Raw genomic sequence first — 72,089 nt, forward strand, 5'->3', positions numbered from 1 at the left:
ATTATTCCCAACAATTTATTATTTTGAAATCACATAATTATAGCAAAATTGATTTTTTTTTCGCCTTAATCAACTTTGAGAACCTAACTGTAGAGATTTTTAATGCTTCTTTATAAGTCATATTGAGTTATTACTTTTCATATTTTCCTCTACAAATGACCTGTATGGAAGAAGTGATTTGGAGAATTTTAGAAATTAATTCATGAAATTTGGTTGATCAAAGTCTAAATTTGTGATCATTTGAGAGTTTTAAATGTTCTAGTTTCTATTTGATTAAGAGCCAATGTGTCCCGTCAAGAAGAAAAAGAAAAAAGAGAAAAATAGAAACAAAACGGGAAATTATAATAAGTGTAGAATGGTCGAAATGTCCTTGATGTTCCTCTTATGTCACTTCATGTCATGGGTATTTAGAACTACTGGACAAGGTGAAGCTAACTGTGTTTCCAATCTAAAGTCAGGCAGCAAAAATGGCTTTACTTAAGTGAAAGGATAAATACTTCATGTAGCCAAAAATAGGGAACAAAGAATTTGAATTGGCATTGTTTTACATCGGCGCAGTTGTACAATACCAATTTGACATGTTATGTCTACTTGATTGTCGATGTTGTTAGTTGATGCACTCAAAAAAATAACTAGTACGATAGGTGTGACGTATTGGAGGTCTGGTGGTAATTCTTGCCAAATTCAAATGGTTCAAGTAACAACACCAGAACCACCAGGGAATGATGAGAGCAGCATCAATTGTGATTGTCACTTCGAGAATAACAGCACTGTTTGTCATGTTGTAAAGATGTACAGTTCCCTCATCTTACTACTAATTAATTTTACAGCAATTATTCTATTTTATATTATATGCATGATTTTAGGTCTTCATATGGTGGACAAAAATTTAAAAGTTTTTCATCTAAGCCTTAATCTCTACTCATCTGTATATTGTTATTGTTAATATTTTTATCATAAAGAATAAAAAAAGGATTCTAAATCAAAATTTATATTGAAAGTTAATAGCATTAATAGTTTGATCATTTAATGTTGTTGTAATCTTTACTTTTTGCTTGAATAATAGTGGCGATAGATTAAATTTCAAATAGCCCAACAAATATGTATTAATGCTTTGTTTCGAAGTTTTGCTAATGCTATGTTTGCAAGTTTTGAGAGAGAGGGGGAGAATAGAGGGAAGGAAAGTAGAGGAGAAGAGAGTAGAGGAGAATGATTATCCTCCACCTTATTTTGATGTTTTTAAAATTAATGGTCCATTTTGATTGAGGGGGAGGGAGGGGGAATAAAGTAAAGCAGAGTAGATTTAGAAAAAAAATTAGCTTATTTTTAGCCAGCACTACTCTACTCCCCTCCTTCCCCCTCCATCCAAACAGGTCATAAGTAAGGGAGAAAAAAATAATTAATCTTTTCATTTGTAATTTTGCTAATATAGTAAGGGCAAATTTGGTAATTCATTTTATCAAGCATTTTTATGTTTCACTCTCCCTCCAAAACTCTCCAATTTGGGGGAATTAAAAATGTGGGGTTAGAACCACCGCTCCCTCTTGGTGCGGTGGTCACTTTACAAGTATAAATACTTGTGAGGTATGGGGGCAAGGGCTGGAGTTCAAGTTTCCAGGAGGGAGCTTCACACACATATACACTTAGATTAGGCTAGAGTAGAAATTATATCTTGTATAAAAAAAATAAAAAATAAAAAATAAAAATGTGGAGTTAGAAATAGTTCAAACCCCTCCAAAGTCTTCCCCTCCTTCCTTAAAAAAGATCCAAATAAGATAAATTAATTACTCTTCCTCCCTCTACACTATTCTCCCTCCTTCTCCCAACATCCACACATCGCATAATTTTAGGCATGGATTTAAGGTGCTGGATTTTGGACATAGCTGAGTCAATAAGTTGGGCATGGGCCTGAGTTCAGGGTGCTAGGTGGGTCTATGACTTGTTTGGGCTATTTGAGTTGGAGTTTCTTGGGTACCGGGCTGATTGAGTTTGTACTTTGTAGTTGAGTTCGAGCTGTGTAAGTACATTTGGGTTGGCCATGGTTTTGGTGCGAAGGATATGCTAATAGGATCCATTGCTCCCTGTCTTTGCATTGAACTATTGGTTCAGTAAGGAAAAAACAAACTAGGCGCTATGTATTTGGGAATAAAAGCCATAGGAGGAGGCTCTCCAGTTTTTGAAAGGGGACTCTGGAGAGTTGTCTTTCCTCCCTAAACTAATAAAAAAAATTTATTTATGTCATTAAAATTTTTTATAAAAAAAAATTCATCCCTAAATTATTGAAGAAAAAAAATTCCTATTTTAATCTTTAAACTATTGAAAAAACTACAAAATTCAAGAATGAAAAAAAAGAGAATTTTAAAGTTTAGAGATGAAAAATCAAAATTTTGGTAAAGTTTAAAAACCAAAATAGTATTTTACTTTAAAAAAACAAACAAACAAACAAGTAGGTGAACATGGAGAAAATCAAATCTTTTTTTTTAGAAACAAGACAAAACTTCAAGAGAAAAAAGAATAGAGAAAAATTAGTATTCAAGAAACCCAAGAAACAAAACTCACGTATTTGTTTCCCTGTAACCCCAAAACAAAACTCAACAAACCACGAAATAAACCTGTTATTCCAAGGAAGACAACAACACCTTCAACAAGGAAGGGACCCCAATTCTACTGTCTAAGAGAAGTTAGAGCTTTCTTAGCGACAGAGAAACCCTCGTTTTACTGTCAAACCAAGTCATTTGTTGATCTGGAGAAAATCAAACCTTGTAAAAGAAAAGTGACTGCAACAACCAATTATGAGCCTCATTGAATGTTGAGAACAAATTAATGGAACTCTATTGAATGGACAACGTCTATTGTGTTGAGATTTATGAGACTATTCATGTCTTAATTTTAAAAAAGCCACATGACTCATTAAAACATTAGTGTGACTAAACTAAACATAGATGATCTCGTTAGTTACCACATAAAAGATTGGAGCAAAATAATTTAAAACATGTGTGGAGACAAAATTATTCCTTATTGATTAACTAATTGTTGTTGGGAGAAAGCTGGTTGTATATGGTAAGGCTATAAAGAAATCAAAAAAACTAACAAATGATATAAAAATTACTTTGTAGAGAGCTAAAAACTCTTAACCTACAATATGCTACTTCTTTTCAGAAGACCAACTTTTCATTTACTCATACCCAATACAATCAATCAAATCACATTACCATATTATATCACAAATATAGACAAAATCTTTACTATTATTTCTGTTGAGACCACACGAATCATCCTCAAAATAAAACCATAATAGTTAGCGTGTGTGGACACTGCCACATGATGCATTATTTCTATTATTTATCGATTTAGTTTTAGTCCATCATGTCATAAAACTAAATCGAGAAGTAATAGAAATAATGTGATAATGAAAAAACAAAGGCGAGTAGTTAAAAGAAAATAATTTCTTTTTACCTTTTTTAGAAGAAATTTCTTTTTGCTTGTAGTGCTAGTATCTCTAAATATTTATTTGAACTTAGATTTATAAGTTATTTAGAACCAATATTTGGGCTTTAATCATTGTCACAAAATTAGCATGTAATTCAAATTATTTCGTGGGCCTAACAAAGAAGTCATGGAGAAATTATTTCAAACAAAACCTAACCTACATAACTGGCCTAAACAGAACCCAACCCATTAACAAGCCCATGATGTAGAATGGTCTGTAGACTTGTGATACTCTCTCTTCCCCTCGAATTTTCAATTTTTTCACGGTGAAGAGGCGAGTCTTTGGCTAAAAATGGTAAAAAACGGAGTTTATTATTGTTATAGGTACTGTTCAAAGTTATTTAGTAAAATGAGGAGAGAGATTGAATTTCGGCAACGATATTGCCGAAATTGCAAGAAAAAGTAGAATATGTCAGGGGAGAGAGGAAAATTGAATTTCGGTAATGAGATTACCGAAATTCTTGTCCTGCCCATACTTGCGAGCCTGCCCGTGAAGTGCCCAAAATGCTGAAATGAAAAACCAATTGTGGCAATGGCATTGCCGAAAATGGGAGGAAAAAAAAATTTGTGGCAACCAAGTTGCCGAAAATGGAGGGGGGAAAAAAAATTCTACATCCAGAACATTTTTCACAACAAATTACAGGTGGTTAATTGTTATTGGTTCAAATTTGAACCTAACACTAAGATAACTTTTTTGCTCCAATAATAACAATAAGTAACAACTTGTCATTTATGATTTGTTGTAAAAATACTGTGAAAATGTTGTGAACATATCATTTCTAAAAAAATTGTGGTGCCGAAATAGAAGGAAAAGAAAAAAAAAAGTGGCAATGTGGCAATGCCATTGCCGAAATAGAAGGAAATTTTTTTTTCCCTCTATTTCGGCAATGGCATTGCCACATTGCCACTTTTTTTTTTTTTCTTTTCCTTCTATTTCAGCTCCACGATTTTTTTTGAAATGATACATCCACAACATTTTCACAATATTTTTACAACAAATCATAAATAGCAAGTTATTACTTATTGTTATTATTGGGGCAAAAAAATTATCTTAGTGTTAGGTTCAAATTTGAACCAATAACAACTAACCACCTGTAATTTATTGTGAAAAATATTGTGGACGTAGCATCTTTTTTTTTTTTCCCTTCATTTTCGGCAACTTGGTTGCCACAATTCTTTTTTCTTTTTCTTTTTTCCTCCCATTTTCGGCAATGCCATTGCCACAATTGGTTTTCCATTTCAGTATTTTGGGCACTTCACGGGCAGGCAGGGCAGGACAAGAATTTCGGTAATGTCATTACCGAAATTCAATTTTCTCTCTCCCCTGACACATTCTACTTTTTCTTGCAATTTTGGCAATACAATTGCCGAAATTCAGTCTCTCTCCTCATTTTGCCAAATAACTTTGAACAGTACCTATAACAATAATAAACTTCGTTTTTTGCAATTTTTAGCCAAAAGACTCGTGAAGAGGCCCCTATTTTATTTCCATTTTGCTAGCCGTTTGATTTGTATTCTTCCCTCTAAACGGCTAAACCCAAAGGCACCATTGTAAACAGAGGTGGAGTTTGGATAGGCGTTTATGCGTCCGCGTTTTGTGTTTTTTTTTTTTTTTTTTTTTTTTTCCTCCAGCCGCAAGTGTTGACCCAATTTTCTGTGAACAGTGCATTCGTGCACTGTTCACGGACCCACAAATTTTACTTTTCAGCAACTTTTTCATTAAAAATAGGTCCCGCGATACTATTCACACATTTTAAAATTATTTTGCTACAGTGTTTTCAGTTTTCAGTTTTCAGCAATAAGTTCTATCCAAACGGACCCTCAGAGAGCTGTTTTTTATTTTTTTATTTTATTATATATTTTTTTTTTTGGAAGTAGCAAGGCCACAGTACACAGCAAATGTAACAGTAACAGTGCACGCCTCACTGTAATATTTTTTTTCTTTTTCTTTTTTCTTTCCTTTTTTTTTAATCACTTAGTGTATTTGGGAAATTATTATAAGCTAGTTTTTTTATATGTACTGTTTGTGGGATAATAATTTAATGTTTTTCTTCATAAATTTAAAAACATGTATAAAAGTAAAATTAAAAGCAAAGTTAACTCACATAAAAAAAAAAAAAAGTAAAGTTAACACAATAAATGATAAATAGATTCGAGAATATATATGTGCACAGTTCAATAAATTCATTATTGGGATAAAGCACATGTAAAATGGTATGCATCATAATTGAGGAATAAAATAGCTAAATAGGGTGTTTACACCATGATTTTTCTTTATGCCACTACTTGTGATTTCCATTTTTCTATTTGTAGAGTGCAATATTAGTGATTTTATAAAACAAGTTCTCAAATCTGACAAAAAAAAGTTCAATATTCGTTTAAAAGGAAGTAAGGTTTGGGTTGCTTCATTCATTCTCTCAGGGAATTTTTGTTGCTGAAATATCTAAGCTGTTTTTAAATATAAATATTAAATGTTAACATAAATTTAGATTATGAAAATTTAAAATTGTGGATTGAAATTTTATTTCTTAAAGCTTAATTCTAGAGTGTTGGAGTGGAAAGCCGGAAATAACCAACAAATGTGTATTAATTGCACTCGAGAAAATAAGATGTAGATTTGGGTTGATTTTCAACAAAAAAAAAAAAAAGAGTAGATTTGGGTTGGCTATGGATTTCGTATGAAGGATATGCTAATAATAGGATTCTGGGCATGGCGGGTCGAGATTGTAAAATGAATTGTTCAATTCTTGTATTTCTAATTGTTTCTTGTTCAAGAATCATGATGAGTACTTTAAAAGTTCAAAACTTATGCAGCTTGGTCAGGGCAAAAAATAAATTACGTACCTCAAGTCTAATATTCTTTTCCACAAGAATGCTAGGCCACACATTAAATCTGGTTTGGCAGCAATGATGGGGTTGAAAATTGCATATTCCAATATCCAATAGCTTGGTCTACCATTGCAAGTTGGCAGAAAAAAAGAAAAAAACCCTATAATGGAACTATTTAAGAAAGTAACAAATAAATTGTAAGAATAAATTGTCCCATTTAATAATGTATCCATTTGATAACTTTATGTGTATTATGGTTTAATAAGATGTTAAATATCCTTAAGACATTAGTTAGTGGAGAAATAAGTTTCCTAAGTAACTCCAACTCTGATGGGCAAGTGGAAGTTATAAATACAAATAATTTGGTCCTCTCTGTACCTCTAAAAGAGACATTCAGCTACCCTAACAGCCACACTAAATAGTTTAAAGAGTCAAGAGAAAGAAACCAATTCTATAAGAATTAAGAGCCTTTTATACTAAGACTTGGTCTTAAGAAAATTTCAGTAATAGATCAAGATAAGCTTTATAATTAATTTGTATAGTTGTGAAATCATGATAATTCAATATCGTAAAATTTATTTTATGATTGTTTATAATCTAACAACATAAAGAAAACATTTACATGTGGTATCAAAACTTGTGTTTTAGAATTATCATGTTTTCTATCAAAATATTTATAAACAATTATAATTTCTATTATTATGACGTGATTTTGGATTTGTAAAAACAATTACAGTATATTCTATACAATCATGGATCAAGTTTGGATAATATGAATTTTTTTTTTCTATTAGTAAATAAATTTGAGGTATTATGGATTTCTACTATATTTGGTTCTAGTTTATTTAATGGTTTCTTTAAAGATTAACAACTTTAATTTTTAGGTGATGTTTGGATTAGGCGTTTTGCGTCCACGTCTCAGGAGTTTCACGTTTCAGTTTTTTTTTTTTTTTTTTTCTTCCTCCTCTACATGCGTTTCTGGGGAGACAAAAGCACTGCGTGCACTATGCGTGCACTATACACGCACTTTTTTAGCAATTTTTTATTAAAAATAGGTCCCGCATTACTATTTACACATTTAAAAATTATTTTGCTACAGTATTTTCAGTTTTCAGCTGTATACAGACGAACCCTTAATATTAAAAATTCAAATCTTAAAATTGAGAATATAATATCATCTGACACTCATGAATAGTTATGGTATAAATTCTTTTATACTTTGAGATTGTCAGCTATTGTTTATTATTAATTTTTTCGCCTTGTGTTCACTTTTTACTTACAATGAATGTTGAAATGCTGAATTTAGTTTATTTAATGTTATAATAAACTACTAATATTATCAAGCCTATAACTCACTATTCTATCAAGTATTTCAGTTATGCCTTTTATGAAAAAAGGGACTTATTTGTTTCGATGTAAACATGTATAGCACAAACGTTTATATCGATATTGCTATAATGTATCCCATTAATTTAATGTTTATAAAAAGCCATTAATTTTGATTTGAAGTTTGTATTTTAATCCGTATTGGTAGTCACCAAAATGACCCAATTGAAAAGACGCATAAATAACAAGTCATATAATTGAAATTTACAGCATATTCCACATGTAAAAAATAAATGACTTTGCAAATCACAATTTTTTAGTCACAAAAATATTACGTTGGCCCAAAGATGCACCACTTTCAAGTGATTAATAAATTAGAATATAATAGTTGACGAATATTAATGGTTAAGATTGAAACGGATACCCAAATGTAACAAATCAATTTAATTATGAATATTCCATTAATTAGTCTTATTAGGTAAAAGAGAATCACTGTAATTTTATCATTAATTTTATCATAAGAATAGCGCAAAGGTAATCATGGTAATACTATTTATCATTGTTTAAACAATTGTTTCATTTTGGTTTATTGTTCCTCAGTCGATAACTCTTAGCACTAATGTAATGAGCATATATTATTACTTTGTTTGCAGTATCAATCTTTGTTTCACTACATTCCCATGCTTTGTCCATTTCCACACTAAATGAATATTGTCTAAGAATAACAATTTTGTGCCTCTAAGTTATCCATTTCTGTTTGTCTTTTGTGGTATCTTTGTTCTTCCTTTATTACTTTGCGTATTATTCCCAACACATTTGTTTTTTGCAAGACCAAGATTTAATTCACCTGAATTGCACAAAAATTTTCAAAGCTCAGGGATCTTGAGAAGTGCTTGATCTGCTACTATGAAATCTTGCTAAAAAAAATTATTTGAAGCTGGGGTTTAAATAGTACCAACAGAAACTTTTTTTTTTTAGAAACAACAGAAACATATTAACCATGTCATAAAAGGATCCTAAGTAAAAGAACCAATTTAAAAACCACGTCAGAGAGCTTGCTTACAGAATGCTTCTTGCAAAAGTTAGGGGCTTCAAATGATTGCATTTTCCAAGAATGTCGTTTCCAGAAAATGAATATTGGCTTTGAACTAAAGAAATTCTTCTCCTATTAGAAACAGATGGAGACATTGATTATATATATAAACAAGAAGTTAAGCCACACAACAACAATAATTGAATGGGAACTAATAAAGTCCTCCCACGGAATATTTATTTCCCAATTTAACTTTTATTTCCCCCTCAAAAAAAAAATTTAACTATTATAATTAAGTTCATTCCACAGTACTAGAGGACCATTTCACAAACCGAACATTAGGTAAAACAAAATACTTACAAAGATTATCCAAGGATATACTGCTGAGACCTTCTGCAGTCCTTATAAGGCGAATCTTCCTTGTAGGGTGAAACCAAATAATAAGGACTTCCATGTTACTGTCTAAATATCAAAGAGAATATATGAACAAGTACCAGATACAACCAAAGGACACTCTTAAGCTTCAACTTCCTTTTTTTTTCTTTTTTTGTGTGTGCGTGCATGTGTTGGCCTCTTAAATGGAATCTATTATTGAAACATAAGGTTGTTCCCATGATTATGTTGTATTCACCATTTTGGTGTTGCTGCATCAACACTCACACCAGTGTGGGAAACTGAAATTCAATTTAGTGTCCTTCTTATATGTATCTGACATTCCCTTGCAATTCAAACTATAAAAGATTTTCCTATTAAGAAAATTTCTCCTAACATTCCTGCCACGAATGGTACCGGTACCATGCAGCCTACAAATGCATTTTAACATCAAATATTTTATAAGTTGGTTCTAATACATTTAGTCAAACTTGGAAACCACCAAATTCCTTGACAACAAGTCAAGTTTAGAGTGAAATGAAACTTCTACCTTTAAGCAAGAATAAATATATTCAAAGTGATCAAGTGGAGATTATTCTAAAGAAAGAACCAGCAATAACTATTGATAAAGTTATAATTATTGATCTGAATAGGGGTAATAAGGATATTAAAATAGAGTTAAAATCAGCTTATTGGATGGGAACACATGCAAATGCAGTGCGTTTTTTCAGTGCTTGGCATTTGAATTCAGAAGCTATTAATTGGCATTGCATTGCTTTTACAGGTTAAGAATAATAGCATTCACCTACTCTATATTACCTTTGAGTTAATGCGATTGACCAGGTTTTGGTCCTTAGAAGTACCAATACAAACCCATACATTTATGTGAAGACTACATTTAAACTTGTGGCTAAGAAGACTAAGGTATCACTAATAACAATGTGAATCCTAATTGAAATGATAATATTGTGTTTGTTGTGGCCGAGCTTTTTAGGGATCTTTAGTTGAGGTGAACCTAATGAGGAGGGAAGTTTGATTTTGGGAGGACACTTTCCTCTCCATTAGATTGCACCCCATTCTTCAATGGGTGATCCATCAAAAGTCTCTGCCACAACAAATATGATATTCTCATCTCATAGAGGAGTCACATTTTATTGAGCAATATCATAGCCTTAGCTCTAAATGTAGCCTTAGCATAAACTTTTGAGTCATTCGCATTGTTACCTTTAAATACCAAATTCTGAGTTTCAATCACGTTAAGGTACCAAAGAGTACGTGATTGATATTGTTCTAACACTAAAAGTAATTCAAATCCTATCAATAGGTTCTAGATTTGAATGCCCAGAAAATGCCTCTTCTACATGTGGCCCTATCCAAAAACCCAACTTTAAATCCATTTTAATATACTTCTTATTCTTGTCTTTTAAAACTTTACCAATCAAGTTATTAGTTATAACAACCCTATTCTAGAAAAATCTCCAACTTTTTTTTATCTTTTTTTTTGGTGAAAAAGGAAAGATACTTAGATTAGATATTGATTAATCTGTTACAACAAAATCCAGCCGCATCAGAGGCTAGCAAATTGACCACCACAGGCGGCGGTACAACAAAAATAGCAAAAGAAAGGACTACACTTGAACCCAACTTAGCTAAAGCATCAGCACAACTTTTTTTTATCACTTTGGATATGTTGTTGCTTAAAAGAAAAAAAAGTTTGATTCCATTCTAGGCAGCTTAGGACCAACAAACTCCTATAAAACATCTGGAGTTCAAAATCTTAATGAACAAAAACTACACGAAATAAAATGCATGTGTAGAGTACCTAGTACCATTTGTGAGAGTAATGTTAGGAAAAATCTACTTACTATAAAAATCTTTCACTATTTGAACTTTGAACCATAAGACAGTGTTTAAAGTTCTAAACAACAATATAGGTGTACAGCCTATTGAAACTATCAAAATGGATTTAATGGGGAAAAAGACACACTAGCCTTTATTCTAAAGGTGAGTAAATTCTAGATAAATTATGTAACAAACTAGTAGTGTAATAACCAATGGAATTATACAAATACAAACAAAATAGTAGTGTAATTACCAATAGAATTATACAAATACATGTTCTACAGTGTTACATGTATAATCTATCCTAGGATGGCATGTGAATAATGAATAGCATGTATAATCTATTATAGGATGACATGTAAACAATTTATTTTTAAAAGGCAAGACCAAAAGGGCATAGCTAAACATGTGATCACATGACATTTACTACAAAAGTAAATTGCGTAGGGAATTAAAAGTAAAGCTTACTTCACTCCATAGCATAGCATATAGCATACCAAATGCAATTTTGCAATTCTTTTTCCCAGAGTATTTTACTTCATGCAAAAGGACACAAGGAAATAACAAGAACACAAAGGTTAAATTCCTACAAGGTGTGAAAACAAATCCATTTAACAATTTTCTTATTTTTTAAGGAATTATATTTTTGCAAAATAAAGATTGAAAATGCATTTTTGTGACCTCAAGGGCCTTTGTGCATTTTTAGGAAATTTTAGGGCTCAAAAGGTAATTTTGGAAGAGAAAAGGGTCAAAAACATAATTTTATAAAAGTTGGAGGTTAAAAATATAAATTGAAAAGGTTTGGGGTTGAAAACATAATTTTGAAAAATCTGGAGGGTTAAAATGTAATCTTGGAAAGTGTTGAGCTCAAAATATAATTGGTGAAAGCTTAAAGGCCAAAACATGATTTTGTGAAAATTTGGGGTGGAAGTATAATTTCAGATTGCGCTTAGGATTGAGAGTGAGTTTAATTGCAAGTGGGCTAAAGGCTTTTATTTAAATGGGGCTACTAATTTCACTTGGGCTTTGTGTGTAGATTTGGTGGAGTTGCTGTAGCTAAAGGGGATAAGGTTTTGAGTGTGTGTTGGGTTTCAGTTGGGCCTAAGAGACTGAGCCTATTTTGTACACACACAAATTGGGCTTTGATTCACAAATTGATTCAATCCTTACCTTAATTAAAATCCTCCCCACTAACCACAACCTAGATAATCTCCAATGGCCAATGAAATTCAGCCACCTCACCTAGCCATATCTCCCTAATCTCTTTATTTCTATTTCTATTTCTATTTCTATTTCTATTTTAAAACCCCATCAGATTAAAATCCTAATCTCTTTCTCACAATCTCATCAGCCATCTCCAACTCTCTTCCTCTCTTCACGGCAGAGCCTCCATGGCCATGGCCGAAGCCTCTTGGCTGGACCTCCATGCCACCACCTTGAGCCACATGAACTACCAACCGTGGTGGCTCTCTCCCTCTCCATTTCAAAGTGGGTTTCTCTATGAGTGTGAATCTGTGCATGTGCATTGAATTTGGGACCTCGGGGTTTATTTAAAATGGGTATTTTCTGTGTGTGTTTGGTTTAGGGTCTTGGGGTTTCGGGTTTTCTTTGGCCGTGTTTGTATGCTTGTGGGCTCTATGGTGTAGCCGTGTGTGTCTTGTGTTCATGTATGTGAATGACAGTGAGCTTTTGTGTTACAAAAAAAATGCATGCTTGTGCGAATAAACAATAAATATGATACGTATGTGTGCACAAATCTAGGTATTTGAACACGTAGAGGTTAGGAATCATTGCACAGATTGAAAGTAAAATGCTATGGAAAAGGTTGAGTGTTACCTCCCTTGTTTTCTTGTTCATTACCCTTTGTTTCTTTAGCTATCTAAGATGCTATGTTTCTGTGCTCTGTTGATAGCTGAAAAAGGAATAAACTTTTGGTTACACTTTGAACTAAAATTGGAAAAGAAAAGAAAAATGAGGGTGAGAATAGAGTGAGAAAAAATTATTGGTTTTAGTGTTTGTTGTTGTGGTTTTGGGTTCTGTTTCTGGAGTTTTGGAGGGTTGGTCTGGTTGTGGTGGAAGGTTGTTGTTGTTTTGTGTTTGTAGTTGCTGTTGTTGTTGGTTGTTGTTGAGAATGGTTGTTGAAGGTTTCTGGCATATATGAAAAAGAAGGGATTTTTTTTGGTCCTCTGGATTTGTTTTTCTTTGGTTTCTCTGGGTTTACTTTTGGGGTTGTTGGGTTTGTTTCTTTGAGATTTTGAAGGTGTTAATGGGGTTGTTTTGGTGCTTTGAGGAAATAGCTGTGGGTTTGTTTCTTTGAGAGTTTGAAGGTATTGAGTGGTTGTTTTGGTGCTTTGAGGAGACAGCTGATTGATTGGGAAAAGAGACTGTGTTAGTCTAGAGTAGGTGTAGAAAATGAGAGACTGATTTTTGGGGGTTTTGGAAGTAGAAAATGAGGGATGTAGGAAGTTGAAAACCAAAAGGTGAAGGGCTAAGGTCCAGATTTTGGTGTGAGCCGTGTGATATTGGTGGATTTCAGCCGTGTGAGTGGTTTGCTCTGGGTAGGAGAAACTAGGAAGTGAGCCTTTTATACTGGGTCTTTAGGGTTTGAGGGGGTGGTTTTAGCAATAGGACCATTACCTCTACAGTAGATTAAAACTTGATCAGCCCAGTGCGCTTAAGGAACCAGGAAATTTGGACTTAAATAAATCACAATAAAATTTGACATGATCATTAATTAAAAAAATGAACTTGATCTCCAAATAAATCACATGTATAAACTGCTAAAATTAAAGGACCAAATATGACGAAGTAATAAGACCCAAATAAAAACAAGATAAGTAATTTATAAAAATCAATTAAACTCCTTTATCAATTTATATACATGATAGTTAATGGGATGCTCAGTAAAAGAGACATCAAATAGAATTACTTAATACCAATTTTCCATTAGAAATCATACTAAAATTTTAAGTTTTATTGATAAAAAGCATAATGGATAATTTCCTTAATTAAGTAATATCGCAATTAATTCAAACCTAATTTTCACACTATGCGCAATCAAATTACACGGAAGTTCATAGTTTTAAATATAGTACCAAGATTTATCCAATTACATTGTTAGATTTTAATTAATTCAATTAAATTTATTTAGCCTCATAAAAATGGATAAGAATCAACAAAAAAAAAAATACAAGGTTTAACTATTAAAACAATAAAACCTTTAATTTAAAGCCAAAAAAAAAAAATCAAAATTTAGAACTAGACAAAATATGATATCAACCGTGAGAGTCAAAAACAATCAACAACTTTGCATTGAGATTGTAATAAAATCTACACAACTAATTTCTAAAAGGAGAGAAATGATCCACAATGAAAAATCTAAGCAACAAATTATAGATGAAAAGTGACTGAATCAAACATATATATATGCATGGAAATGAAATTCCCTTAATACATGGGGTAGATTCTATAACTAAAAACCCTCAAAACTATCTCTCTCTATTCTTTTTCTCTCTCTTGTTCTTGTATACACTTCTTCTCTCTAATTTTCTCAACCTCCCTCTCTCTTGCCCCCCCCCCCCTCCTTTTATAGTCATTTTCCCCTCTTCTCTCTTTTTCTAGCCCCAATCCGATTTCAAGAATATTTGTCTCATCCATCCTCTACTCTACCATCTTTTGATCATGAAGGAGAACTTTTGGGGATTTTTTTTTTTAATTTTATTATTTAGGCTAGTCATTCACTATTGAATGTAACTAACATTAGATGAGAGGCCTCATTAATGAGGAGGTGATTGATGCATTGGTTCTCATGTCCTCTTTGTCGTGTCTCTTAGGGTAAGTTTGAATAAAGGGAGACACCGAAGAGGGTTCTGCATGTCACCTTAGTAATTGACCTCAGGGAAGGAAGATGTTACGGATTTCCACGGTGGTAGGCCTAGATGGCTTCTTTCTACTTAGTAGGCTATTTTACTTACCACCATACTCTAGGCTAGGCCCATCTCTTAGGTTGGTTTCTTGGGCCTCTGTCCTTGGGCATAGCTTGCAGTCATCCCTCACATCAACAACTATAAAAAACAACTGCTACAAACTTAAAAACCAATAAGAAAAAGAATCTAATAAAGAAGAAAAATGACCAATACTGGCTTGCTTGGTGTATTTGTCACACAAGGCAACACAGTAATACTTTATGTGTTTATGTGGAATGACTGTGTTTATAATGTTTATCATATTGATGAATTTTGACTTTTATAATGATTTTTATAAGCCTATTTAGACTTCATGTATATTTGTCTTTAAATGATGAGTAATGCTAGAAATACAAACTTTTTACAAATTTTTTTATAAACAACTAATGTGGTGAGTGGTTATTATTTAATGATAAAATGATATAAATAGTGGGGTTAGATGAAAACCAATAAGAAGTTGGCCGCACAAATACTTTGTAAAAATATTGTAAAATAATTTGTAGCTGTAACATTACTCTTAAATTATATGAACCAATATCACAGTTCACATTAAATTTTTTGTTTTTTTTAGAAACTTTAAATTTGTTGTTTGATCTCTCATGATCTAGGCATGTTTTTAAGGATTGAAACTTTCATTAATGAGTCATTGAATACAAATTACGAGCCTAATTAGAGGCTGAGAAACAATTAATGGTATTCTATTAAATGTACAAAGTTTACTACGTGGACATATATGAGACTATTCATGTGTTTTATTTTAAATGAGTTACATGAATCATTAAAGTATTTATGTAACTAAAATTACATATGAATGATCTCTTCAGTCATCACATAATTAGTTGGAGCAAGATAATTTGAAACATGTGTGAAGCCAAAATTATTCCTTATTGACTAACTAATTTTTGTTGAGAGAAAATTAAGCTATGTTTGGTAACAGTTTTTGTTTTCTATTTTCAAAAACTTATTTTTAGAAATATAAAGAAAAAACAATTTTCTTGTATTTTTGAAATCAAACACATGTTTGGTTAGTTGAAATTAAAAAAAAAAAAAAATTGAAGAAAAAAATAGAAAATACTAAAATGTGTTGTTATTAGGATTTGTACTCTAATGCTAACTCATTAAATGAAACAGATTTATTAAATTAAATGCGTATTTTCATTAACTTTTGAAAATTATAAACTGAAAACAACATTTTGCATGTTTTCAGTTTTCTTCACAAATTGAGTTTTGAAAACAGCTTTTGTTTTTTGTCCATTTTGAGTTGCCAAACAAGTTTTTTAGTTTAAAAAATATAAAATTGTTTTTTAAAACAAAAAATAAGGTGAAAAAAAAGTTACCAGACATACCCCTAGTTTTTGTTTTAACCTATGGAACCCACTAAAAAGGTTATATAGGAAGAAAAAAAAATGATATAAAAATTACTTTATGGAAACTCTTAGCATACAATATGCTACTTCTTTTCAAAGACCAAATTATCATTTCTTTTTTTGATAAATTGGAATGAAAAAGAACAACTAACAGGAATACAAGATATCAGGACACAGCCTGTTGAAAACCATCCATTGGCAATCAACCTCAACAAGAGGAATTAAGTCCACATATGGCCAATCATGAATAACAAAGTTCATAGTTTGACTAAGTCCTAGACTAGCTAAGCGATCAGCACACCTATTGCCTTCTCGATAGCTATGTTTGATGCATACGTCCGTGTTGAGTTTCACCCAACCCGAGTTAGGTTTTTCCCATCTAACTTGTCTGGTAACCATACGGTTGTTACACCTTGGTTGAGTAACATACAACATATATTCCATAGCTTGAGATGAAATCACCTTGGCAAGGCTTGGATTAACTCCTTTGCTATTGAAGACAGTCTGATTCCTATGTTTCCATAAGGACCAGATGGCAAAAGGAAAGAGGATGTGCCAAGGAATGCCTTTTATCTGACCAAATTATCATTTACTCATACCTAATACCACCAATTAAATCACATTACCATATGCCATTGACACAATACCATATTATATCACAAAACATAGACACGATCTTTAATGTTATTTCTACTGAGACCACACATACATCCTCAAGATGAACCACAATACCCATGAAAAAAAATAAAGATGAACCACAGTTAGTTAACGTGTGTGGACACTGTCACATGATGCTTTTCAAAAGGGTCTTGGAAAAGAAAATTGTTTCAAAAGTTTGTCTTGAAAATCATGAATTTTTTAAAAAAATGTGAGGAGTCATAACTTATTTTTGATTTTTTGAAAGGGAAAAACAAAGTAAGAAATAAAAACCATTTTTATTTAGAAAATAACCCAATGATTTAAATGGTCTAGGACAAATTTGAGGGTTAGATTCCGTTGTGAGAAGGTGTGAGGCACCCACACACGTTAGAATTATTCACCGATCTCTACTAAGTAAGTAAAGGTGTTTTCATTTATCTCATCCCTTCACCTATGTGTGTGTGTGCGTTTCTCAAAAAAAAAAAATTATTTCATCAAATCAAGCTAGTAGTAAATGTTTTAGCATGGTAGCCTAAAACTAAATTGAGAAATAATAGAAATAATGCAATAATGAAATTAACCAGTGCGAGTAGTTAAAAGAAAATAATTTTTTTTACTAGAAGTATCTCTAAATAGTTATTTGGAGTTAGATTTATAAGTTATTGTATCAAAAAAAAAAAAAGATTTATAAGTTATTTAGAACCAATATTTGGGCTTTAATCACTATCACAAAAATAGCGTGTGATTCAAATTTGTTCGCGGGCCTAAAAAGAAGTCCAGGAGCAATTATTTCAAACAAAACCTAACCTACATAACTAGCCTAAACAGAACCCAGCCCATTATCAGGCCTACGGTGTAGAATGGTCTGTAGACTTCTGATACTCTTACTCTCTCCCCACAACGCCAAGGTACCATTTGAAAGGGAGAGATGTTTTTTTGTTTGACGCAACAAGGTAACAGTGAACAAAGTTTCACTTCAAATTATTTTGTTCGGCAACAGTACAGTGCAAATGTAGCAGCAACAGTTCACGCTCCATAGTACAATGCTAATTTATTTCATTATTTTTTTTGTCTTCTGTTTTTATGGGAAATAATTATAAGCTCTTTTTTTTTTTTTGAGAATGAGGAAATAATTATAAGCTGGTTCACTATAATTTTTTTTTTGGAGTCAAGAAGTTAGGTAAAGTAATTTTTTCCCTTACTCTTGTGTTTGTGTTTGTGTTTGTTTCTCAAAAATAAAATAAAATAAAATAAATTCAACTAAAGATCAATCTACTTATTTTATTTATCTTTTAGCTTTTGTACTTTTAAAGAAAAAAAAAACTTTTAGTAAAAAGGTATATAACTTGTTTCCAAAAGAACAAAAGAGTCAAACGTTCTTTTAAGAGGACAAGAAATAAAATGAAGATTTCTGCATATTTTTTGAAATTGAGAGTTTGATAAAAGTAGACGTGAAGAAAGATTGAATGATAAAATAAAAATTATGAATAAAAGTAAAATTAAAAGCAAAGTTAATACAATAAATAATAGATTGATTTGAGAGTTTATGAGCATGGTTCAATAAATTTATTATTGGGATGAGGTAAGTGTAAAATGGTACGCATCATAATTGAGGAATAAAATAGTCAAATAGGGTTTTTACATTATGGTCTTATTTATGTCACTGCTTATGATTTTTATTTTGCTATTTTGGGGTCCGGTTATTGTGTACTCTTAAGGCACACGTTAACCCATCTATTTTTGGAAAAAAAAATTTGAAAATTTTGAAAAATGTCAAAACTTTTTTAATTTCGAGAAAAAATTTTCAAAAATAATAAATTATTGTATGCCCTTAGAGCACACATTAGCATAATCCTTTGTAAAATGCAATGTTAGTTATTTTATAAAACAAGTTCTCAAATTTCAAAAACAAAAAACTCAATAATTATTCGTTTAAAAGGAAGTAAGGTTTGGGTTGCTTCATTCATTCTCTAAGGGATTTTTTGTTGTTGAAATATCTATGCTATTTTTAAATATAAATATTAAATGTTAACATAAATTTAGAAAATGAGATGTTTCGCTAACTTTAGGCATGGGTTTAAGGTGCTGGGTTTTGGACATGGATGGGTCAAGAAGTTGGGCATGGGCTTGAGTCCAGGGTGCTACGTGGGTCTACCACTTGGTTGGGCTATTTGAGTTGGAGTTTCTGGGGTAGCGGGCTTATTGGGTTTGTAGTTTTGTTTGAGCTGTATAAGTAGATTTGGGTTGGGTATGGATTTGGTTTGAAGGATATGGTAATAATAGAATTCTGGGCATGGCGGGTCGAGATTGTAAAATGAATTGTTCAATTCTTGTATTTCTAATTTGTTCTTGTTCAAAGAGTCATGAGTACTTTGAAATTTCAAAACTTAAGCAGCTTGGTCAGGGCAAAAAATAAATTACGTACGTCAAGTCTAATATTCTTTTCCACAAGAATGTTAGGCCACACATTAAATCTGGTTTGGCAGCAATGATGGGGTTGAAAATTGCATATTCCAATATCCAATAGCTTAGTCTACCGTCTACCTTTGCAAGTCGGCAGGCCAAAGAGAAAACAAACAAGAGCCTATAATGGAACTAATTGAGAAAGTAATGAAGAAGTCCTCAAATGAAAGAAAACCCCAATTATTACTCAATAAAATCTTTTTTTTTTAATTCTAAATATTACTCAGTAAAATATTTAAAATAGTAGATGAAAATTTGGGCTATTAATTACCTTGTAGAAGTATTAACTAAGCCCCTTTTCTCACTAAAACCTAACTGTACATATTACAAATTTAAAAAGAGATGTTATACAAAAAAAAAAATTTAATAGTCTTTATGCATCATAAAGAATGAAAAAAAAAATCCTAACTTAAAAATATTATATTGAAAGTTAATAGCATCAATAGTTTAATCATATCAGGATTCAGGTTGTAATCTTCACTTTTTGCCTGAATAATAGCAGCGATAGTTATGTTTCCTTAGTACAGCCATTAGCCCAGTTAACTCGAGATATTAACTCCATCAATTTAGTTGTTATTTGGTACTTAGCTCGGTAATCGACATAGGGTAGTTGACGCAGTAACCATCGATACTAAGGAATCACCTTTCATAAAAGAAAAGGCCTCTTTGTTGACGCAAGATGGAGCCATAAGCTTAAGAAAGTTAAATCATGAAATCAAAGGCTTAACTAACGTAGCCTATGATCAAATCAATGCCCAAAATTAAAATAAGTACAAAGAAGGTCCATTGCTAAACGCAAGAAAAAATTATATTTTGTCGATTAGCCAGAGCTCCTTCCAATTGAAAAAGAAGATATGACTTGCCAGAAAAAATGACAATTCAAAGATTTTTGCAGAGTCTTCTATAAATTCTACCCTTCGGGTAAAGTCTATTCAAGTCTCTAATAATCTTCATTGTCTTGGTGTTTTGCTTCAATACCTTTGTCTCTTAGGTACAAGGATGTCGAAGTCACTAACAGTCCATTCAGCAACTTGATCTGGGTCTTTAAATATTTCAGTTCCCAAATCAACAGACATCCATTGCCTCCTAGCTGGAGGAGTACCAGGATCCTGCAAATGAAGGTTTTATAAATATGGTTAGCATTTAATCCTCAAGAATCATAACCATATGGAGAATGTATGACATTCTAATATTATTCTGTTCTTCACCTCTGTTTCCTCCAAAAGCAAATGGACCAATTAATATTTGATAACAATCTAGCTAGTACCACTCAGAACATTAGGAAAACTTTTGGAGCCAATTCATTAATGTGCATTTCTATCTACCTAAATGAACTTGCATACGAGAAAAAAAGTACAAGTTTTACAAATTTTTATTTTGTAATTGCTCTAAAGTAATTTTCATTCCCTTGGAAAAAAAGGGGTAAAATACTATTTTAGCTTTTAAATTATACTAAAAGTTTGTTTTACATTCCTAAAATTTAAAAAAATTTATTTTGTCATCCCTAAATTATTGAAAAGTTTGGCTTCGTCCTAAACTAATAATATGTTTTATTTATGTCATAAAACTTTTAAAAAACAAATTTTTTTATCCCTAAACTATTGAAAAGGTTCTTTTTTTAATCCCTAATTTTGTCTCTAAACTATTGAAAAAACTACAAAGTTCATGAATGAAAAAAGAAATTTTTTTTTTTAAGTTTAGGGATGAAAATCAAACTTTTGGTAAAGTATAGGAACCAAAATAGTATTTTACCAAAAAAAAAAAAAAAAACAAACAAATGGGTGAACAAGGAGAAAATCGAACCTGGTAAAAGAAAAGTGATTGTGACAACCTCCCAACATCAAGTTCCCATGTCCTTGGATCCCCAATCCAGCCCTCCCCTTGCTTAGTAGGGTACCCATACTCACCCCAAACTGGGTGTGGCAAAATCTGCAATATCTCTTGAGGCTGAGGATTGCTATATGGATCACACAAACTGTAAGGTGCCTCAAGATGCTCTGCATTTCCTGGTGAGCAATGCAAGTGATAAGCTGCATAAGGAAAGTTGGTAGTATCATTTCGATGAATGCGTGTCCCATTGGGGAATGTGTGGTAAGGTGGGCATGCATTGAGGTTGTTTGCTTGGCACCATGCGTTTGCATTTGGATTTATGATCATTTCACTGTATCGGGTGACATCTGAAGTAACATCGCCATCACATGGCTTGCCATTGTTCTTCCAACAACTTCCAATGTCTAGTAGGTAGAATTGGCTACTAGGACCACCACCTTTAATCACATTCAAGGTGAACCTCACCTTAAAATTAGGTGATTCCGGGATCTGCATAGTTAATATATTAAGTATAGTATTAAGATGTTATCCATTATAAATAAATATATTTTATGAACTTACATTAAACGTTATATATTTAAAAGTAAATCCAATTTCATGTTATTTAAATAATGTGACATTTTCTATATTATCAAATTCAAGAAATAAAATCTTAACCATGTAATGTACTATCTCTATTTCAAATGAAATAGAAAGGGTTAGCGTATGTATAGGCCCAACGGGCTTGGCTCCTATGTACTTTACTTGTCTTGCACACATATTCTGCATCTATAAAGGCAGTCTCTTGCACTTTGATTGACAAAGAAAAGATAATACACATTCCGTCCCTCTCCTTTCTTTTACCTTATATTCAACAAAGAGGATCCTATTTCACATTAACCAAATACACATCCGCATTAATGTTTTACTTTCAAAGAAAGCTGACAGAGGGGGGCATGATATAGAGAGCTTTTGAAAAGACCTACACAAGACGTCTATAAGTCAAACTTATATTCCTACCAACTTTAGGTAAACCATATTAATTCTTGGGCATATTTTCAACTTTCTGCTAATCACCAAACTTAGTAATTAACTAATCATCATTCAAGGAATGACCTAAGAGCTCGATGGAACATAGTAACAGAACTGAGTTAATTAGTAACCTACCTAGCAATGAGTAATTTAAAGGGGACACTCCAATTGATTAGATTATCTAGAAGTTAAAAGAAAGAGTTACTTACAATTTTAGACATTCCTCTGGTAGGATAATGGTACCCACCAGATAATCCATGAGTGGCATCTGATCTCAAGTAAAGCATCAACCAAGGATACTTTGTTGAAGTCCTCAAGATATTATGGAATACCCAACTACTTCCCTTTCCAAGTTCCTTCTCCCAAGTTACTGAATGGTAAGATATATTCCCCACCAAACCCTTACTCAAATCTGCATCCAAGTCCCATGACCCATAAAACCTTCCCTTAAGAGTACTCATATTAGGCCCTTGCAATGTGGTATAGTCATGATAAATGGTCGGTTGGTTCATGCACCCTTTTCCAAAGCAAGGGAACCCTTTATCAGGGCCAAAAGGGCCAACTTTTTGGCCATTCTTCGGGCATTTGGCAGCAAAAGTGTCCATGTTGCCACTCTTTAGCATGATCATCCAAAACTGCCATGGTTTTGGGGTGTCTTCAACCTCACATTTAGATCCCAAATAGAGTTCTTTCGCAGCAGCGTAAACGTCTACATTGGAAAGGGCATTTGGTTGCAATCCAAGAAAAGGGTCTCCAACCCCTAGATTGTTGTCTTTATCCGTGACTCTGTGGACCAATATATAGGGTATAAAATTGCAGAGGGAGCAGTTTTGTTCTGCAGGGATAAACAAAAATTAACTAAAAATCTCAACTATATATAATTTATAAATAATTGTATCTTCTGGGTTTGGAAAAAAAAAAAATGTGAATTTCAACTGAATATGGTTAGTCTAAAATTATCTCGAACACAAAAATCAGAAAGCCCAAGTGCAAAACTAGTACCAGCAATAATCAACCAGTATTTTATTGATGCTATCATACCAAAATCCTAACACAACATAACTTTTTACACTAGGAAGAATAATAAAAAAAGAGCCATTGGCCAAGACATAAAGAAATAAATATGAAACTATACATTACCAATGTAACTGTACACTATTACAGAAATAAAAATATGATAGGAAAGACACTTTTTTTCACAGACCAACAAAGAAAAAAGAGAAGAAAAGAAAAGAGAAAAAAAACCATGAACTTAACTGTGTTGGAAAGAAAGAAAAATAGATTAGACAGTCGTGTTTCATCCAGAAGGAGATGAAGAGGGAAAAACAAAAACAGAACAAGGCCAAGCTAACCTTTTGCCGGTGGAGAAGCCGTGTATATGTCAAAGCAATCAGCAGCCCTTGGACTGCCCATGTGAGGAGCTTCTTCGCCAACTTCATTGCATTGGTTCCATGACTCTATCGCCAACCTTAGGCCATCTCTTCTCATTCCAGGATCACCCACAGCCGAGACATACTCACTTTCAGAACCATTCACAAACAAAACACACGTAGAGAAAACCACAACCAGAGTAAAAGCAAAAAGAAAAGCACATGGGTTTTTCGTGTGCTTATTAGCCATTGATGATAAAAGCTTGATAAATAATGCTTCCTTGCCTAAGTTTGCTATATAAGCATGAGTATTGAAATTATGAAAGATAAAGTTTTGTTTTTTTAATATTTAATTTTTTATGTTACTCTGTTTTTTTTAAAAAAGGAAATTGCTTTGTACATAATTCATACTTTCCCAATATTGCATGGAACGTATTTTATTATTATATTAAAAACAAAAAGTATTTTATTCTTATATGCCAACTTTTGTGATGATATTAAGGGGTAAGGGGCTGCATTGCAGCACAGCATTATGTCATTTAAAATATCCAAAAATATTCTTATCTTACTGTATGATTGTTTGGTGTACATTCCATTTCAGCTGGTTGAGTCGGTAGGTACTTTTATAATTTTCACTTTCGTTAAACTCTCTTTCCTACGAGAAAAGAAAAGGACAAAACTGAAGTTTCCTCCCAATGGTCTTGAAAGAAAAAGTGCTTTAATTTTGTATAAACTTGTAGAGGATGAAAAAAACAGTGCTATAATTGTTTAGACACATCGCACAATCTTATGGTTATGCTGTGGAATGGAATTTAGCTGCTTAACAAGGAACTTGTTACTTGAGTGACACAAGCACCCTCTTAATCACCAGATTACAAGGTTATATATAGGCAAATACCAACATTTTGAATTCAAGAAAAACCTCGATTTGGTACATTAATACAACTATGGCCAAAATCATATATATATATATATATATATATATATATATATATAGAGAGAGAGAGAGAGAGAGAGAGAGAGAGAGAGAGAGAGAGAGAGAGAGAGAGAGAAGTTGGGTTTAAGTAACATTTGGTATAATTTTAAGTAATATTTCACCACTTAATAACTTGTTATTGAATTCATATTTTGTAGAATCCTGTGGGGGGTCCGAGGACCGAAGATGAATAAATCAAGGACTAGTTGCATAAATCAACTCGAAGAAGTAGATAAACTCCAAGGATTCCGTTAACCCGAGGATGGAAATAGAAGCATGGACATTTAGTATCTTATGAAGGACTAGGGAGGCGGGAAAGAACCATAATGGGGGTAAAGGATATGAGAGAAAGCTTCTTGAAAGAGATACTTTCCATCTCCGCATTGAATGCCCTACACCAACCATATCAGTTGCATTAATGTGAAAATAACACCTGAATAGTAACTTTATAACTAGCAATCCCTTCTACCACCTTCATCAGAGTTTTGATGGAACAAGTGTCCCGAGAAATGCCTTGAAGCATACTGGTGGAGGGTTAGGATGCAAGGAGGGAGGATATAAAATGAACGGAGCACCCAGAAATAAGGATGAACAATTTTCTGTAAGAAACAAAGAAACAAGGAAGTGAACAGTGTATTACTTGGATTAGAACTTGTAACATTCATATATAAGAAATTAATTCTCGAACTAACCGGAGGAGAGTATTATTTTCAGTCATTACTTAAATTCCACTTCTCTATCATTCTAGTCTCTTCGGCCATACATCAGGGTTTAGCTTAGAATTGCACTTAAAGTGTTTTCTCACTCTCTAGAAATTCTATTGTTTAAGCTTGGTGTAAAGGAAAATATACTATTGTTCTTAGTGGGCTTGAGCCTTTATTTTCTGAGCACATACAAATCCTATTATTGGATTATATGTTCTATATGTTCTTAATATGCATGCCAATTTTCAAGTCAATTAGATGTTATTTACCATTCAATTCCTAAACTCATCTTTTTATACATTATTTTAAACAATATAAACTTGAATTTAAATAATTGATTGATAATATGACTATTGATCTTTAATCATCTTAAAATTTTGCAAGCATGAAGAATATAAGAAGATAATGTAATCAAATAGTGAATTTATCAAAATTCGCATTCAATTAAAAAAATATTGAGTTGTGTTATATTATTTGAAGTTACACTAAATATAACTTGAACCCATCTCTCTCTCTCTCTCTCTCTCTCTCTCTATATATATATATATATATGGTTGGGTTAAAGTTACATCTGGTGTAACTTTAAGCAATATTACATTACTTAATATTTTTTAATTGGGTGTGAATTTTGACAAATTTACCGTTATATTACATTATCTTCATCTATATATGGTTGGGTTAAAGTTACACCACACCTAGTGTAACTTTAAGCATTGTTACACGACTCAATGTTTTTTAATTGGGTGTGAATTTTGACAAATCCACTGTTATATTACATTATCTTCATATATTCTTCATACTTGCAAAATTTCAAGTTGATCAAAAATTAATAGTCATGTTATCAATCAATTGTTTAAATTCAAGTTTTTGTAGTTTAAACTAATGCATAAAAGATGAGTTTATAAATCGAATGATAAATAACATTTAATTGACATGAAATTTGACATGAATGTTAAGAACGTGTATATAACATGTAATTCAACGGTGGTATTTTCAAAATATGAATTTTATAACAAGTTATTGTTGGGCTGTCCACCACCTGTCTAAACTGACCAAACTGCCCAATCTGATGACATCTGACCCGAAAACTACTCGACTCTTGCAGTGGGTTGGTCGATGATGGGTCACTGGACACAGAAACTAACAAAATCAATTTAATTTTTGGTTTTGCGGTATGAGAAACTGAAGAACCTGACCCACCCAATGATCCTAGATTCCTCTGCTTTGATCTCCTTTCCGATCTCCTCTCCACCATCAACAATGATCCTAACTTTTTTAGATCTGAGGAGATCTCAGCTGATCCAACTGAGATCTCCTCTAGATTTGGTGTAGATCATGAGATTCCATCAAAGAACCACCGGTTTTTTTTAATCTTTGCCGACTCTTTTGGTTTTGACTAAATCTAATTCAACCCGTGGCCAATCTGGCTCAATCTGACCTGTTCATCCTCTCAATTAGTGACGGGTCCTTCGATCTACCACCCAACTTGGCTGGGTTGAGTCCGGGTTGAGCCCAAAACCTACTCGGATCGACCTGTGGACAGCCATAAGTTTCTGGGTGGTGTAACATTGCTTAGAGTTACACTGAGTATAATTAAATTTTGTATCTAAGGTGAATACTACCTAGGCTCGTTTTTAAAAATTTTGTCAACTCTTAAAAAAAACCTTTGTGATCGAGTATATTATTAGATAAAGTATACAAATCGTTCGTATTTTTATTGCTCTATTTTAGGGTAGAGGAAGGCAAGGTAGTTAGTTTTCTCTTAATGTAATTTTTGTTATTGTGATGTAATGAATTTATTTAAAGTTTATATTTATCAAATAATTTATGGAAATTTATTTATTATGAAAATATTGAAAATAACAATCAATTTTTAGAACATAGTATAAATTTTCATTCACATTTAATGAAATGTTTTGATAAGAAAAATTGGACTAATTAAGTTTCAAAATTGAATGGAAGTAGTTCTAAATGGATTATAAGTAATTTTAAAGTGAACGGACACTTTTTCCACAATTAAAATCTAATTTGAATTATTTATTCAAAGTTTTTATATCTATTTCTTTCATTCTGGAATGGCCATTACACATCAAAATTGGTACAACCAATCTATTTATTTCATCTCAAAAAAAAAAAAAAAAAATTCAGGTTGTACCGATCATTTTGGGATTCAAATCCTCTAGAGTTCTTAGGGTACTCTACCAATAGAGTTCATTAAATCCTAACCACTCTTTAATGATTTAATGGTTTAGATTTTGCCATGTCAGCATTTCATTAATAATATTCTTAAAATAATAAAATAATGTTATAAACAAAACAATTAAGATGATTGTTAATGAAATGCTGACATGGCAGAATCTAGACCATTAAATCATTAAAGAGCGGTTAGGATTTAATGAACTCTACTTGGTAGAGTACCCTAGGAACTCTAGAGGATCTGAATCCATCATTTTGACATAATTTCAGCTAGCTTGGGCAATACTAGCAAAATTTTGGATTGTACCTTTACGTATAGGTTTTTATTAACATTAATTTGTATTATTATTATTATTTGTAATGTTATAAACCTTTTATGAAATTAAGTTGGTTAAAGAGATGGCTTTAACTTCTTATAAAGTTATTCTTTTTATCTTTTATATCCACACACGCATAGATAGATCAGTGAATAAGTCTTACTACTTTAGTAAAAGAAAGCACATGCATCGGCATCAGTCATGATGCATATCAAATTAGGTTGGTATCAAAATGCACATGCATGCAACAGTCTTACTGCTAATATGACTGATATGGGTTAACTATGTTGCTGTACATTTTTGGTCAATAACTAATTATATAAGTTAACTTGTTGACCAAGGTTTAGTCAATAACAATAAGGAGGAAGAGCAACATCCAGTTAGGAGGATCTGTTTCCTTTGTTTTACACCTTCAAGCAGACCGATCATGAATCTGAAAATGGACCCCTTAGCCCATCGAGTCATGACTCAGCTTGCATACTCATAGGTTGGGCTACACCTTGGGAAACTTACGGCTTGCCTACCAAGGGACCTCGAGTGCAATTTGCTGCCTGCTGCTCGCTGCCCTACCCACTAGCAAACTATGTATGGGTAGTATAAGTAATGACCCTAGTTGATATCTCTTAATCAATAGTAGTTGTTTCTTTTTTTGGGGGGTGGGGGGAAGAGGGATACATTTATAAAATAAAGACTAAAGGTTAGAGAATAAGAAATTGATTTTAGTTAGCTCAATTGATAAATTTTTTTATCTTTTGAATAAGAGATCTAGAGTTTAAACCCTCTACACCAAAAATCAATTAGTGCATTTGGCTTGATAATAAAAAAAATATCATAAAATGGACGCTATAAATTGAATTTCTATTTTAAAACAACAAAATGAAGGAGTATATGACATATGCCTTTTCTAATAATTAAAATATTCTTTTCTTATAAATCTTATTAAGAGATCTAGAATTTAAAACCCTTCTTACATCAAAATTTGATTGGAGCATTCGACCTGATGATAAATATTAATTATTATAAAACGCTTCATAAGTTGAATTTTTATTTTATCTAAATAAAAGAAAAAAGTATATGGCATATGCCTTTTATAATAACTAAAATATTATTTCCTTAAAAAACGTATTATTTTGTTTGTTTGTTTATTTGTGTTGATAATTCGTAGTTAATATTTGAATCATGAATATCATTTCTATTAGAAACACAGCTTATTTTTTATTTCCTTTATTTCGAGAGAAAAGCATTAACAGACAGCACGCAGATATGGAAAAGGGAATAAGCAGAGGAGGGGGGAAGGTATGCTTTTAATTAAAGTGATGCCCATCAATCATGTCAGAAGTATGTGATTCTGTCCTCAGAGTGCATTTCTTCTAGATGATTGTTTCCCAAAAGCATGTGGGCCTGATGGTTGTTACTGGGGGGGGGCGGTCTGACTACGATTTGGGCTTGTGCCTATTTTATTGGATCCTGCGATGGACTTGTGCGGAGCTTTCTCCAGAGTCCAGACACAAGTGACAATACCATAAATCTTTGTCCTCTCATTTCTCATCATTCATCAATGTCACGGTTCCATGTTTTTTACTTTCTTTTCTTTGGTCATAGCGACGTTTCAAAATTTAGTTGCAGCACGCAATGGCCAATATATTTAATAAAAGATGAAAAAATAATTGGGAACAGCCATAGGACCACTATTTTTCACAAAAGTATTCACAGTTGCTAATATGGCTAAGTGTGGTTTGTGCGGAATAAGTTGGTGCCGTGGTAGGCTTAGATACAAAGGACGTTACTCAAATCATATTAAAGAAAAAGTTATAAAAGATGGTGTGTCCTAGCATTACTAAAAAATTATTGCACTTACTATTGATAAATGATTAATTATCCTCAGGGCCGGCCCTAGGCTTAGGCCACTTAGGCCACCGGCTAGGGCCCTTACTAGAGAAAGATTCTAAATTTTGGGACAATAATTGATATATTTAAAAAAAAATTGGAGATATAGAAAAAAAAATAGTTTTATAATTTTCCTCTGCTTTTAAAAAGTTCTAAAGAATTGAGTAATACAAGAGATAATATAACTTTAAATATATGGGTCTTACAAATAAAGTAATGTTATAGTTACAAACTATTTCACAACATTTTTATAAACTGTTGTTGTGACCAACTTCTTACTGGTTCTCATATGGGCCACCGATAACATCACTTTTTTATTTATCTATAATCATTTACCACATCATCAGTTTGTAAAAGTTTTTGTAAAAAAAATTGTATCTCTAGTATTTTCCTTTACAAATATATATGTCACTAATCGCAAGAAATAATTCAAGTAGGAAAATGATAGAAATATTATTAATTTTACTTGAAAACTTCACAAATTAATGTGACAATTAATATGATACGTAAAAGTCAATAACCTATAAAATGCATTTTTGAATTATTTTTTGTGATTAATGATACATTTTTGTAAGCCTTATGTTGTAAAATTTATAATATCTCTAACATCATTTATTCAAATACTTGTTTATTATCTTCTTGAAGTGTCACTAATAGCATTAATTTCTACAACGTTTGAAAGTTTGTTTTAGTGAAATTTGTTATAGTTTTAGCATTTTTCCACAAAAAAAAAATGCATATTACAAAATAAAAGGTGTAGATTTTTGTTATAAAAAATTATGATATTAAATACTAGTTAATTTTTTTTATAGAAAAAGTTAAATATTATTTAAGTGATAATAAAAAAACCCCCATTTAAATATATTGCTTTAGGTCTCCAAATTTGTTGGGCCGCTCCTGATTATCCCAAAAGATTAAACTGTCACGAGTTTGATTATTTAATGATAATTCTGACATGCATTATGTTTTTCCTAGAATTTGAAAATGATAGAAAATACGAACTCAAAAAACAAAAAATAATAAAATAAAATAAATTAACAGTGGTGGATGTTTTATGTAGCAAGAACTTTGGCCCAGAACTTAAGGAGTTTGAGTTCTTCTTTCTTTTCTTTTTCATATTAAGTAACTTAAAGTGTAATATTCAAATCTCCTATTTCCTAACTATGGAATTTATCAAAATTCAAAAACTAGCACCTCTATTTGCTCAATAAAGCCTTTCGGCTTGGCTGAGTTAAGATCCAACGTAGCCCAATTGCCCAATTGCCCAATGCCCTATTCCCATTCAACCAACTTGGTCACTGGCCCACTGCTAACCTTTGACTAAAAAAAGGGAAAAAAAAAAAAAAGTTACATAATCTATAACGAAAAATAAAGTCGAGGAAAAAAAAAAAAGCAAAAGAAGGAACCTACCCAATTTTTTGCATAAAAGGAAGATGACCAAAGAGAAAAACCCCCCAATACACTAGAACCCAGAAATTATTAGTTCTTCTCGTTCTCTTCAAAACTACCCAAAATGGAAATTTCAAATTTGTGTGCTAATAACTTCCTCTCATCTTAAAACAAATTTAATCACAATAAAAAAATAAAATAAATAAGGACCAGGACCAATTTAACCAAGTAGCTGTTTGAGCAATCAAATCACACAATGTGGGCTACTGTTTAATTACAGTGCTTAATTATAGACATTGTGGACCACTTGCTCTAATTAAGGCCCCCATGAATGAATTTGCTTTGTTACTTATTCCTTCACATAGAACAACCAAGAGATTCCTTAACTTTTTCTCCTTAGTATTTTATTTGATTTGTACTATTTAAATTTTTAAAAAATAAAAGAAAAATTGTGCAACTAGCTAGGTAAGAGGTCCCTTTGCTTTGCCAATCTTTTACAAGCATAGATTACAAACCATAAACCATAAAGTAGGAAAAAGGGGGTAAAGTGGTCACAAGATGGGCGGGCCTTTCTTTTGAAAAAAACAGCAGAAATCCAATAAGAAACCCACGTTCCCATTTATAACAGCTTAACTGTCCCTCCTCCCTCTCTAACTGAACTCCATTACCATCCATTTTCACTTCTAGTGGGAATCTCCAAAAACCTTAACAAAATCAAAGAACTCTCATCCAAACAAAAGAGATTTTTTGTTTTTAAGGAAACCATGAAGTGGGGAAGAAAGAAACCTCCTTCTTCACCTTCCTCCTTGTCTCAGCCTTCTTTCTTGTCTAATGTCTTTCCCATTTCATGGCTTTCCAAGTTCAAACACATGGGCATCAACTCTAAACCGAAACCCGGAAAGGTAAGGCAAAAAGGTAAGCTGAATAATCCTTTCATGAGTTCATCACAGTGTGGTGGTGGTGGTGGTGGTGGTGGTGAGAATGGTGGTCGGTTTTATGGTGGGAATGATGATGATGATGATGATGCTTTTTGGAGACTGTCATTTGGAGAAGAGGCTGTTAATGGGAATCAGAATAGAGGGGTCTTGAAATCCGTTTGGTATGAATCCGATGATGAGGTTCATGTCCCATCTTCTAGGTGCAGGGGCTCTAGATCAAATTGTGGTGAAGTGAGGGAAAGAGAAGAGGCTAAGAAGCTCAATAAGATGCTTTCGGGTTTGAGGGAAGTGAGAGAATTGCATAAAGATGAGGAGATTTCACCGGAATTGGATGCTCGTTATGGAGTTGGATCACCATGGAAAAGGATTGGGAAAGAATGGAAATTAAGTCAAATGAATCCGAAAGTTTTGGAAGAGAGGGTGTTGGAATTGGAAAGAGAATGGAAGTCTGCGAAATCTGTGGACAAAGAATCATTGGAATGGGAATCACCAAGGACAATTTGGACGCCTAAGAGGGATAAGCACAAATTGATAGCTTCTGGCTCAAAGAAACATTGTTCTGCCTCTTCCTTGAATTCTAAGAATTCTAGCCTAAGAGATACTGCAGAAGATGGTGTTTTTGCTACTAAGAACTTGGAGGGAACTGCAGGACTCTCGGCAGAGCAGTTATGTTCAGAGTGGCAGAAGTTGAAAGGAACGAAAATTGAAGAGCTGAAGTCAAAGAGTGAGAAAGAGAGGAAATCTATTCATGTAAGCAAGGACTCACAGAGGAGAAGAACAAAGAAGAATTCCAAAGTTAGAGTTTATTCTCCAAGAACGGCTTCCAAGGTTGAAATCTGCAGAATAAAAGCGCTGGAAGACATGAGGAAATCAAAACTGAAGATGAAAAAGAAGGAAAAGGAGCAAATTGTGGAGGAAACAACATGCTTGGAGAGCTTCGCTGTTGCAAAATGCTCATTTGATCCACAGCAGGACTTCAGAGATTCAATGCTTGAGATGATCACCGAGAAAAGGATCAGCCGGCCAGAAGAGCTTGAAGAACTCTTGGCTTGTTATCTAACCTTGAATTCTGACGAATACCATGACCTCATCATCAAGGTATTCCGGCAGGTGTGGTTCGACTTGAACAAGGCCTGTTTTAGTAGTGAGTTACACAGTGAAGATTGTTGCTATAATTAACTATTGCTTAGCTAATGATAGAAAAACACCTTAACACTGTTACTGTTTTAACATTGTGTTTCTAATTTTGCACAAGGTTGCAGATCTTACTTCATATCAATTGCTTACATTTATTAAAAGATAAGTTAGTATCAGAAATTATGGGTAGAAGCAACTCCGAGCAATAATTTCTATAATGCACTTTTGTTTGCATGCATACATATGTGGATGAAATTTGAAAGATGAGGTTTTGTATTTTAGTTGAAGTTATATGCTTGTTAATAAATGTTCACTGTTGTCATTCTGGTAGAAAACTGGATGAAATGTGGTGGAAATTTCTTAGGTGACAAGGGCCTAAACTTAGTATAGGATGGAACTAACAACTTATTGTAATCAACAATACACTCCTCTCCATTCCATTTGTACTATTGACGGACTGGTTCCATTTTGCATGCCATAGTAAGTCCATGGATTTTGCTGTTACTCACTTTCATGCATCCAGCTTTAACTTCCATTAGAAAATAGCACGACTGATTCAAGTAATTTTATCTAACTGTAACCACAAAATTTTCAGATTCCTTCTGCTTGTAATTTTAGTTCTAAGCTATTGTGTCTGCTACAACAGTCCATTTTTCTATCAGCTAGGCAGTAATGCAACAGAAACTGGTACCCAATCTAAGAAGTCTTAAATATCTTGGCTTTGCTATGAAGAGTTTAAAGCTGTAATTTATCGTATCTATTACTTCTTAATGTCTACTTTTTCTCAAGATGTCATTTCTTCACCAACTAAGCACTCATGAACCTTGTCAACCACTTGAATTGTGCTACATTCAGGCTTCTCTTTTACTCTTAAGTGTCTTCATTTTCTCCTCACATTCATAACGTCATGCTGTCTTACCATGGTATTCACAAGTAGCTGAATAGACTGCCAAATCACAGTAGCTTTCCTTTGCAGCATTGCTCTCACAAGCTCCTTGGCCTTCAGTAGTCCAATGCAACTAAGTGAATCCACCATACAGCCATGGTCTCCATGGTTTGTTGATTGAGCTTCATAAACATGAGCCATGGGATGTAATATTTCATGACATTGTCAAGCTTGCACGTTTGAAGGAAATGAACCATCGTTTATGATCCTATCTTTTAGCAATAAAAGCATGAAGCCAGTCACCCTTGCTCAAAGCTCCAATGTCAGCACATGCAGTGATGCAGATAAGAAATCCATTGGGCATGCAATGTCTGGCTCGCCTTTGCATTTTTCATAAATATGGACATACCAATGATCATGGTGTTCTGAGAAGATCAATGTTTGATGACCTCTTAAAAAATACATCTCTCTCTCTTCTCTGAGTAATCCAACCCCACATACCCCAATACAATAAAGTTCCTCCACTTTCGTTACATCCTTTTGAATAAACAATCAACTTGGTAATTCCATTGACCCTCTTTCCACTTGCATGCTTAGAATTAACATCCTTATTCAGTATTTTATCAAGCAAAGTCTGCTCACTTTTTAGTGTATCCAAAACTTGCGTACACATGATTTAAAGGTTTTTACCCATTTTGAACAATCCAAAAGTTGTGTGTGTGTGTGTGTGGGGGGGGGGGGGGTCTTCATAGGTAAGGTATAAGTTTCTTCATCAGTATCAATACGAGGACATAGTATTTGGTGAAAGATTGCATAAGCTCTCGCTACTGCATTCCAATTATATTATCGGTTTGTCAATGTAAGCGAAAACAGACAATATGTGACAATTTGAGAATCAGAATTGATGGTGGTAAACATGGAAAATGTACTAATATGGAGTAGAAATGATAGCATGGGCTTACTTTTTCAATCACAGAATGGCATTTACCTGTATGTCATTAAGAAATAAGATTGCCTGCAGCTAACGTAAAATTGTTTTAACCCATTACCAACTTTATGAAACAATAGTCATATGTTATATGTTGTGTACAACATCTTGACATGCATAATTGAAGAACACTAAATAGCACGCTAGCAATATTTATTCACGTTAACAAAATCTTCAGGTGCTAAATATGCTTCCATCCTTCTGTGGCAATGAATGTGAATAATGTTTCAAATCTTATCAAGAATTTTGTAGCTGTAGCCTTTCAGCAGGGCTTTGAGATGACTAAACTGATTAAAATGAATTCTGCTCCTGCTACTCTGCCAGAAATGGAGATGGATTGAAAAAAAAATACTTTCACAAATTCAGATCTAAGCAACTCATCCTGTAGCCAAATGCCACTAACACAAAATTACAAGTAACATCATAATATTGCCACAAATGCCTGTACATGTACACTATTATCTTAATGCTCTTAAGCTAGAGCAGGCAAGAAAATAAAAAGCCCTTACAAGCACTCAAAACTTAGAACTCCTACTGCACTCAAAACTTATCTACAACTGGAGCATTGAATCTTAACTGGTTCCCAAGTCTCAGTACATGAATAGGTTCCTGATTTTTGAAGCAACCACAAAGCCTTATCATAATCTCCAAACTCAACCAAAAACAGTTTACGTTCCTACAAGATATCTCACACTCACAGGAAGTGTATTTCTTAAAATTTCGGAAGATCAAGAATCTGTCCCTTCAAACCATCCTGCACAACAGCAAAGAAGACCCCAGTTTTTTGAGGATTTGCCTGCACACAGGCCATGGAGACGTGCACTGTTGAAGTGTGTGCCCAGGAGCTTAAAAGAAGATAAAGTTACAGAGGAGAGGAAGAGAGCTTAGCTGAACCGATATAATAGAGCAGAAGAGACATTTGAAGCTCCTTGCTCTTGAGACGAATGTGCAGAAATTAGAGGAGAGCATTGAGTTTGTGGTGCCCATAAGCCATTTGAAGCAGCAAGCATTTGAGCTTTTGATTTTGCTTCAGCCATTCTCTTTCTCGTTGAAATATAGGGGCAATGAGTTTGGTAAGGGGGGTAGAATTTGGCAATGGCATGGGCTATGACATTTCACCACAAAACTAATTGATGATGAGAAAGACCCATTCAAATTTTTTATGGCCTTTAACATCACAACACTCGGGGGCTTTAGAGTAGTTGTAGGAAGTTAAATTGTGATCTCCCAATAGACAATGCATGTATATTATATGAGACGTAAAGAGCTCAAATCCATCCAAGTTATGGTAGCTATCAAATTATCGAGAGAAAAACAAAATTGATGATAAAAAAAAAAGAAAAAAAAAATGTTAATGTAAGAAAACCCAAAAATGAGATAGCATATTTGTTATATTGTTTATATATTAACAATGTTTTACACATGAAATTATGTTTTCCAAGTGTTGAAAATTCAAAATTCAATTTAGTATTTAGCCTTATGTGATCACAGAAAAATGCAAAGTCATTGCAAAAATTTCATGATAAATGATTATTTCTAGTGAAAGACAATGGTATTGCTCTGCAACACCATGGATTTAAAAAATATATATATATATATATATATGAAAAAAAATTTAAAAGGGTTGAACCTTTTAATTATATTACTCATGGTCCCGCGCGATGCGCGGATAATGATTTAAGCTCTTATGTGAAAAACTTATATAGAATATTCAAAATATTTTAAAGTAATAACATGAAGTAATGTTGCAATAACATGAAGAGATTTTTGTTAAATTAATGATGTAATACAAAATTAAAGAGATGAAGAATTTAAACTATAGATAAAAAGTTACATAAATTAGAAATTAGTTATTATGCGGTGTAATATCTTCTAAAAAAAATGTAGTGTAATAAGTTGATTGTTTGTTTAATCATATATTTTTTTGCTGAAATTTTTAATCATAATTTTTGTTTCTACATTGGCTTAGAGTTAGCATAAAAATTTTGTAATTTCATGTAAAGGTTTAGTGTTTTTTTTTTTTTTGAGAAAAATGTAAATGTTTAGTTGGCTTATGGAAATATCATCTAAAATTTATGATGTCACGTTTGTGTTATTGAAGTATGATAGTGGTAAGTTAAACACTCATGGCCTGTTTGGATGGAGGGGGGAAGGAGGGGGAGTAGAGGGGAGTAGAGTAGAGTTGGCTAAAAATAAGATAATTTTGTGTTGAATCTACTCTACTTTACTCCACTCCCCCTCCTTCCCCTCAATCCAAATGGACCATCAGCGAAAATAGTGATATCCTATTAATAGAATTTTATTATAATTCAAATATGTAAAGAAGTTGAGGTGTAAAGCTAAATAAAAAATTACTCTTACAAAGTGCCCCATGACAGAATCACATGGTCTCTCACGTGATGTTTTTTCTTTCTTTTATATATATATATATATATATATATATATATATATATATATATATATATATATATTAAAACCATATAAAATTCTTATATATATATATATATATATATATATATAATTAGTGTATACTTATAGATAATTAATGTGTATTCACTTCATTAACACATTCAATGAATTAAAAGTTTTACATAAATGTAAATTTTGATGAGGTGGAAGTCTAAATGAAAGAAGCTCAATGAATATGCCACCTGGCAGAACCTCATGCTCTCCTACATGAGGTCTCTGCTTTTATAATATATATATATATATATATATATATATATATATATATATATATATATTATATATATATATATATATTGATTGATTTGTGACGTCACAAATATAATTAAAAAATTTGTTTCAAAAATCATTCACATGATAAATTTTTGGATAAAAAATTATTTTAGTCCTTAAATTTTACTAAAAGTTTATTTTAAACTTTAAGAAGTTCATTTTTCGTCCCTAAACTATTAAAAAGTTCATTTTTTTTTCTTTCAACTATTGAAAATGTTTTATTTATATTCTTAAACTTTACTAAAAATTTGTTTTTCATTCCTATATTATTGAAAAAAAAAAAATCTTTTTTCATGTTTTTTTTCTAAACTATTGAAAAAACTTTTTACAAAGTTTAAGAATGAAAAAATAAATAAATAAAAACTTTTTAAAGTTTAGGAATGAAAAACAAATTTTTTAGTAAAATTTAAGAACCAAAATATATTTTACCCTAAATTTTTTAGCTTTCGTTAATCTACATTTAATGATATGTTTTTACAAACCCAAAAATCGACTATAAATTTTCTCCACTCGATAAGATCAACTAGATATGTTCATCATTCAATAGGATTGACTAGAAGTCTTTTTACATCCAAATGGGTGTAGCGGTCCTTTCGCGTGGTATTGGGCTGGACTAATTCCTGTCATACTAGGCCCAAGGTGTTCTAGATTAGGGAGTTGGGACCAGTCCAATTGCAATCCACCTTGGTCCAGCTTGTGCGCAAACTATGCCTGGTTTAGCCCAGGTTTTGATCACATGCCTCTGACAGGAGAGCTGTTATGACAATTACGGCAGACAGATACAATAAAGATAATAGCAAAGATTCATTCACCACTTAAACAAAATAAATAGTGAGTCATTACAAGAAACACATGTTTTATGAGAGGGCAATACAAATAAATACGGAACAGGTGATAATAAGCTTATTGAATTACAAAGAAATATCAGTCGGGGTTTCTAAAAGGTATGCTTAGGGAAGACATAGAGCATTTATATGTGTTATTTGTGTTTATTTATATTTTTGGGAAGTGCTTAATTTTTATAAGTGATTGAGGTACCCAAATATATGTAAAATTAAACTTAAGATATGAAATAGAATAATTTTATATTTCTCTGTTCAATTGTTATTATATTTTTAATCTCTTGACATGTATATTTAGTTTTGCAAGTTAAAAATTAAGTCTTATATCTTAGATGTTCAGCCTTCAAAATTTCATGTGTTTTCTTTAAAAAAGAAAGAAATACTCCTAAAAAAAGAAAAAGAAATAATAAGAATTTTTATATTGAAAACATCAAATGTAAGAACCAAATATACATATACGCTTGATGAAAAAAAATTTAAAAAAAAAAGAAGAAGAATCAATAGGCATGTAGTGGCATTTTTAGGGTCTAATTAATTATGGTTACTTATATATGAATATTTTGCATTATACTTTTTTTTCTTCATTATTTTAGTGACATATAATATACAATCTAAATTAATTTTCTAAACATTATAACACATGATTGTTATAAAATAATTAATAATGAAACACACACATCGCGCGGGACATTCGCTAGTATAACTAAAGGGGGAGGTAGGTACCTTTAGGCACCCTTGGTGCGATGGTCACTCCACAAGTATAAGTGCTTATGGGGTGTGGGGAGTAAGGGTCAAGGTTCAAGTTTCTAAGAAAGAGTTTCACACACATATATACTTAAATTAGACTAGAGTATACTTTTTATCTCGTATAAAAAAAATTGGGAGGTGGGGGGTGGGGGGAGACAGGCTTGATGAGAGAAATTTGAATTCAATAATTTAGGGATTGCATTAAAAGGAGAGGGAAAAAAAAGATAAGGAAACAGATGACAACATAGCCCACAAATGTGGGGCGTGAGTGTGAGGGGCAAAAGTTGAGGTTCAAGTTTCTAAGAAAAAATTTCACACACATATATACTTAAATTAGAATAGAGTAGACTTTCTATTTTGTATAAAAAATTTAGGAGGTAGGGGGGGGGGGGTGTGGGGAGGAGGGGAGACAGGTTTAATGAGAGAAATTTGAATTCAATAATTTAGGGATTGCATTAAAAGGAAAGGCGGAAAAAAAAAAGGAAATAGACGACAACATAGCCCATGAATGTAGGGAACTAAACTTATTTAGGATAAGAATTCTTAGAATATATTTAGATTGCTTGATTTTCTCATTTGACTTGCACGTTGGCAATCTAGTTTAGTCAAATTTTTAATCTGTCATGGATGACCAAAGTCGAAATTGAATTCAAATATGAAATTATGGTTTAATGGAGGAAAATATGAGTCGAAAGGAAAGTCTAATTTTAGTTGTGCTCACAGGTCGGAAAATTACACATTCCTAGATGATCTTTGCCCAATAAATACACCAAATTCAAGTCTATTTGATTTTGGAATGTTTCTTGTTGTATTTCCACAAAAATTCCTTTTTGTTTCTGGTGGGACTATAAAATAAAAGGGTGTTTGGTACATGTTTTTAAACAATAATTTTTAGTTTTTAAACAATATTACACGTATTTTCATACATTTTTTCATCCACACGTATTTTTTAATAAACATTTTAAACTTGAAAACTGTTGTTTAAACATACATATCAAACAGGCCCTAAGGTTGCATGTACTACACAGTCTACATCCCATTTTTTAATATCTGTATTATATCATTCTTTCTACTTTCTAACATTTTTTATGGGTGGGTTGGATTGGACCCAATTCTGACTCCAGACTCGAAGTTCACCTGAGATTTTGGCTCGGACCAAACTTGAAAATCCAAGACTCTTAGGATCGAGTTTAATCGTTGTTGTCATCGCTCACACTCACTTACATATTAAAATCAATGCCACTTCTTTCTACTCTCCAATGCTGGTACTAATTTGCTTTCTGCTTCCCAAAACAAATCTCAGCTCCATTCCATATCTTTAGCTCTTACTTTTGGTAATATTTTTGGAAGTTTAGTGGCATTTTTGTTGTTGTGGTCCTTAATCGGGTATGGTTAGGTTCACTCACATGTGTTCTCTACGCTTGAGTTATGTTAGTCCAGTCAAAGCCATGGGCCACGCTAACATCGATATTGGTCTAATCCCTCTACTCGTAGTGAAATTTTCATATGCTCATTGCATACTAATATATGGGCAGTTGGGAGTAGGAGATACCTTCAATAGTGGTTATTCTTTCAAACCTCTTTTTAATTTTATATATAAATATATATATAACATTTTTTTGGTAAAATAGAGAATTTCATATATATAAATTTTACTAAGTTATAAATTTAAGTGATTAATGATTATTGAGCTGTCAATCCACATATTTCACATTGAACTATTACTATATATGTGATGTGCAAAACATACAAGAGGTGGATACTACTGAAATATTAGGCAATCTTTTAAATTCAAAATAATAATAATAACGAGTCTTCTCTATTTCCCCTCTAGTTTTAACATAAAAAGCCACTCAACCAAATTTTCACTAGGTTGCAACTCTAAATTAAACTACAAAAAATCACTTTTTTTTTTTCAGCTTAACCACTCGGTACTCCTGACAGTTTTCACCCCCTTCCATTCTCCACCCTCATTTCTCTTTAAATTTTTACCCCAAAGAGCCAAAAAGAAAGTTACATATATACTTCAAATAGTTGCTTTTACAATTGTATTCTTAAAATTTAAAATGGCTTGAAATGTTTTTAAAACTATATTTTTTTTAATTAAGGTTTTGTAATTATAAAGATCTATGGTGATTTAAAATGTTATGGTGTTAAAAACCAAATTATATAAAACACCCAGCTTGTTGTTTCCGCCTACTAATCATTTTTAATTCCAGTTTGTTACTACATAGTCTGGAAGTATGCTCTCCCTCTCTCACAAAAGGGTGGATCCTACACACTGGTGGGCCCTCAAATAATTGGAACATAATAAGCCACGTATGAAAAATACATGTAAAAAAGCCATTCCAAAGTACAAAACCAACCCTATATTTCTTAAACCGCTCTAGCTTCGATTCCGAACCAACCACACTCATGACCGTTGCAACCGAACCAAAATTTAAAACCCTTCAACCCTTTTACTTCATTTTGCACAAAGCACCACCAAAGCACCAACCCCTCTCTCTCGCTCTCTCTCTCTCTCTCTCTCTCTCTCTCTCTGTCTCTGTCTCTGAAAGCAAAGAATAATGGTGTCCAAGATCTCTAAGAGGACCCCACCAACAAAGTGCATCAAAGACTGCCGGATCCTTCCCCGGCGGCACCGCCGGAAAACCCCAGAGAATAAGAACGTAGCGGCGGCGTCTGCCACGGTTTTAGCATCGATCAACAAGTCCATATTCACGTGCCAGCGCCGCCTCATCAGGCTCTTCTCCAAGTTAGCCCGCATCGGCACCCCGAATCGCCACAAGGGCTTCAAGATCCTCAAGAAAATCCCACAAGACGAATCCGAATTCGAATTCGAATTCGAACCCGAAACCGAAAACAAAGTCCAAAGAACCCTCATTTTCGACAGCAGCAGCAACAACAACAACAAGAAAAAAAACAGCATTCTCCCACCGATGATCTTGCCGAAGAGAACGGTGTTTCTAGATTTAGACGAGACGTTGATCCATTCCAAGGCGGACCCACCACCGGAACGTTTCGATTTCGTAGTGAGGCCGAGTATTGAGGGAGAATTCATGAACTTCTACGTGCTGAAAAGGCCTGGTGTGGACCGATTATTGGCTGCATTGTCTGAGAAGTTCGAGGTCGTGGTGTTCACGGCGGGGCTTAAGGAGTATGCCTCCCTAGTCCTCGATCGCCTCGACCCGGATTGCGTGATCTCTCACAGGCTCTACAGGGATTCTTGCAAGGAGGTTGATGGGAAGTTTGTGAAGGACTTGTCTGAGTTGGGGAGGGATTTGAAGAGGGTAGTGATTGTGGATGATAACCCCAATGCCACCGCGCTTCAGCCCGAGAATGCAATTCCGATCATACCCTTTACAGATGATCTTGGTGATCGGGAGTTGGGGAGGTTGATTAAGTTCTTTGAGAGTTCTGATTGCTATGAAGATATGAGGGATGCTGTGAAGCAGTTTATGGCTAATGGAGATGAAATACTTTGATGGTTTGCAAGTCTTTTTAAGTAATGTTTTTCTTTGTCAATTATTTCGTTTTTGAGTTTCTTTTTTTCTTGTAATGATGATATACTACTGTGTGTACTGTTGAACAAAGAGTTGTTCAATTTGAAATGAGAAAAGAAGCTCTAGTCATTTATTTTATGATTCATTTACCCACTTGTATCTGTGTCTCTCACTCTCATTTGAATGTCAACTAAGGAGAGAATAATTAGATCCTTTAAAAATGTAATTTGGATTGGCACTATTGACCCAATGATAAAGCTTCCAAGTGAGTGTGGGGCTTGCTCTTATTTGACAAGTTTTCTTAGGTAATGACTAATAAAGTATTTGCCTGTTTGGTTAAAGCTGTGTTAAGAGCTAACTTACATGTACCTCTATTTGACATAATATGTTTCCAAAACATTTCCCAGCTTGTTATTTCTCTTATTTTATTTTTTTTGGGTCTCAGGTTGCTGAAAAAATTGACACTTTAATTGAATCCTAGATTCCCAAACACTAGAAGGTTGTGTCGACAATAATCCAGCTCCTCACTAAGCCTCTGTTCCGTCTCTATAGTGAACTAGGGGGAGCCCATGAAAAAGAAAACTTATTACAAGTGCAACCTGTGGAAGTACCAAAGCAAGCAAATATTCGGCTACACTGTCACTCTAATTTTCAAATCTGCAACAATGCAAATAGTGGGAGAGCTCAATGCTGTATTTTCAGTGTCACCCTGCAAGGAGTGGCATATGATTAGGTCTGTGACCAATTGTCCATGGATTCACCAGCCAGTAGCCGCATTCATTTTTCCTTGTAAGTATATCCAATACTAGTGATCATCAGTTTATTTAGCCTCTCTCTCTCTCTCTCTCAAGGATTTGGCTAGTTAACTCACTGTTAGATGGCTTATAAGGATGGATACAAGTGAGGGCTGCATTGTGCTTTCTCTTAATATGGCAGATTTCAATAAAATAAACTGATGATTACTTGTATAGGATATACTTACAAGGAAAAATGAATGTAGCCACTGGCTGGTGAATCTGTAGACAATTAGACATGGACCTAGTCATATTAGTCATAGACCGAGTCCTGGAGGGTGAAACTGAAAATACAACATTGAGCTCTCTCACTATTTGCAATGTTGCAGATTTGAAAATTAGGGTGTCAGTGTAGCAGACTATTTGCTTACTTTGGTACTTCTGCAGGTTGCACTTGTAACAAGTTTTCTTTTTCATGGGCTCCCTAGTTCACTAGAGAAGAAGGAACAGAGGCTTTGTGAGGCGCTGGATTGCCGCGTCTCTAAGTTCCTCTTGGAGACTTTTGCAACTATAAGTTTACGAAATCAGATGCCTTTATATAACGCTCAATATGAGTCTGCAAGAAATTTGTCCAGTAAAGGCAATGCTCTCTCAGGTGAATGCCTCCTTACCAAATTCCTGTTTCCATACTCCACTAAGTGCTTAGTTTTCTTTCACTTTGCAGAACTGCTGCATTTCCTTTTATCACCACCCTATTAGCTACTTGCCGAGATAAAAAAAGTAAAGCTGTATACCTTCATTTCCCCACAACACCCCCCCCCCCCCCCACCCCCCTTTTGCTGTTGCTGGTTGTGAAGACTCCAAGGTGGAATACGATTTCAAATTTCTAAAAGGAATGTGCTCTTAAGCCTCATAATGGAGAAGCTTTTCTGCTTCTCTCCACCACTTTAGAGAACCTTTCCTGAGGAACTGTTCTTACCCTATATACAGATTAAAATGAAATAAATCCTCTACGATGCAAGCCTTATCTAAAGCATAGCACAAGTGTGCTTCTGCTTTATTATTGCAGTATACAGATAATGGCCAATCAGAACATTGCAGAATTAAGTATGGCAAGACTTTGTTAATGTCTCATTAAAGCCTAAAATCCTGACAATCCCTGACCCACACATACATATGTAATTTTTTGATGATTTAACATCAAATTTATATACTTCCTAACAATATGGAACTGTTTGCATAGCATCATTTAATATCACTTTGTGAGCTGTGAAGCCACAACCTCACCCTCTACTTTGCTCTTACAAGGTGAGTAAGTGTGCTATATGAGCTACACCTTAGCCTGAAGAGGCTAAATATCAAGATCCAAACCCAATATAAGACTGATTTGTAGCATTAAATAATATAAGAAAACCCAGAATGTGGAATTAGAAAGCATATGCCAAGAAATTGTCTACAATTAGCCCTGTGGCATAGAACTAGGGGCATATAACAGAAGCCTGATTAAGTTTGTCATTTCTTAAGGAATTGGACAAATTTCACAGAATTATCTTTCCTAAGTTGTGGCCCCAAAGGAATGGGGAAGGGGAGATCTTAACTAGTGACCTACACTTCATGATGTGTGATTCCAAGCCGATTGTGCTGCCCCTTATAGTTTGAATGCCAAATAGAGACTTTAAAGTCTCTAACTTGTTGGAAGATATTAAATTAAGTATAAAAAATTACCTTAGTTGGAATTAAGCAGCTTCACCAGTGACTTGACAAAGAACAAGGTAGCAGACTGCTAGAATGGCTCAGTCATGAGAAACACCTGAGGAAAGTCTCGGGTTAATTTATGCCAGAAAAGTGAGGCTGATGCTGGATAGGATCTTAATTTCTAAAGGGCCTGTTTGGTTGCTTGTAATACCATACTCTAGTCACAAAATAGGAGTATCTTGGACTAGTACAAATGTGGAGTGGAGTAAGGCTTTAATGCACGAAAGCGATTCTTCTTACCAGTATGATTAATAGGGTGGCTGTAAATTCAAAGTTAGATGGTCAACGACATAGAGAGAGACAGATGGGAAGTACCCATTACAATAATGGAGAAACCACAACATAGAGAATTGCACTATGACTTTCATGTGTTCCATCCTACCTAGTTCACTCACCATCACTTGTGGTACCACCGGTAAAACCCTTGTCTTGGGCATCAGCTAGCACACACCTGCAGATAACCACTGCCTATGGAAAAAGAACCAGATTGCTGTATTGTTGTGACTGTTAAATCAGTATCATCCTACACCTCAAATAACTTATCATATAGATATAGCAGTCATGAACCAAATCCAGTGGGTTAGAAATCGAAGTGATGCCATGATCAACGGGAAAGCGATAACAGTCTGCTGTCAGTCAGGCCAATCAGAACGAATGCTGATCACGAACACAAGATAATATAGCGTTCACAAATTAATGAGAGTACAGGGCATATACAACTTCAGCCTAAGACTCATCAATGTTAAATCTTGCTTCTTTCTGTAAAAGATGAATATGACATGACCTAAACAAATGCAACGGCAAGTTTCAACCGGTGAGGAAAAGCTCGGAGGCAACAGACACTACACTACGCCTAACAGTATTGGTTCCATAACACACAATTTACATAACACACATCAACAAAATCAACTCTAGACTATATGCAATATGAAGTTTCTCAAAATGCAAAATTTTAAGTACAAATGATTAATAGACTCAATCAATAATAACAAAGGATTACAGAAAAATCAGAGATTCCATTCCAAACCCAAATGAATTAGTATAAGAATTGATCAATTTTTTTCATTTCCAACCCAACCTCAACATGAAAAGAAAAATAAAAATAAAAAATCTTCCTTTTAAAAAAATCCGTTGAATTGGGATTTTGGAAATATCACTGGTCACAAGAGAAGACCTGAAGGGGCAAGCGCCAAGCCTCGGATTTAGGAAAGCAGGTGTCGTCGAGAGACTGGCTTTTGCACCATCGGCACTGCGGGTTGTGGGAGCACTGAGACTCCGACACGAAGTGGGTGCAGTTGGGTGGGATCTGACGCTTATTGTTCCGACCTAATGGCTTTCGACCGCTTGATGAAGATGCGGCGTTGAGAGGTTGGAGGAGAAGGAAGATGACTAGGATTGACACCAAGATCCGGAGACCAAAACCCATCTTCAGTCGCTCGCTGACAATTCTCTCACAAGTCACGGCTCCACCCAGAAACTGAAAGCCCGAAAGTGAAATTTTCTCCTCCTTTATTTTAATTTATTTTTTTGTTACTGTGAAAAGGCTAAAAGAAGAGGCAGTTACCGCACTTGGTTTTTCATGTGTAGTAAAAGTAGTAAGTGGTAGGAGGAATCATTCTCATTTTCATTCTCCTATCACCTATCCAAGACCTTTTTAATCAGCTTCTAGATTTCTACGGAGCTTTTTGTCCAACACGTTAAACGGCGACGTACGGTCTGTGTTTTCACCCTTTTACTTTTTTTATTTTTGGCGAAAATGCACTTTTAGTCCCTACATTTTGGGTCAATTCCTATTTTGGTCTCAAAATTAATTTTTTTGCTAATGTCATCCCTAAAAAAAGAAAATCGTTTTTAAAATGGTCCTTTCCGTCAGGCTAGAAACGGAGAAATCTTACGTGGCTAACGGAATGCCCTATTTGCTGCCGTGGCGCTGACGTGGCTATTAAAATATTATTAAAAAAGATTATTTGTCAAATTTTAAATGTCATGTCAGCATTTTAATTTTTTTAAATAAAGCCACGTCAAAAATTTTATATAAAAAAGAAATTAAATTTAAAAAAAAAACCTTAAATCTAATTTAATTAAAAAAACAACTTGTTTCTCAAAAAAAAAAAAAAAAAACTAGGTGTTCTTCCCCATCAAACCCAGGAAGAACTCAAACCCACATTCCCAAAAAAGAAACCCACTTGAATTACAGAAAGCCAAACTGAAAGGAGTATAACCCAGAAACAGCTCCTTAAAGCTAAATCACAATGACCACAAATCAAGTAAATCTGATTAGAAGTGGCCAAAAAAAAAAAATTAAACAACAATTCCCATCGTGACCAGCGATTTGGGTTGAACGATTTCTCGGAAACCAAACGATGGGGAGAGCTTGAACGCCGCAATCTAACCATCGACGAGACCAAACCTCAGTCGCGCCGATCGATCAGCGGTCGCTTGACTCAACCACCCAACAAGGACTGCAGAAGTTGTCACCATTGAGGAGTTTCTTCAGGTCGTCGGAGATGTACCATTGGGTTGGAGTCCATTGCCACTGCTACTGTTAGGATTGGTGAAGGCAAAAGTGAATGGGTTTCATTTTGGGTTAGAGATGGGTTGTGGCTACTATTAGTGATGGGTTTTGTTTTGAATTTCAATTCACAGATCTGGACGTGATTTTCTGGATTGTTTGTGGAGTTTTCAAGGAGGATGTTGTGTTTGGTTACCCAGAAAGTGGAAGAAAGAAAAGGAAAAAAAATGAATTACAGATTTTTTTTTTTTTAGGATAAACTTTAGAGAAACAAGTTATTTTTTTAATTAAATTAGATTTAAGGTTTTTTTAAAATTTAATTTCTTTTTTATATAAAATTTCTGACGTGGCTTTATTTAAAAAAATTAAAATGCTGACATAGCATTTAAAATATGCCAAATAATCTTTTTTAATAATATTTTAATAGCCACGTCAGCGCCACGTCAGCAAATAGGGCATTCCGTTAGCCACGTAAGATTTCTTCGTTTCTAGCCTGACGGAAAGGACCATTTTAAAAACGATTTTCTTTTTTTAGGGATGACATTAGCAAAGAAATCAATTTTGGGACCAAAATAAAAATTGACCCAAAATGTAAGGACCAAAAGTGCATTTTCGCCTTTATTTTTTTAGGAAGCTTTCGGGGGATTTGGATCCGGTGCAATAACTAGGAAATTGCACCGGGAACAATTACACCACAGCCACTCATTAACTTTCATTTTTTTGAACTTCAACTTTTTTAGCTTTTTTTTTTTTTTAAGCAATAGTTGAGATTAAAATTTTATTTTTTTAACTTTCAATCCCAACCATGTATTACTATTGCATCAAGTGCAATACCTAAGGTATTGCACTTGATCTGAATCCCCTTTTAGCCTTTTACCTAACACCTAAATAGTAACATCCATGATTTTATTTTTATTTTTTTAGGGATATATATATATATATATATTATTTTATTATTATAGTTGACATAATGGATTTTTTTTTTTTTTTTTGAAAGCAAAAACAACTTCATTCAATTAGAAACAAATAGAAAGTCCAAGTACAAAGCCTCTAAGGTTAGGGGGTGAATCTTCTAACCAAACAATATCCTCACTTAGATGCCTAGCATAACAAGCTAAAGAGATTGCAACTCTATTTGCACTACATCGAATGTTATTAATTTCCACATTACGTAGACTGCCAGCCATACATCGAATATCATCATAGAGATTTCCCATGCAAGACAAATTTATCTATGATGAGTTGATGGACTTCATTCCATTTATATTGTCTCCTTCCACAATCAATTCTGAAAATCCAGCATTCATTACAAATTCCAAAGCTTTTCTACATGTCAATACCTCTGCCTCCTCAGTATTCGCCATTGCTTAACCCTTTGACGATAATGATGCCATGACTTGAGCCCTATCATTCTGAATTACCACTCCTATACCTAAAGCTGCCATGTTGGCAAAAACTACTGCATCAAAATTAAGTTTATACACAGATCCCTCGAGTGGCTGCCATACCTATGATTGTCCATTAAACACTCGAACAACTAGCTATGTTTGTGCTCCTTTATATTCATCTAAAAAATTTCTGGCTCTTGCATTAAGTCTACCAGGCTCCTGCAGATTTCCTCCATGCACTATCAGATTATGTTGGTTCCAAATCAGCCAACATTGAACCAGGAAAAACTCAAACTCATCCTCATTAAGCTTGTGCAACAAATTTGCGAATAGCTGCAACACATCACCTTGATCAGTTAGGCCTTTTTGAAGGGTTCGACTTTGGCATCCAGCCCACACATCTTGAGCTGCTCCACACTCCCACAACGCATGTATTGCTGTTTCTGGGAACCGTTGGTAGATTTTACAAGTATCATCCTTAATTATTCGTCGTCGCAACTGTAACACCCTAAACCCATACCAAGGATTTAGATGCATAACATGTCTTATAAATAATCAACAATAATATAATGGAATAGAGCATAATTAAATATCCACAAACCAACTTCAAACCATCAAAATCTTTCCTATGAAATCCATTAAAACAAAAATTTAACACTAAAGTCTTCAAATACAATCTGAAACAGTTCCACAAATGTCAAACTCACTATCTCAAGAAAAATATGCTAAAATAATCCATCAACTAACATAGATCCAAAAGTAGTCTTCAATCTATGGCTCCAATGATCTACCATCAAAAGATATTTCATTGCTCTAATCTGAAAGGGTGGAGAAATGAGGGGTGAGCTAGAAGCCCAATAAGAGACTACATAACATGAGGATGTCTTTCAAAACAAAACATTAGTATCATTGACAACATATAGCATTTAGAAATAGTTTTAACAGTAATAAAATATATTCTGTAAGGACCAAAAGCTCATAAAATCAACTTCAAAACGTTACTGTTGCTCTATTCACTTAAGAGTCCTCATACAATACATTTGGTAGAGAGGGTTCAACAACAAAAAAGCCACTTCTCGTAATCTCTTGATTCCTATTTATACTATTCTCTGTTTTCATCGTAGCCTTACACCTTGCAATCTGCGGTCCTTCTCCCGTGACACTTGTCCGTCGGTAATGGAACAAGATTCCACTTTGCATCCCGCCGTTCGTGTCATGTCCACATTAATGCGACGGATAGAGGAGATGCTTGCTAATTAATGCGGCGAATGGTTGTTGCCAAGCATTTAATGCAACCTTGCAACCTTCCAAATCACCTATTACAACCAGATATTTGTAACATGCCCCTTATTTAGTTATCGTCCACGCCACCTCATCTTCGGGCACCCGGAGAGACCTCATCTTTCATTCTAAATGTTGGCCTTCCTTTCTTCGGGTCCTCGGGTTCTTAGGTCCCTCGGGTCCTCACAATGACCCCTTTAAAACTTGAGTTATGAATCATGTATTAATAACTAAGTTTTAACTTCTTATACACGCTTCTTATCCATTTTATGCTTTCACACGTACAGACGTCTCTTCACTGCCCCATGATCCGCATCTGGCGCCTCGTATCCCACGTTGAGGCATTTATGGCACCTGACGCTTCTTTTCCCGTGCACGTTCTACGGTTGGATGAGAAATGTACGGTTCAGATTTTGCTCTTAATTATGAGCGGGAAAGTTACCGCTCTTATTCTTTTACCCCATTACTTCCACTTCCCCCACCCCTATAAAAGCAACTTTTTACGCTGGATAAAGCTCATTTTGCCATTTCGAAGGATTGAAAGAAAAGTGAGCTCCCGAGGACCATCCTTAAGCGATCTTCAGAGGTGTGTTCATTTTCCTTTCCTTTTTTCTCTTCTTGCTTGCTTTCCTCCTCTTGCGGCGGGGTTAATGGGTAGATACGCTAAGTTAGTGAATACGGATGAGGCGAAAGCCGCTTTTAAGGACCGATATCGGATCCCCAATGACGTAGATATTACGTATTGTGAGGTAGAAGATATTCCACTGGTGTCTCGGCCACCTGAATCCATTTTGATTCCGATGATTGCATTTATTGAGGGGTATGGAAATTCCTATGGGTAGAGTAACTAGGGATTTTCTAATAAATTATAGGCTTACCCTTCGCAATGCTCCCCAAATGTCCTTAGAATTTTAGGATGCGCGGATGCCCTCAATCGAAAACTCGGGAACTAACTTGACTCGGCAGGATGTAAATTGGGTATATAATCGCCAAAAAGGGGGACAGACTAAATACTATATGAAGTGTAGAATCCCTTCGTTAGGCTGATTTCCGTTTACCCGATTCAAGCAAAGGGATGGATGAAGATTATCTTGTCATCTCGGGCAATTGGCATGACGGATTGCATTGCCCTACCCGAGAAGGGGTACCGAGGTAGGATTCCCGAGGACTAACCTAGCACTTAGGACTAACCATATTCTTTCTCGTGCTTTACACCACACCACGTATTTGTTTAAATGCCTTCATTTTTTGTTGCGGACGATTACCATACTTGCCCCGAATCGTCCCGCCGTGAACCGTGCCGATTTGAACAGATTCTTCGATCGGAGATATTCGTACATAGGGACGGACAGCTCCGAGGGCCGACCCACCTCATCCTCGGATACAACCCCTCTACTAAACGCTTCCAAAGCCCGAAGAACGTGATAAGAGCAAGAGATTTAAGGCTAGCTCAAATTGACGTTTCCTCCCGGGATTCTTACTAGCCGTACCTCCCCTGCAGAATTCGGGACGCACAACTCCCCGCTTCACTCACCGCCATGATCTATCCTCCTTTGGAGCAAACCGCTAATCTCGTTGTTGAGGAAAGAGGCGCCACGCCCGAGCTTCCTTCTCTCGAGGTGACGGAGGAAGACTTTGAGGTGTTCTACCGTCCAGGACGCTCCTTCCGGTTCCCTAACCGTCCACCGAGTCAAATGGGTTTCCAAGAAAAGAGCCCGACCCGTTGGCCCTACTACGGAGCACATGCGAGTGCGGCTCTTCGCCGGCCCGTGTCGGTTCCTCCTCGTCCCGTTACTCCAAATTTGTTACTCAGCACCCCCTCGGAGGCGACGGATAAAAACGCAAAAGGGGTCGAGTAGCAAACATGTTATAGACATCGAAGAAGGGGAAAACCTTGACCCTCCGTTAAAGATACCGTGGCCGCAAAGGCCCCTTCCAAGAAAGTTGCTCCCACCTGGTTCTTCGAAAGACCCCGGTAGTGAATCTACAAGGAAAGCATCAACTCCGGCGGCCCAACTTCACTCTCGGCTCGGCGCCTGTTTTGGATGACGCCAATCTGCGGGATCCGAAGAAGGGAAGCTCGAGCTTGGTGGCCGAGTGTCTAGAGAAGGCTCTATGCCTTCCCGAAGACATGGCAGAGTTGCGGTCCTTCCGTAAGAGGGAGATTTTCTTGTCTTTGAAGCAGGACTTAGCCAAGGTATTTTTTGAAGTTTTTGGTGCATTCTAAGTATGAGTTTAATTATTTATCATGACTAACCTTATTAACTCAAATATATCATAGGCGGTCCAGGCTTCATTCATGGCTGAGGAGTGGGTAGATCATTCCCTAGATCTTGCCCGAAAAGCTGATCAAAATGCCGAGGCGGCAATAAAGGCACAAAAAGAGCCGAGCCGAACTTAAAGGAGACCACTCACTCACCTATCCGAGGTAGAAAAGCTCACAAGAATGCCGAGTCGGCCCCGAAAAGCTATGAGTCGCAAGCAAATCTTGCTCTTGAGGCCCGAAACGGCTGTGCGGAGCTTGCCCTCACCGTTGTCGAGCTCGAGCAAGCGAAAGAAACCGCCGGCCAAGAAGGAGCAAGAAGCGAGCCGTTGCCGAGCAAGCGGCGTATGATGCCGGGATGAAAAGCTTCGACGGCTTAACCGCCCAACTTAGAGGAGTTGCCGGAGCGTTGCTCGGAGGTGTGGGGCCGCGCTTTGGACGCCGGCGGGAGTGGATGCTGACGCAGTACTCCGTCTTCCCGACAACATTGATTATCCCCCTGCTTTATGCTTAGCCCCTACTCCTCCAGCACCGACAACTGATCCTGTAATGCCTACCCCTCGTCGCTCTTCTGATACCCCAGTCTCAAAGGACCCTTCTTCCCCAGCCCAGCCCGTGGATGAAGTAACTGAGGGTGAATTGGCTGAAGAGCCAAAAAAGAAGAAAAAAGAAAAAGACCCAGAGAAAAGAAAAGACAAGCAACCTGTTGCGTAGTCCTTTCGTAGTTATTGCCTTATTTTTTGCTTAGTCCTTTCGTAGCTTTTGCCTTATTTTTTACTTTATATATATGTAAGGGGCCAAATGATTGCCCCGGTTTTGTAACAGTCATTTGCTGAGAAATGAATACTTAGCTCTTTTCTTCTGTTTCATATACACGTCTTACTACAATATGCTGTCATTTTTATTTGTCATTTTGTATGTGTCCAGATAAAAACTTACTTGAACTAACAATCATAATTTCACTACGAAGTAGTTCATTATACTTGTGATTTTAAGAACCACGAACAGTTTGACCTGAGCACCATAATTTCACCACTTGACCTTCTTTGACGTTTGAAACGGAAAGTTTGAGGTTCAATATGCTATTGAACAACAAGGCTCAATGATTTGTTTTATGTTAGTGCTTTACATATTTGAGATTTCTTTAGCCGTGTTTGTTGGACTTACAATTCCTGTGTGATGGTTTGCAAGTGATTAACTTTTCTTAGACTTGTGGCCCGAGGAGCCGAACAAGCACTAAGGTCAGTTTAACACTTAGGTTTTTGCAAGTGAATAATTTCTCTTAGACTTGTGGCCCGAGGAGCCGAACAAGCACTAAGGTCAGTTTAACACTTAGGTTTTTGCAAGTGATTAATTTCTCTTAGACTTGTGGCCCGAGGGGCCGAACAAGCACTAAGGTCAGTTTAACACTTAGGTTTTTGCAAGTGATTAATTTCTCTTAGACTTGTGGCCCGAGGAGCCGAACAAGCACTAAGGTCAGTTTAACACTTAGGTTTTTGCAAGTGATTAATTTCTCTTAGACTTGTGGCCCGAGGAGCCGAACAAGCACTAAGGTCAGTTTAACACTTAGGTTTTTGCAAGTGATTAATTTCTCTTAGACTTGTGGCCTGAGGAGCCAAACAAGCACTAAGGTCAGTTTAACACTTAGGTTTTTGCAAGTGATTAATTTCTCTTAGACTTGTGGCCCGAGGAGCCGAACAAGCACTAAGGTCAGTTTAACACTTATGTTTTTGCCGATACAGAATTGAAACGAACAGAAGCCTCATACAAAAGGAGATTCTTTTCTTAATAATAATATCGTCGTAAGTTATTTACATTCCAAGGGCGAGGAATCACCCTTCCATCCAGATCCTCTAAACGATAAGCCCCTACACCTGCCATTGAGGTAATTCTATATGGGCCTTCCCAGTTAGGACCCAATTTTCCCCAGGCGGGATTCTTTGCTACCCCCACTACCTTTCTTAGTACCAAATCTCCTGGTACCAAGGGCCTGGTCCTAACTCCCTTGTCATATGTCTGCTTGAGCTTCTGCTGATAGTTGCCCATCTTCACATTGGCGATTTCTCTACTTTCCTCAATAGTATTCAAACAGTCATTCATCAGATCATGATTGCTCGCTTCGTCATACTGGTCGGACTTCAGGGTGGGAAAACCTGACTCCAATGGTATTATAGCTTCCATCCCATACGTCATTGAAAAGGGAGTCTCGCCTGTTGATCTTCGGGGTGTGGTGCGATAAGCCCATAATACATGAGGTAATTCTTCTACCCAGCCTCCTTTAGCGTCATCCAATCGTTTCTTCAAACCTGCCAAGATGACTTTATTTGTTGCTTCGGCCTGTCCATTTCCTTGGGGATAGTACGGCGTGGAATATCCATTTCTTATTCCCATTTACGCGTGCATCGCCGGAAAACTTTGCTATCAAATTGAAGACCATTATCGTATATCAAGGTGTGTGGGACCCCGAGCGAGTTATGATATTTTTCCGGATGAATCTTTTTGCATCCACATCCCTAATGTTGGCTAATGGCTCGGCCTCCACCCATTTCGTGAAGTAATCCGTGCCGACGATGAGCCATCTCCTATTACCTCGTTGCCCGAGGAAACGGCCCGACGATATCTAAACCCCACTTAGCAAAGGGCCATGGGGCCGGACAACGGATTTAAGTTACCTCCGGTTGATGTACATTGGGTGCAAACCTTTGACATTGATCACACTTCTTGGCATACTCTTGAGAGGTTCTGCCGCATGCTTGGCCACCAATACCCTTGGGTCATGGCTCTATGAGCTAATGATCTTCCTCCGGTGTGGCTCCCACAAACACCCTCGCAATTCTTCCAAAGAAAGGTTCCACGGCTTCGGGATGCACGCAAAGGAGGTACGGACCCGCATAGGAACGCCTATAGAGTTTTTTCTCCTCCGACGGCCGCAACGGGGTGCGCTTCTTCGTATCGTCTCGGCCATCTTTCTATCTTCGGGTAGTATTCCGTGCCGTAAGAAAGCTATAATTGGGTCCATCCAACTTGGGGCCTACATGAATGCCGTGAACCCGTCTTCTTAGGGATCTTGGTTAAGCTAGAGGACAACAAATCCTCCACCATAACCATACGCGGTAGCTTCGATCCCAAATAAGTGGCTAACATTGCTAATGAATCGGCATGAGAGTTATGTCCCCTTGGGACTCTGGCATCTGAAACTCGAAACAAACCCAACACCCCGTGGACTCGTTTCGGATAGCTTTTCATCCGCTCATCTTTTGCCTCAAACTCTCCATTAACTTGCCCGACCACCAATCGGGAATCACGAGAACACCCTCACTACTTTTCCTCCCAAATGTTTAACCATGCGGAGCCCACTAAGAGAGCCTCGTACTCGGCCTCATTATTAGTTGCTGGGAATCCCAATCTCAATGACTTTTCAATGACTAGTTTCTCGGGGGATATTAACACAACTCCAACCCCGGCTCCCTTTCGATTTGATGCCCCATCCGTGTAGACTTCCCATGGAATGATGTTTTCCGTTCCAATGGACATTATTGACATCACGGCATCTTCGGGATAAGCCTGACCGTCCGTGAACTCGGCCACGAAGTCGGCAAGGATTTGCCCTTTGATAGCCGTCCGGGGCATATACTTGATATCATAAGCTCCCAGCTTGGTTCCCCACTTTGCTACACGACCCGTATAATCCGATTTCCGCGTGATAGCTTGTAGAGGGAACTGAGTGAGTACCACCACGGTGTGAGCTTGGAAGTAATGAGGAAATTTCCTTGTTGCGTGCACCACGGCTAGAAGCGCTTTTTCCAGCAGTAGGTATCGCTGTTCAACTTCTTGCAAGGACTTGCTGACATAGTATATTGGTTTCTGGACCCCGTCATCATTCCGTATTAAGACAAGACTTACGGAGTGATTTGTGACGGCTAGATAAGCATATAGCACTTCTTCCTTCTCGGGCGTTGATAGTATCGGCAGTCTAGATAGGTATTGCTTTAAATCCTCAAAAGCCAAATTGCATTCATTAGACCACTGGAAATCTTTCCACCTGTGCAAAAGGCGATAAATTGGGCGGCACTGCCGCCGACCGCGAAATGAACCTGCTCAAGGCCGCAATCATGCCGGCAACCTCCCGCACCTCTTTCGGGCTCCGAGGGGGATGCAATCCTAAGACAGCCTTAATTTGGTCAGATTAATTTCAATTCCCCGATGAGTAATCATGTACCCCAAAATTTTCCCGAGCCCACTCCGAAAGAACACTTTGATGCATTCAAGCGTAACTTATACTTTCTTAACACCGAGAAGGTCTCCGCAAATACGTAGGATGGTCTTCCGTCTTCTTACTTTTGATTACCATGTCATCGATATAAGCTTCCATGTTACGTCCCATTGCGCATCGAACAGTCACCATTCGTTGATAGTGGACCGCATTCTTTAGACCAAAGGGCATTACTCGGTAATGGTAATTACCATTCGGAGCACGAAAAGCCGTCTTCTCCGATCATTCGGTTGACAACGGGATTTGGTGATACCCTTGGAACGCATCCAAGAAGCTCATTCGGGGGTGCCCCACGCTGCATCCACCAATTGGTCAATTCTAGGAATAGGGAAAGGATCCTTGGGACATGCCCTATTCAGATCTGTAAAGTCAATACAGACTCTCCATTTCCCATTCTTCTTTTTTACTACAACAGTATTGGCCAGCCATTCAGGATAGAAGATCTCCTTGATCGCACCGGCTTGCTTTAGCTTCCCCAACCTCCTCTTTAACCGCCTCGGCGTGCTCTTGAGATGCTCGCCGAGGAGGGGCCTTGTCTAGGCGTCGCATGAGGGTTAACATTCAAATGGTGGCGGATAACCTGGATTAATTCCTGACATCATAAGTCGTCCATGCAAAAACATCAATGTTATCTCGCAGAATTGAATCAACTCTTCTCTTTCCGTGTCGGCGGCTTGGATCCGACTTGAAAATACTTCTCTTTATCTTCCCCAATAATTACCTTGGTTAGCTTCTCGGCAGACCCTTTCATCCTCAACGGGCCGACTTCCCGAGGCAACCTCCTTTAATTGCTATGATGTTTCAGGAACTTCCCCTTCCAACGAACCTCGGCCCGTACGAATAGTGGCAGACATTAGACATTGCCTAGCCACCGTTTGACTGCCATGTAACACCCCCACGCTTCCCCCTGTAGGGTACTTCACCATCACATGTAAAGTTGATGAAACCTCCATTGCATGCAACCACGGCTACGGCCAAAATGGCCGTGTATGGAGAATATGCCATAACAACTATGAAGTTTACTGTACCTCGGAACCACTCCACTGCACGGGCCTTAATCATTCCTCGTGGGATCACCTGGTTTCCATCAAAACCGACCAAGGGATGGTCGTATTTTTCCAAGTCCTCTTCTTTCAACTTTAATCCATTGAATAGGTCCGGATACATAATCTCTGCACCACTTCCATCATCCACCAAGACTCGTCTTACATCATATCCCCCAATACGAACTGTGACGACCAAGGCATCATCGTGGGGTTGAAACGTTCCCTCTTTATCCTTATCAGAAAAACCCAAAGTAAGCGTCACCGAGGATCTGAGTCTTTTACTTGTTTGATGATTCTCTTCCACGTCCTCAGTCCCACACTTGTTTTGAACGGACATGATCCGAGAAGGGTTCCCAAAGTCTCCTCTCTTCTGGGTCAAGATGAATTTAATAATCCCTAAAGATGGATGAGGCACGACCCCAAAATTTCCGAGTATCTAGTTGTTCCTGGTTCCCATTCGGCTTTGCCAATAAGTGGTTGATCTTCCCGGCCCTAATCAATTGATTTAAATGGTCGCGCAACGTCCTGCACTTCTCCGTGGTATGCCCCTTATCCTGGTGGTAATGGCAGTGGAGGTTTTGGTTCCTCAGGGATGCGTCGCCACTCATTTTGTTTGGTGGCCTAAAGTATGGCTCATGCCGAATTTTCTCCAGGATGTGATGCACAGGCTCCTTAAACAGTGAGTTAACTAGAGGAGGCTCGGAGGTCCTCGGATGGCTTGTAAAGTCTCGTTTGGGCCGAATACCTTGAAACCCCCCTTCCCGAAGATCCTTCCTCTCTAGATACCCTTTCATTTTGCCTTTGCTCTGCATCTGATCCTCCTCTACCCGTTTATATTTATCTATCCGGTCCATAAGCTGACGCATATCTATCGCGGCCTTCATTGTCAAAGACTTCCTTAACCCATGCTCCGTGGGAAGACCCACCTTGAAAGTTCTCACGGCTACACTCTCCACATCCCCATCAATTTCATTATATGTTTCTCAGTATCGGTCAGAATAGGTTTTGAGTGTTTCACCTTCCCTCATGGACATAGACAGTAGAGCATCCAAAGGTTTTGGAATCCTTGTACAAGTTATGAACCTTGATCCAAATGCCCTAGTCAATTCCTCAAAAGACCTCAGGGAACCTTCTGCCAAAGCATCAAACCACCTCATAGCCACGGGCCCCAAACTGGAGGGAAAAACTCTACACATCAATGCCTCATTATTCGAATAAACGGCCATCTTCTCGACTAAAATGACTAACATGCTCCACGGGGTCGATCCTCCCATTATACACAGTAAAGATGGGTTGGGAAAACCTACGAGGTAGCTTTGCCCTGTTTATCCTTGCCACAAAAGGGGATTTGGCAATTTGTCTCAGGGCTTTACCCATTGCATCACTCCCGTCCTCACGATATATTCCATCAGTATCGGCCATCTTCGTCACTTTCAGCTGCTTTGCCCTAACGCCCGAAGACACACTAGCACGGGTCATACTTTGAGTAGGCTCAAACATTGGGGGATGAATTCCTCCTGGGTTCGCTTCCGAACTATCACTGGAAGAGCTAGCATTATCCTTACGTCTCCGCTTCTTACTATCCACACGCTTGCGTAAGTACGCTATCTCAGATTGCATCTGTCGCAACACATCATCGCGAGACATATGCCCCTCAGTTAACGATCGTTGCTCAGCCCTATGATCGCCATCATATGCCTTCACCACCCCCGAAGTATGCCCTTTCCCCTTATCACGCTGGAGACTTACAGCTACGTCCCTGCTTCGTGAGCTTACTGATTCTTCCCCTTCCAAATATACCTCCGCCATACACCTCTAAATGGAATATGCTACGCTGTTGTTGTTCCCACAGACGGTGCCAATTGTAAGGACCAAAAGCTCATAAAATCAACTTCAAAACGTTACTGTTGCTCTATTCACTTAAGAGTCCTCATACAATACATTTGGTAGAGAGGGTTCAACAACAAAAAAGCCACTTCTCGTAATCTCTTGATTCCTATTTATACTATTCTCTGTTTTCATCGTAGCCTTACACCTTGCAATCTGCGGTCCTTCTCCCGTGACACTTGTCCGTCGGTAATGGAACAAGATTCCACTTTGCATCCCGCACTGTTCAGGTCATGTCCACATTAATGCGACGGATAGAGGAGATGCTTGCTAATTAATGCGGCCAGAATGGTTGTTGCCAAGCATTTAATGCAACCTTGCAACCTTCCAAATCAGCCTATTACAACCAGATATTTGTAACATGCCCCTTATTTAGTTATCGTCCACGCCACCTCATCTTCGGGCACACCTAGAGAGACCTCATCTTTCATTCTAAATGTTGGCCTTCCTTTCTTCGGGTCCTCGGGTTCTTAGGTCCTCGGGTCCTCACATATTCTATAAACTATCCAAAATAAAACATTTAACTATAACGCTGTAATCATTAAATAAAATAATAACCACTTTAGTTAGCCAAAATGCACTAAATAGGTAGAAACAATATATTATAGTAATAAACAAATTTTCCACTTATAAAGGTCAATAACAATAAAACAGTAGTTCGATAGGGAAAACATTAAACATTAGCCAGACATAGACATAAGTTGTTAAACACTCGGTGGGTGATTCCCATAAGGAGCAATAACACTAACCTCAAAGAGACAACATTGGCTCCAAAGAGCAAACAATAACACTGCACCACACCACAATAACACTACATCGGCCAGAGACCAACACTTAACCTTGTGTTAGCAAAGGTTGCAGACTGTCTAACTGACCGTTTGAAAATATTCTTACTTTATTATAATATTGTCAATACCAATCATATATCATATGACAAATACTTTCTCAAAAATGTAGTTTCAATCATTTTTAATTTATACAGTTTCAAAACAATATACAACAAAATAATAAAGTTCTAGTATGTGTATAAAACATTGACAATGGTATAAGCTTTTGGAAACTTTCACTTTTGCAATTATATATATATATATATATATATATATATATATATATATATATATATATATATACCAAAAGTATATATAAATATACACGTCTTGAGAGACGTCATGTTCTAAAATCCACTTACCTCTAGTTGCTAAACCAAGTTTCACTTCAATTGTCCGAAACGATGTCAACTAGCACTTAATTAAGGATTAAATAACTCAATAAGGACAGGTTTCGAATAACCAAAAAGTCCTCTGATAAAACTTTTCCTTAGCGACTATGAAGATTTGGCAATATAAAAGTTAACATATCTTTCTAATATACATCATACCTATTCTAGATTTTATATATAATTGTAATGTATTCCCAAAAACTAAATTCTGTTATACTTATATATAAGTACACGTAGACCATCTGAACACCACCCTAGGACATCAACAAGTGCTTAACCTATATAGGAGGTGATGCTACTCCACGTACATATATGAGGATTTGTTTCAAGATCAAATAAAATAATGCATGTCTATAATAACACTTCCATGATAAATTCTATTCTTATGCAACTATTAGTATAATTCTAATATTTTCAAGCAGCCTAGAGACGAAGGTTCCTTAATCAAATACGTGTTCAAAGATATCAATAAGGCATGCATATATAGATGTTTACCTCAATACGATGAATTTTCTGGCTACCCCTAGTAGTGCCACGGTCTTCTATCCTTTCAATTTGAGAAACCCTAATTCTCTACTCTTAATCTTTTGTACGCTAACCACTGATTTCTTTTTCTTTTATTTTTTTATTTTTTTTTTAATCTTGCAGTCTCTCTCTACCTGTCACGTAATTGACTTAAAAGACCAAGTATATATACCTTTAAAATAACACTCCAATTAAGTCTAAGAAGATCAATCTGACTCCAATTAGTACTCTTGAATAACACTCCTACTTGGGTTAAATTTTAAGTTCCACTAAAACTTAAATAAGCTTCAAAGACTTTAATTCCCAATTAAACTCAAATTAAGGTTGTTTAGATAGGCTAGAACTCTAAAGAATTTTAATAACACTTAAACTCCTAATCCAAATAGGTTTTAATCTCTTATCCTTTTCCTTAATTGATAAGGAGACTAAAACTATAATATGAATAATCCACAAAAATAACTCTCACATTACATCTTCTTTTATTTATTTTCTTTGTAGTGACCATAATATAAAATAATAACACCTTTCAAATAAATTAAATAATTCATCAATTCCACTCTAGAAACAACTAAATTCAATTTAAGTGAGGCGGGTGTTACATTCTCCCCCTCTTATAAAATTTTAGTTCTCGAAAATTCAAAACATACCTCAATTTACTACTGCTTCAAATCAGAATCCTATAAACTCCAAAGTCTAATGATCAAATCAACTCATGGCAACAAAATACTTATACAAAATTTTTTTTCCCTACTTCATCCCAACAAATAGGTGACCTTCACCTTTGATCTCACAACGCCTCAAACAAAAAATATCACTTAATCTGACCAAATGTCACACTTCTCAAACTTAGAATATGACTATTATTTAACAAAAGCACCCCAAGGAAAATACACTAGGTTGTAGAACTCAAAGCAACATGATATGCTCCTAATCAATCCATATTATATTGTCTACTATCATAACCACACAATAGTTACATAGACTCAACAACCACAGTTTCACTTAATAAGAGAAAATAAGGAGATGGTACCTGACTTAGATTCCTCAGCATCTTGCCCAATAATGGCAAACACTCTTCTTTGGATTTTTGGCCTTTGATTCGTATCATTAGGCTCAGCCCTTGGCTCACTCTTCAAAGCTGGGCAATCTTTGATAAAGTGTCCAGTATTGCCACATTTAAAACACGCTCCTGACTCTAAATAACATGTTCCACCATGAGCTTTTCCACACCTTGGACAAGTCTTATGTGCCTTCCTGTTTGAATTAGGCACCCGTTGCTTTTTAAATGAATGTTTACTAGACTTTCCCTTAAAAAAATTACTTTGATTTGGCTCCCTTTCCTAATCATTGGCCTTTGAAAGATGATTGCAATTTCTCTTTGCTATGAGAGCTCGATCCACTACCTCTGCATATGTTTCCAATTTAAACCTGGAAATCAGTCCCTGAATTTCCTCCCTTAAACCCCTTTCAAAATGCCTAGGCTTCCTTGCTTCTGTGTCAACCACGTGTGGACCAAAGCGGGACAATTCAGCAAATTTTTGCTCATACTCATACACTGATTGAGTACCTTGTGCTATGCAAATGAACTCAGCTTCCTTTTGGACCATTAGACTATCAGGAACATACCTCTTACGAAAGAGCTCAACAAAATGTTGCCAAGTTATAACTTCTCTTCCATGTGTCCTCTCTATGGCCTCCCACCATTCCAATGCATCACTCTTCAATACAAAAACAGCAAGGATAACTCGTTGCTCAACACTAACCTCCATTGCCATAAAGAATCTTTCTATCTTCTTAAGCCAGTTGTTAGCCTCTATTGGATCCTTTGTACCCTTGAAAGAAGGAGGGTCAAGGTTTCTAAACTTCTCCAAGGCACTAGTCGGATTGGTGGCTCCTACTTGATGTTGCACTATATTGGTTAAGCCCCAATGGCTTCAATAATAACCTAAAGATTAGTGGTTCCTCTAGCATTTGATTGATCATTCCCTGTGTTCCTCCTTGGTGGAGCCATCTCTCTAAGCAATACAACAAAATATCATAAGTACAGATTTTAAATATCCTTAAAGGTCAAAACCAAACAAACAGAAGCTTCCACCCAAAATATCATACTCATAAGTAGGTAAAATATTCTGACATGCTCGCCGCCCAAATACTTTTATTTTGTTTGGAACATGAAGCTTCCAGATCCTTGCCCAAGCCTTACTACTTGAAAGCAGGACAGATCCTTCCCCCACACAGCTTGTCTCTTTCAGTAGTAACCTGGCCTTATGGTAGCCCGATTTAACCGAGTACATCCGACGGAATGGATATTTAAATCTTAGACTTCCTAAAATATTAATTACTCCTAAGTTATACCAGTCTTGAGTCTTTTGACTTAAAGTTTTTGAAATTTGTTAGATTAAAATTAATACAATTTTATATAAGTTTAAGGTTTTAAAATTGATTCTCAAAAAAAAAAAAAAAACTTAAACTAATGAAATTATTATTTTTAATTTATTTCAGCTTTAAATTTCAAATTTTAATGCCTTCTCAAAAAAAATTTTCAATTTTTGATTTTGATTTTTGTAAATGTAATTTGACTTATATTTGTGTGTGTATGTGTATTATTTTATATTAAATATATATTATATGAACTAGGTGTTGATCATTTGATCCTTTTAAATACTCTTATAAAATATAAGGCCTTTCACATTTAAAAACTTGTTGAATTACTCTTAATCAGCTCAAAATAAAGAAAAATCAACTTGATGTGGAGCTAAATTAACCCAAAATTTTGAAAAATGATCCGGCCTAAAGCCGACCATAAATCCAAGTCTTTCTTTCTTTGTTTTCTGTTTTTTTTTTTTAAATGAAAAGAGAATTCCAAGTCTTTTATTAGACAACAAAATCCTTGACTGATTAGATTAATTCAAAATCGGTGGAGAAAGCACAACGGACGGCCTCACTTTGTTGTTGTTAAAAGTAAAAGAGAATCATCAGTTTGGGCATTCGGCCCATAATAATAAAAAAAACAGTTGACTTGCCATTCCTTCATTGGGCCTTCTCTTTCGGCCCTTATAAACCATCCGAATTCATTGATTAAAAAAAAAAACAAAAACAAAAAAAGAACACGTTTTCCTAAGCTAAAAGAAACGTAAAATCGTTCCTGAGAGAGCTTGGCCGAAGTGCCATCTCTTTATTGTTACTTGTTCCTAATCAAACGTTTTCTTTTGTTTTTGGGTTTTGGAGTGCAAAACAAAGCATGTATGTAGTTTGTGTTTGTAGATGAGAATTTTCGCTAACTCCTAAGTTAAATCCACCATGGAACACGACAACCAAAACCCTGATTCTTCTACGATTCAAATCCAGACCCACCATAAACAAACCCTAAATTTGTACCCTAGGGTTTCCAGTTCATCCTCTGCCCAAGATTTAGATTGCACTGATTCCGATTCTCCGCCGGTACTATTACTTTTCTTTCTTTAATTTTGTCAATTTTTGGTTTTTTTTTTTGGGGGGGGAAGATTATAGATACAGATTATTTGCTTGAACTTATGAGTTTTTATTGTAATTTGTTGCTAAATTTATTACTGTTAATTTAGATTATAATCCATATGATTCATGTTTGCTAATATTTTCTGATTGCTGTTGTTGTTGTTGCTGTTTTTTTTTTTTTTTAATTCTTTCTATTTTGATATGGCCAAACCTAGCTAGCTCTCTCTCCTGAAATGGAGGTCAAGAATCTAAATTTTAAGACTCAAACTGAGTTTGGTTTCTGGGTTTTTAATGTTTTATGACGTCCACTCATTGGTGTTTATACTTTAAACCAGCTATTGGAATTCTGATTCTCAGCTCTTAGTGGCCCTTATTAAGATTATGTTTCTATTTCATTAAATAGTTTTGATTTGTTTGTATTTTCCGATTATGGTTTTCGGTGATTTAGAATTGGGGCCTTGTAGGTGATATGGGGTTGGTGGGTCAATGAGTATCAGGTTTTCATCGAATGAAATTAGGTTTTTTGTTCACTTAATTATTGTTAGGCTGACTGCTGCTTTGTGAGTCCCATACGATACAGTAGATTGTGAAAGCTGAATTTTTTTTTTTTTAATTGCATCTCTGCGTTGTTGAGTGATAGTTGAATTGCTTTTTGTTCATACTGATAATAGAATGATGGGGAGTTTAACAATCACAAAGAGCACAATGATTTGCTGTCCACTGCTGTTGCTGAGAACCAAAGATTGAATGAATCTGGAGAATGTGAAACTGACTCACCTTTAGGCTCTAGAGAAGAGAATGATCAGAAAAGGGACTCTAAAGCTGACCATCAGAAGCAAGGAAAATACTTCTTTTACGACTCACCGCTATCTGAAGATACTGGGGTTTGGATACCTGTTTCCGTTCCACCAATGTTGGAAAGTGATCATGAAGAGTGGGCCAAAGGTTTTTACTCGAATGGGGGTTACTTCCCTGAAGGTGATATGGGGTGGGGCCAGTGCCTTGAGGAAGAAAAGCAGTTGACCATGTGGGATGTGATCAAGGAGATGTTACTCGTGGCACGTGGGAAAGTAAGTGCTTTAGCTTCGGGTGATATACACAGGTGTACATTTTCTTTGGTATCAAACCATATACTTGAGCAAGCTTGGAATGAGATCGCCCAGACTCTGACAGAGGCTAATTTTGGCAATGTAAGGGAAATACTTGAAGCAGAGCCGCCAAAATGGTTACCTGACAGTGCTGCTTCTGCTTGTATGCTATGTGGTGTGCGGTTTCATCCAATCATCTGCTCCAGGCATCACTGCCGGTTTTGTGGAGGAATATTTTGTGGTGAATGCACTAAAGGAAGGAGCTTACTGCCTACAAAGTTCCGGGTTGGAGACCCCCAACGGGTCTGTGATGTATGCTGTGTTCGGATTGAGTCTGTCCAGCCATACTTGATGGACCAAGTAAGTCGTGCTGCTCAGCTGCCAACCCATGACCTGACAGACCTCAGTACTTTGAGATCCTGGGTTAATTTTCCTTGGGGACAGTCCATGGAATATGAGATCTATAAGGCAGCAAACACAATTCGCAAGTATAATACGGTAAGAGTTTGAGTTTAATTTTTTTATAAGTAGAAATAATTTTATTTAAAACCTAAAACAGAGACAATACAAAGGAAATAATTTATGTAGATAGGCTGTGTGCTAAAGTATCCCCCAAATAATAATCAAGTATGCAATTTGTCCAAAAAATCAAGTTCATAGACTACTACTATCTAACAACAGCCAAAGGTAGAGATTGGACGAGATTACTTTATTTTATCAATAACAAGCTCTTGTCCCATCCACATATTTCTTTCCCTTCAAATAGTCCACATGAAACATGATGGCACCACATTTGGAGCTCTGTTCCTGAAATAGGTAGGTCTCCTTTGCCATGATTGAAACAAAGCAAGCACTGACTTATTAGTCATGACCCTATCTCAAACCAAATAGCATTTGGAAAAAAACCGATAATTTCATTGCCATTAAGCAGCGAATTAGCATGTGGTCAACATGCAACAACTCCATTTTACTTACACATACAACACTAATCCATAATAATCTTCTTCCGCTTTACAAGATTATCAACTGTAAAAGTTTTCTCCAATGTTGCTGTCCAAACAAACAATGCTACATTTGGAGGCAATTTGCCAATGAACTCTAACTCAACTAACACCTCCTTCCATTGTAAGTGCTAGGTGGAGGGTGAGGTTGTGGGTTCAAGACCCTTTGGATGCTTGTATGAGTTACCAGTTAAAATTTAATTACTGATGCCTAAACCTTCAATAAAAGTCTTGAAACAAATTTCCTGATGGGTTTGGGTTTAGCTTTTAGAATTAGATATATTCCTTAGTGTTTTATTCAAAGAAGGCATTTTAGTAAAGCAACTGTCTTGCTTGCTTTAAGGTTTTTCTCTCTTTCAATTACTGCAGATAAAACTTATGTCTAGTTTCATACATTACTGAGAATGGAGAGAAAAATTTGTATATGTGTTTCTTCATTAATTTCTTGTGTCATCCAAGAACCTTATAGCTTAGCTAACACCTCTTCGTGTTTCTAATGGAGATATCCTGAGTTCAAACCCCCCCCCCCCCTCCCCATAAAGTAACTATTAAATTTATATAATAAAAAAACTTAATTTCTTGTGTTAATTTTATATATTGAATGTGCTTCTAGTGCAATTATCTGGCTAAATTTCTTGGGTTCTTATTTAGTGCTTTAATTGGTGGAACATAAAATTATATAAATGCTCAGGTACCCGAGAAGAAAATTCCAGATGCCATTCTACGACAAGCAAAAGGCCTTGCAATAATTACTGTTGTGAAAGTTGGAATGATGGTTACCTACAACATAGGAACTGGACTTGTGGTTGCTCGTAGAGAAGATGGTTCATGGTCTCCTCCATCTGCCATTTCTACATTTGGTATGGGTTGGGGGGCTCAGGTGAGCTAATTCATCTATAATAAATTTGACATAAATTCTTTTTATCTATTCCAAGTTATATGAAATGGGAGCAAACTGTATCAATATGTTACAAGCAATAGTCATTATGTTACAAGCAATATTCATTGTATGTTCTTCACTTATAAAAAAAATTGTCATTGTATGTTATTTTACCAGATTCTTCAAGGCAAACAATATTAAAAAATTGGGTAAATTTCATTAACTACCCCTGAGGTTTGGGCAAATACCAAACAAGTCCAAAACTTTTTAAAACTAACCAACTTGGTCCCTGGCCACTATTGGTCCTAAACGGCGTCAAGAACGTTAACTATTCTTGACTCACTCCTTTGTTGCTTCTCTTGCCCCTTTCTCATTCTATCTCAGACAAAAAAAAAAAAAAATACCCACAGCCCACAGATCTGGTAGTTGAGACCACAACCACCACCTCAATACCTCACCACCATTGCTACAAAGCCATGCTCACAGCCACCCAAATCAAACCAAAACCATAAATCAGAATTCCCACAGACCCACGCTTACAGCCACCCAAATCAAACCAATCTCAAAATCCACGGCCAAACCAAACCACACTAAACCAATTCCAGCCACCCAGCCATGCAGATCTGAAAGGACACCCACCAAATTCAAACACAAACAGCATCCAAGCAAAAGAGAGTCCAAGTTTGAATTCATACCCACAAAGAATTGTTCACATAAACAGGAAATACACAGCACCCAAACAACACACACACCGTTCATAAGCCCACACCCAGAAACACCAGAAATTTCATCAAAATGCAACTCTTCTCAAACCTAAAACCATCATCAACAAGACCCCCAAACAGAAGACTACCACCACCATTTCAAAAAGAAAAAAGAAAACCAACCCATAGAGAAATACCAAATCAAACACAGCAACCAAACCCAACAAATACCTAAGCCAATACTCAACCATAGAGTAGAGAAACCAAGATTCAAAGCAGATCATGGTGGTAACTTGCAAGCAACTCTCGCCGCAACAACCTTGTGGAGACCATCACCGACGTCCATTGCAGAGAGCATCGCCCTCAAGCTCCACTTAATTGCCTTCAAGCACGTTGCCATGGAGTTAGGCTCGGTGGAGAGTGGTGTGGAGGACCTGATGGATGACTTGGCTAAACAAATTTGTGATCTAATGGTGGAGAATGTGAAGGGGCTTTGGGATGATTTTGTGGGTTTTAATTTCTGGTCTGAGATCCATGAGAGAGGGATGACAGATAAGAGAGGAGAGAGAAAAGAGAGTTAGAGAGTAACATTCTTGTTGATACCGTTTAGGACTAAACTGTGCTAAGGGACCAAATTTGTTAGTTTTAAACAGTTTTGGACTTGTTTGGTATTTACCCAAACCTCAGGGGTAGTTAATGAAATTTACCCTAAAAAATTTGAATAGCCTCAATTTTTGTTCTGTGCATATGTCAATTGACAATTTATCCAAAATAGATATTTATCTCATGTTTAAAATTCAAGCCTGCGTTCACCTATATGTATCTGCAGGAAACTTTCTTATGCCTTGATCTCATTATGTATGAGTTCTCTTTTCTTCTGTAAAATTTGAAACCTCCTTTTCTTTTTCTTATAGGCCGGAGGGGAGTTGACAGACTTCATAATTGTGTTGAGAACAACTGATGCCGTCAAGACATTTAGTGGTAATGTCCATCTTTCAATTGGAGCTGGTTTGAGTGCAGCAGTGGGAAATGAAGGAAGGGCAGCTGAAGCTGATCTACGAGCTGGTGATGGCGGTTATGCTGCTTGTTATACATACAGCTGCAGTAAAGGTGCATTTCATTCTAAATTGTGCATATATCTGTTGAAACCTAATTACAGTTCCTCTTTGTTTCCACTTTTTATATATTTAGGTAGTTCCTTCTTTATACTTGCAGAATTTGATTGTCTTTGAACATGCAGGTGCATTCGTTGGTTGTTCCTTTGAAGGGAGTCTTGTCACCACACGAACAAAGGAGAATTCTCGTTTCTATGGCAGCCAGTCATTGAACGCGTTAGATATACTTCTTGGCTCCTTGCCAAGGCCTCCTGCAGCGGCCATCCTCCATAATGCTCTTGCAGATATATATCAGAAATTTGAGTGGTGATTGGATGGAGTTGGCTATAAACTTCTTTACCAACTTTCAGCACTGATCGATATCAATCTGAAACATTAGTTTGTACAGGTTCTTTGCTGCCATTCTTTGCACATGTAAAGCAATAGGCAGGTGATGTATAGAACGTTTATGGAGAATTTGTGAAAATTACAAAAAAGAGGGGAAAAAACTAGTTCCGTGCACCAATGGTTCCGTGCACCAATGCAATGTATGATTAATGACAAGTACTTGGTAGAGCAACTTATGTCTCTGCCTAAAATTGTATATAATTACTTGAATTGTTGAACAGATTGTGATTTATTACAAGACCATGAAAATCAGTTAAGTTCTAGTGTGCCTCATGGCTCCAACTCTCGCCCTACAATTATGGTAACTTGAGGCCTTCTGCGGGAATGCACTCCCCTTGTTTTTCCTCCTTTTTAATTTTTTATTTTTTATTTCTTAAAGTGAGTTGAAAATAGGAGATCAAATAGGCACAGAGATAAGGCCATAAGGGTATCTTGCAATTGGTATCGATTCAATTATGTTAAAAAAAAATTAGGATTGATTTGGTGGAATGGAGGGAGATTTGGGAGAAGAAAGGAGAGGAGAGTAGAGGGGAAGAAAAGCATAATGTAATTAGTACATTTCGGTCACGTTTCTTTCTCTTTCCTTTCTTCTCTTCCCATCTCACTCTATCCAAACATTCCTTACATAAGTACATTTTTCAAAAAAACATATCTAGCGTATATTTTTTATGACTGTAATAATGTTCAATAAAATTACAGCTTTCCAAGTATTTCCAAACAATACTTGGGTAAGCATTTCCATGAAGCAAACAAAACATGCATCTATGCACTATACTCTATACTAGTTCATTTTATGAAGGCTGCACGCGAAATCAGGATAAGAATATCCATTGAACCGAGCTATATTTCCACATTGTGGGTTTTCTGCATTTGAACCTTTGGACGGTATTGTGCATATATAGGAAGATCTTGTACAGCTGAATAGAACAAGGGAACAGACAATTTTGAATTTTCACTGCAATAAATAGAATAATAAGGAAATTAAAAAAATTAAAAAAAAGGCAAAGAAGATGCCAAAGCCTGCCCCCGCTTTCTTCTCCTTCTTCTTTTTTCTTTTTTCTTTTTTTCTTTTTTTTAATTATATTTTTTTCAGCAAAGCCTACCCCACTTCCACTTGTTGTAAGATAAATAAAATAGATGACGCAAAGAAAAGCCTTCCTGATCACATCATTTTTAATATATTCTTGATGATCCAATTCAAGATTGTCTTGTTCCATAAATAGAATAAAAAATATATTCAAGATTGTCTTGAAACTGTGTAAGGGCAGCTAAACCATATTGACTTTTAAGGGCAGTAAACCAACCGATATTTTTCAATAAATATAAAATGTTTGAGTTTGGCTTGAGTTTGAACTAAGTCTAGAAACTATTTTTGAGCTTAAGCTTAAGCTTGTCAAATAGTTCAAAAGCTTGAACTCGATTTGGCTTTAACTTGATTCATAAGTTACAGAGCTCAAGCTCAATATCAAACTTTTGAACTTGAGATACAATACAAGTATATTATCAAGTCTATATTAAGCATATTATTAAGCCCATTTGATTTAAACATATGGTTCTAACTCCCAATTAATTAAAAGTTTAGTAAGATATCGGTTTATTTGTCAAGCTTATATAAATCTTATTACCAAGCCCATAAACCAACCTAAGTTCGGCTTATTTTTTATCAAACCCTATTGTTCACAAGCATTTTCATGAACTTTTTTTTTTTGCTCAGGCCTGATTTTTTTATTTAAGAAACCTAAAATTAAGACTCAAGCTTAACATGTTTATAA

At 35.6% G+C, this 72,089-nt stretch overlaps 5 protein-coding genes and 2 long non-coding RNA genes across 7 annotated transcripts; 3 read left to right on the forward strand and 4 right to left on the reverse strand.

Annotated features, from left to right (window-relative positions):
- Nucleotides 1–8,089: 8,089 nt before the first annotated feature.
- On the reverse strand, nt 8,090–13,441 carry LOC142633948 (uncharacterized). Its single transcript, XR_012844005.1, has 3 exons — nt 9,038–13,441; nt 8,708–8,809; nt 8,090–8,491 (listed from the first exon to the last, which is right to left on the reverse strand). It is a non-coding gene; the product is annotated as an uncharacterized LOC142633948 (long non-coding RNA).
- A 6,513-nt stretch (nt 13,442–19,954) lies between these two features.
- LOC142634352 (uncharacterized) lies at nt 19,955–23,841 on the reverse strand. Its single transcript, XM_075808650.1, has 4 exons — nt 23,519–23,841; nt 22,376–23,001; nt 21,129–21,644; nt 19,955–20,434 (listed from the first exon to the last, which is right to left on the reverse strand). Exons 1-4 carry the CDS (start codon nt 23,784–23,786, stop codon nt 20,297–20,299), a joined length of 1,548 nt encoding a protein of 515 aa, XP_075664765.1. The 5' UTR covers nt 23,787–23,841; the 3' UTR covers nt 19,955–20,296.
- Nucleotides 23,842–31,616: 7,775 nt separating this feature from the next.
- Nucleotides 31,617–33,220, forward strand: LOC142636933 (uncharacterized). Its single transcript, XM_075811226.1, has one exon. It carries the CDS (start codon nt 31,770–31,772, stop codon nt 33,120–33,122), a length of 1,353 nt encoding a protein of 450 aa, XP_075667341.1. The 5' UTR covers nt 31,617–31,769; the 3' UTR covers nt 33,123–33,220.
- An 8,554-nt stretch (nt 33,221–41,774) lies between these two features.
- LOC142634480 (uncharacterized) lies at nt 41,775–42,932 on the forward strand. Its single transcript, XM_075808773.1, has one exon. The coding sequence runs from the start codon at nt 41,850–41,852 to the stop codon at nt 42,765–42,767; it is 918 nt and encodes a 305-aa protein (XP_075664888.1). The 5' UTR covers nt 41,775–41,849; the 3' UTR covers nt 42,768–42,932.
- Nucleotides 42,933–45,932: 3,000 nt separating this feature from the next.
- Nucleotides 45,933–46,761, reverse strand: LOC142634327 (uncharacterized). Its single transcript, XR_012844119.1, has 2 exons — nt 46,126–46,761; nt 45,933–46,000 (listed from the first exon to the last, which is right to left on the reverse strand). It is a non-coding gene; the product is annotated as an uncharacterized LOC142634327 (long non-coding RNA).
- Nucleotides 46,762–63,008: 16,247 nt separating this feature from the next.
- On the reverse strand, nt 63,009–63,437 carry LOC142635336 (uncharacterized). The gene has a single exon (XM_075809517.1). The coding sequence runs from the start codon at nt 63,435–63,437 to the stop codon at nt 63,009–63,011; it is 429 nt and encodes a 142-aa protein (XP_075665632.1).
- Nucleotides 63,438–64,815: 1,378 nt separating this feature from the next.
- Nucleotides 64,816–70,583, forward strand: LOC142636406 (uncharacterized). Its single transcript, XM_075810622.1, has 5 exons — nt 64,816–65,109; nt 65,814–66,728; nt 67,923–68,111; nt 69,730–69,925; nt 70,056–70,583. The coding sequence occupies exons 1-5, from the start codon at nt 64,969–64,971 to the stop codon at nt 70,238–70,240; spliced, it is 1,626 nt and encodes a 541-aa protein (XP_075666737.1). The 5' UTR covers nt 64,816–64,968; the 3' UTR covers nt 70,241–70,583.
- The last annotated feature ends 1,506 nt before the right edge of the window (nt 70,584–72,089 follow it).

Source organism: Castanea sativa, chromosome 5 (assembly GCF_040712315.1).
Source record: "Castanea sativa cultivar Marrone di Chiusa Pesio chromosome 5, ASM4071231v1".
Classification (NCBI taxonomy): Eukaryota; Viridiplantae; Streptophyta; class Magnoliopsida; order Fagales; family Fagaceae; genus Castanea; species Castanea sativa.

Bases quoted from the DNA above. Each gene is read 5' to 3' on its own strand.
- LOC142634352 (XM_075808650.1), bottom strand. From the start codon at position 23,786: ATGGCTAATAAGCACACGAAAAACCCATGTGCTTTTCTTTTTGCTTTT. The intron at 23,002-23,518 runs GTTAGCTTGGCC...TTATCCCTGCAG, and splicing joins GGCTTCTCCACCGGCAAAAG to AACAAAACTGCTCCCTCTGC. The intron at 20,435-21,128 runs GTTCGATTTTCT...CTTCATTTGCAG, and splicing joins AATCACTTTTCTTTTACCAG to GATCCTGGTACTCCTCCAGC.
- LOC142635336 (XM_075809517.1), bottom strand. From the start codon at position 63,437: ATGGAGGTTAGTGTTGAGCAACGAGTTATCCTTGCTGTTTTTGTATTG.
- LOC142636933 (XM_075811226.1), top strand. From the start codon at position 31,770: ATGAAGTGGGGAAGAAAGAAACCTCCTTCTTCACCTTCCTCCTTGTCT.
- LOC142636406 (XM_075810622.1), top strand. From the start codon at position 64,969: ATGGAACACGACAACCAAAACCCTGATTCTTCTACGATTCAAATCCAG. The intron at 68,112-69,729 runs GTGAGCTAATTC...TTTTTCTTATAG, and splicing joins GTATGGGTTGGGGGGCTCAG to GCCGGAGGGGAGTTGACAGA. The intron at 69,926-70,055 runs GTGCATTTCATT...TTGAACATGCAG, and splicing joins TACATACAGCTGCAGTAAAG to GTGCATTCGTTGGTTGTTCC.
- LOC142634480 (XM_075808773.1), top strand. From the start codon at position 41,850: ATGGTGTCCAAGATCTCTAAGAGGACCCCACCAACAAAGTGCATCAAA.